General features: G+C 45.3%; 1 protein-coding gene across 1 annotated transcript; it reads right to left on the reverse strand.

Moving 5' to 3' along the window:
- Positions 1-6682: 6682 nt before the first annotated feature.
- Positions 6683-55598, reverse strand: LOC142574194 (uncharacterized). The gene is made up of 6 exons (XM_075683342.1): positions 55479-55598; positions 49940-50049; positions 28209-28274; positions 27093-27134; positions 9935-9988; positions 6683-7012 (listed from the first exon to the last, which is right to left on the reverse strand). The coding sequence occupies exons 1-6, from the start codon at positions 55552-55554 to the stop codon at positions 6935-6937; spliced, it is 426 nt and encodes a 141-aa protein (XP_075539457.1). The 5' UTR covers positions 55555-55598; the 3' UTR covers positions 6683-6934.
- Between the last annotated feature and the right edge of the window lie 1406 nt (positions 55599-57004).

Genomic DNA, 57004 nt, shown 5'->3' on the forward strand with positions numbered 1-57004 from the left:
ATAGCTTCCTCTGCAAGGAGCCACTACCTTCTGCTACGATTCTCAATATTGCACGCGAGTCGCACCGCAAGTTGCATTGCGTGAGGCTTTCAAAGTGTCCCCTATATGTCCCACACGGAGTGTATAATAGCAACAGCTAGGTGGCGCATCCCACGGCCCCGTTCGAAAGGGGACGCTCATAACATCCATCAATCCATGCTCCCGCAGGGAACGGAGTTGGCGCATAGATCCGCTCTATGTTCCACCCCTTCAGGGAAGACACTCCTCGCGCGCGCAGGAGGCAAACCCGCGCGGTGTTCAATTGCCTTTTTTGTCTGCTTGTCGGGAGCGTGTGTTGAGAAAATTGCACAAACAGGCCTGGAGTGCGGCCTGATCCCGGCGACCAGAACCGGTAACGCAGTCTCTCACCAAAGCAGGATTGGCCACCTTGGTGCAGTACTTGGCCACAACCTCATATATGAATACAACAATAAAAACCCCGCCGTCAGTCCCCAGCAGCCGCGAATCAACTGACCACGGCGGTGGTCAGAACTGTGAAGCAGCAGAGGGTGCTAAGAATACCTGGCTCCGGACAGGCCGCCATTGGAATCTCACCCTGGCAACGTTTAACGTTAGAACGTTCTCTAGTCAGGCGAGTCTAGCAGTGTTATCGGAGGAATTACAGGGTAGTAAATGGGATATAATAGGGCTCAGTGAGGCTAGGAGGACAAAAGACGCATATACAGTGCTAAAAAGCGGGCACGTACTGTGCTACCGGGGCTTAGCGGAGAGACGAGAACTAGGAGTCGGATTCCTGATTAATAAGGATATAGCTGGTAACATACAGGAATTCTATAGCATTAACAAGAGGGTGGCAGGTCTTGTTGTGAAACTTAATAAGAGCTACAAATTGAAGGTTGTACAGGTCTACGCCCCTACATCCAGTCATGATGACCAGGAAGTCCAAAGATTTTATGAAGACGTGGAATCAGTAATGGGTAAAGTCAAAACAAAATACACTATACTGATGGGCGACTTCAATGCCAGAGTAGGCAAGAAGCAGGCTGGAGACAAGTCAAAGGGGGAATGTGGCATAGGCTCTAGGAATAGCAGGGGAGAGTTATTAGTAGAGTTTGCAGAACAGAATAATATGCGGATAATGAATACCTTTTTCCGCAAGCGGGTTAGCCGAAAGTGGACGGGGAGGATCCCGAATGGTGAGACTAGAAATGAAATCGACTTCATACTCTGCGCGAACCCTGGCGTCATACAAGATGTAGACGTGCTGGGCAAGGTGCCCTGCAGTTACCATAGGATGGTAAGAACGCGAATTAGCCTAGACTTGAGGAGGGAACGGAAGAAACTGGTACATAAGAAGCCAATCAATGAGTTAGCGATAAGAGGGAAACCAGATGAATTCCGGATCAAGCTACAGAACAGGTATTCGGTTTTAACTCAGGAAGAAGACCTTAGTGTTGAAGCAATGAACGACAATCTTATGGGTATCATTAAGGAGTGCGAAATAGAAGTCGGTGCTAACTCCGTTAGACAGGAGACGAGTAAGCTATCCCAGGAGACGAAAGATCTGATCAAGAAATGCCGATGTATGAAAGCCTCTAACCATACAGCTAGAACAGAACTGGCAGAACTTTCGAAGTTAATCAACAAGCGTAAGACAGCTGACATAAGGAACTATAATATGGATAGAATTGAACGTGCTCTCAGGAACGGAGGAAGCCTAAAAGCAGTGAAGAAGTAACTAGGAATAGGGAAGAATCAGATGTATGCGTTAAGAGACAAAGCCGGCAATATCGTTACTAATATGGATGAAGTAGTCCAAGCGGCTGAGGAGTTCTATAGAGATTTATACAGTACCAGTAACACCTACGACAATAATATGAGAGAGAATAGTCTAGGGGAACTTGAAATCCCACAAGTAACGCCGGAAGAAGTAACAAACGCCTTGGCAGCTATGCAAAGGGGGAAGGCAGCTGGGGAGGATCAGGTAACAGCAGATTTGTTAAAGGATGGTGGGAACATTGTCCTGGAAAGACTAGCCACCCTATATACACAATGCCTTATGACCTCGAACGTACCGGAATCTTGGAAGAACGCTAACATAATCCTAATCCATAAGAAAGGGGACGCCAAAGACTTGAAAAATTAAAGACCGTTCAGCTTACTGTCCGTTGCCTACAAAGTATTTACTAAGGTAATCGCAAATAGAATCAGGAACACCTTAGACTTCTGCCAACCAAAGGACCAGGCAGGATTCCGTAAAGGCTACTCAACAATAGACCATATTCACACTATCAATCAGGTGATAGAGAAATGTGCAAAATATAACCAACCCTTATATATAGCCTTCATTGATTACGAAAAAGCGTTTGATTCAGTCGAAACCTCAGCAGTCATGGAGGCATTACGGAATCAGGGTGTAGATGAGCCATATGTCAAAATACTGGAAGATATCTATAGCGGCTACACAGCCACCGTAGTCCTCCATAAAGAAAGCAACAAAATCCCAATAAAGAAAGCCGTCCGTCAGGGAGGTACGATCTCTCCAATGCTATTCACAGGAAGTTTACAGGAGATATTCAGAGACCTGGAGTGGGAAGAATTTGGGATAAAAGTTGATGGAGTATACCTTAGCAACTTGAGGTTCGCTGATGATATTGCCTTGCTTAGTAACTCAGGAGACCAATTGCAATGCATGCTCACTGACCTGTAGAGGCAAAGCAGAAAATTGGGTCTGAAAATTAATCTGCAAAAAACTAAAGTAATGTTTAATAGTCTCGGAAGAGAACTGCGGTTTACGATAGGTAGCGAGGCACTGGTAGTGGTAAGGGAATACGTCTACTTAGGGCAGGTAGTGACCACGGATCCGGATCATGAGACTGAAATAATCAGAAGAATAAGAATCGGCTGGGGAGCGTTTGGCAGGCATTCTCAAATCATGAACAGCAGGTTGCCACTATCCCTCAAGAGAAAAGTGTAAAACAGCTGTATCTTACCAGTACTCACGTAAGGGGCAGAAACCTGGAGGCTTACGAAGAGGGTTCTGCTGAAATTGAGGATGACGCAACGAGCTATGGAAAGAAGAATGATGGGTGTAACTTTAAGGGATAAGAAAAGAGCAGATTGGGTGAAAAAGAAAAACTAATGGGCTTTGGCTGGACATGTAGGGCGGAGGGAAGATAACCGATTGTCATTCAGGGTTACGGACTGGATTCCAAGGGAAGGGAAGCGTAGCAGGGGGAGGCACAAAGTTAGGTGGGCGGATGAGATTAAGAAGTTTGCAGGGACAACATGGCCACAATTAGTACATGACCGGAGTAATACCGTAGTAACTTGGGATTCGCTGATCCCTGAAGAGAAAAATATATAACAGCTGTGTCTTACCAGTCCTCACGTATGGGGCAGAAACCTGGAGGCTCACGAAAAGGGTACTTTTAACTTGGGGACGACGCAACGAGCTAAGGAAAGAATGATGGGTGTAACGTTAAGCGATAAGAAGAGAGCAGATTGGCTGAGGGAACAAACGCGAGTTAATGATATCTGAGTTGAAATCAAGAAAAAGAAATGGGCATAACCAGGGCATGTAATAAGGGGGGAAGATAACCTATGGTCAATAAGGGTTACCGACTGGATCACAAAAGCGTCGCAGGGGGCGGCAGAAAGTTAGGTGGGCGGATGAAATGAAGAAATTTGCAGGGACAACGTGGCCACAATTAGCACATGACCGGGGTAGTTGGAGAAGTATGGGAGAGGTCTTTGCTCTGCAGTGAGCGTAGCCAGGCTGATGATGATCATGATGAATCTGCCTCTGCAGTTCTGCGAACTGCGGCCGAATCATTGGCATTTGTGGCAACGTAGAGGGCTGGGCATATAGCGGCCTTACTCGAATTTTAACATAGCTTGTCTCGATGGTTTCTGGCAGCGTACTGAAACCGAAGGTGAGAATCAGGTGCTTGGTGTCGATTTCTTTCCTGTTACGCCTTACTTTCATTAGTTTTGCATTGATAACATTTCGCTTTTTACCTTCTTCCAGATGGCGACTTTCGGTCATCTCCATCAAGTCATCAGCGGAAATCATTCCCCGAATGGTCTTCATGGTGTAGTGCGGGACTATTGAAACTGGTATGTCCTCCAAAGACACTAGGTTACTTAGTTTTTGATATTGTTTTTTATCATGAAGTTTCAAGAACAGGTCAACACTTGCCCGTGTCGATGCTTTATGCCTGGGCCAATCGCTTACGTTCTTGTTTTCATTCGACATCTGCAAACGAGAAACGGCAATATCATTCTCATTTTCCTTCCTGCTTTCTCAGAGCGAATAGCTTGATAGCTGGGAATATTTTCAGTGTGTAGGCCCAAAAATTTAAATAAAAGTTCGATGCGTCTTGTGTCTGAAATTGATAAGGGAGTTTTGAAAACGAACTATGCGTAGGAAAATTTAGTTTTAGTCAGTAACACCAGCCGCCCATCGTGAAGTCCAAAAAGGGGACGCCGCAAGTCTTACAAAAAACAAGTTTTGCGGATGCCAAATATTCGTTTCAGCTATAACGAAATATGTACAGCCAAGGTTGGTTGTTGTGCACAAGGTTAACCCTTGCAGCCAGGAAGATTGGAACGAAAAGAAGTGAAGAGAAGACAAGAAGGATTCAAAGTGAAAGAGAAAGACGCATGTTTGAGAGTTGCGCGAGAGGAAAAGCCAATTGCCGATTTCCCGCTGGTCGGTCAGCGGGGGGTGCGGTCTGCGTGAAGCCGAGGCCAATGTTACGTGTTGCCTTCGCCGAGGGACTTTTAAGGTCCACACAATCAGCATCAAGTCAACCCCTTGGACACCCTTTTCCCCGAGCAAGGCTAAGTCGCGCACGGGTAAACCCGACAGAGTCCAGCCCCAATGTGGTCGGGTACGTGGTGTTGAAACACGCCAACCGTCGTCTGATTACGCGGAGTCCCTTAGTCGTTGATGCTGGGACGTGTTCGTAATATTCAACGAGCAAGAAGTGCAAGTACTTGGAGTAGTGCCAGTAGCAAAGCATGAACACTGTTATTCTGAGGACGAGTTACCAACGTCACCACAACATGCAGCCGTATGTGCGTTTCTTAAATCGCCGCAATAATTTAGTGGCGCCATGCATCTCATGCTATGAGGCCGCGGCGACGATTTCTGCCCAGGAAAGGCGCATTCCCATCAGGCAGGTTGCCACAACGCTCAGGCCTGCTTAGAATTAGCCCTAGTCACCCAAGCTGTTTAAGCTCTTTCAATAAGGCGTCACTGGGAGGCATTCTCTTAATATCGTATGTTCAATTTCGTGAAGAACAACAAGACCGACGTCGCTACAAATTAAGCGGCGGCTCCGGTACATCAGCACATCGTTTGAAACACATAACAACATACGTTGGTGGCAGCAGTACCTGCAGGAAATTCCGTTATGGCGAGAAAGGGATGGTTTATTGATAGACAAGGGGGATCTTGTGCACCAGTACGAGAAAAAATGAGAATTTTCGTCAGTGCGTGCAAAGGAAGTACTACGCTGGCACCCGCGACATACGCTAGACGTGCTATCAATCCCTACATTAAAATTGCAGTGACCTACAGTATTTCATGAAATGAAGCTGGCCTCACTGACGACGAGCTACAGTTGTGTAGTCCAAGCATGCGATGAAAACAAGTGAATCTAGAGAAAGCATATGCAGAATCAATTGCCCTGTTTCGTTTCGAGGCATCAACATTAAAATGAAAGGAAATTAAAGTTGATGACCTCTATCTGGTCTCATTATCGGTTTCTTGGTATAGTTGTGAACTGGCGACTAACGAAACTTCGTGCCCCTCGGCAACCGTTTGTGCGCTCTTCTTGATAGTAGTATATCGCCGGATTTAAACAAGCGGCAGCACCCTACATTGACAAGTCATCTGTGATGGGGTCTGGCGTCTTCGAAAAAAGAACCGGTATTATGCAATAAAATGCAATAAGCTTCTTTGAGTTACTCAAGGAAATTGACGGGTAACTGCTTTCGCACTTTTCAGTAGCTTAAAAGTGCGATCCGTCTTGCTCCGGCAAAGCTGCCGCACCTCGACCATAGTCAAGTGGGTTTCATAAGTCATAGTTTCCGTTGAACATACATCAAGCTAAATTTAATAGGGAATCTTCATGATCAATGTCTTCCAGTGAACTAGGACACCCTGAAAGCGCGTTGTGTTAATGTGTGAATATCTGAATGATGCGCATAAAAAGAAATAACAGCAAGTACCGGCACGCGGTGCACTACTTAATAACTATGCCGGTTCACTGGTGTCGTTAGCTCGAGGAAAAGGCGGAGAGAGCGGCCTCACAGAAATAAGTCTGAAAATATGGAGAAGCAGCAACCAGGCCGTTTTTTCCAAACAGAAACGACACCACTACCACGTTGTTGCAGATATTTCAAATCACTCGCCAACGGTGTTGGGAGCGAATTTGCGGTGCACCTTTGGTAAAGGTGATCATGTTCTATTTGGCTTCTGGTACATCGTACCGCAGACCTGACATTGGATTTTGTGTCTAGCAAACGTAGGTTTAATGTGCAAAATAAATTACAAGCCCAGTTCACGGCCCATAATGGTTGGTCGTTGGTCACGCTGTGCTTCAATGAAGTTGACATATTCTGAAGATTTCTTGATGAGCAGCTTAGGAGGTGCTGAACAATCGGTGCCGCTATCCAGCTACAAGAGCGTTTTGAGCAAGGCAAGAATAATTGTTGAAAACAAACCAGTTTCCTTAGGCATGATCTTCTTCATAGTCATTTTACTGCACCGAAAAGCAGAAGGAACACGAGCTTTCGATGTATGCTATACACCTTTCCATTTAACCACAAGCCACCTGAAAGTTTATTTGTGGAAGTCTGGCTGACGTAAGATGATCCAAATTATTGTTGCGTCACCTTCACGTTTCTCGGGGAGGTCTGAAATCTAACCTGCCACACGCAATGCCACTTTTATGAGATGCCATCCTACCTTAGTGTTGGGAACGACGGAAACAGCGCAGTCCTGAAATAAGAAGATGATATTCTTGATTAGAATGAATTTCATGCACTATTTTCTTGCCTTACGTCAAGTTCCGACGTCACGACTATGAACAGACTAGATGTATAAAGATAAATTTCATGACGTTCATCATTCTTTCAGGGATAATTTTTTCGCACTCTTGTGCTATTGCACCATTTTGTTAGTATCAAATGCGCGTCACTTTGCCAGCGCAGGTTATGCGCCGTTTTTTCTACAGGTTTCCGTGGCCTTGATCATTCACTTTAGAAAGTTGGTTTTTGAGGCGCCTGCGCTATACTTCATGAATCATTCCTGCATTTGCGACTACGGGGAGTGGAGGGTATTCGCGCTTGTCGACAACGCCGCTGCTACGCTGTACCAATACACCGCGGCGTCGTGAGTGACCGAGGCAAGTCAGGAACGCTGTGGCAACTTACCTCTGTTTCCCGACTAACGTCCTTTTTGGTAGTGTTTGGGGCTGGCTTGATAAAGAGAGACGATTTCTGATTCATCGCTCCGTAAAGCTTAACTGCCCAAACCAACACTGTGGCTATGAGAAACACCACCTAATGGAGGTCTCCGGATTAATTTCGACTACTTGTGGTTGGTATTGCGCGCTTTCGGAGCGTTAGGTAAGAACCAGTTTTGCATTTATCTCCATCTAAATGGGCCTGAAACAGAGCGCTGAGGAGTAGGTCGCCATTACCGCTCAGCTGCAGCGGCGAGTCCTGCTGGATCCATTGAACGTGCTTGGCACGGCGACTGGCTCGATAATAATAATAATAATAATATTTGGGGTTTTACGTGCCAAAACCACTTTCTGATTATGAGGCACGCCGTAGTGGAGGACTCCGGAAATTTTGACCACCTGGGGTTCTTTAACGTGCACCTAAATCTAAGCACACGGGTGTTTTCGCATTTCGCCCCCATCGAAATGCGGCCGCCGTGGCCGGGATTCGAACCCGCGACCTCGTGCTCAGCTGCCCAACACCATAGCCACTGAGCAACCACGGCGGGTAGGGCGACTTGCTCGAGCATGCAACGTTGTCTCTAATGCACTTGCGGAACGGGGGATTGGGGGAGAGTAAGCGACTCATTATGGGTCCTTGCAAGGACATCAGAAACCGTGCTTACCAGGCTCGTGTCTCTATCACCGGTGTTTTGTTCGCATTAACATCGACTCCTGCTTTACCAATGCTGCTGTGACATCGCGGGTTGGTGCTTTTTATGCTTGCATTCTACTCGCTACTACCCCGCAATTTTTTTTCGTCGCCGCCGGGGTCTAATCCCCCCAAGTTTCAGACAAGCACAACGCATCTGTGAAAGGGAGGGTCGCACAGTCGTTCAGCGATACTCAAGAAGTATCGCTGCACGTCGTTAGCTTACCGCTTCTTGTGATGCCCGCCATACTGCAAACAACGTATGTAAATGTGGCGTGGATTCGTCGCCACGCCACCAGTTCTTTCTTTTATTTATGCATGCCGTTTGTCGACTGAAACGTCCGTCACCCTTCTGGCGGGGGCTTCACTAAGCGATCCTGGAATGTTTATAACTTTATTGGGAAAGGGGGGAGGTGAGTTCGCTATTATTACCCGCCGTAGTGGTTTCGTGGCTGTGGCATTACGCTATTAAGAACGAGGTAGGAAGGAGCCACTTTCACCTTGTGTTCGGCGGCTGCAACAGTGTCACAGCCAGGCACCAGTCGAATCTAATAAGCACTGCGATTTTATACGGTGACCTGACCAACACTTAGATATCCAGCGTTACATCACCGATGCCTTAAGATGATCACGCATTTGATTGCTCCAAATCCTTCTGGGCACTTTGCGCGAGCGATTTTTACCGTGGTTTCTGGCGAGCCTGCTCTTCTGGATATACCGTACACAGTCTTCTTCTCTGTGTTTTACCACGTATAGCATTTTGGTGGAGGTGCGTGACCCTCACCCACGCCGCCTAGTTCTCCACGGGTGACTACAGTGAGCATGCCATAATGCCTCCCCGTAAATATACCCCATGATCAATGACAGCGCCTAGACTCGTGAGATAGCTGCATGTGCCACGCTTGCTCTCCTAGAATGCCTGGTAGGTGTTTAGACCTGGACAGGGCTGATGTCGACGAATGAATGAAGCTTGATGAACGCGACAGAACTAATAACAGGTGAGACGCAACGATTATGCCTACGTACGTGGTCCCAAACGCATAAAGACGAGTTATCTAGACGAGATTTCGGCAACCTCCTTGGGCTCAGCGTTGCCTCGAGAAAGGCTTTTTCAAAGCTTGTCCGGAGACGTACAAAGCCCTACGTCTAATTATTACAAGAAATCACGGTCCTTTGCTTCTAAGGAGTCGACAAGATGTCTAAAACAAAGTGGCTAACACACTAAAAAAATCACGGGCGACATTTTCCACTTGCTTGTTTCATCGAAGCACCTGCTATCCAAGCCATTATAAGAGAACGCCGTCGCTTTGGACAGGAGCGCCATATCACGCAGACCATCGCGCGCCGGTCCAATACCACTGTGACAACGTCTTGTGAGGATCTATAGCGTCATCCAACCCCCACATCGTGCGCCACGGTTTTCAGGCCGCCTATTCACCATACGTCTCCTCCACGCCTACAACTCCACCACCTGCCACGATTGCTTTGGTTCAGGACCTTGTCCGACCGGAGTTGGAGAACACCGCTCTCAACTCCTTGTACACGTCAACACAACTCAGCGTCCACCACTTCTCTCGTGGCCCTTCTCGTCGCCGACCCTTTTTTCCCGGCACATGTTGAAATTTGTCTAGATAGCAGCTCCGCATGTACCAATAACATTGACAAATTCTAAAAAAAATGGTGCGAGAACTCAGTGCGCAAAAGCTTCACCTATAATGCTACTTATGAAAATAAGAAGAAACATTGACTCTTTCTGAGTACTTACCAAAATCTTCTCTATAACTTTTTGTGTTTTCAAGTCATAAGATAGGGTATCTTGCTGTAGGAATGAAAAAAAATAAGATTGGAATGTGTTACAGGTAAAGGGTGTATAACGTTTATAGCTCGAGGCCCCACCTTATTGCAAACACAGAAGACACAAAAGAATGTTTGCGCAAACGTGGAATAAAAAGTCTGTGCAAGTTTTAGAAAACAAAACACTCTGCAGTGATCGTGCACTCTTGAATACGCGTTCTTTTGCATGTATGCTGACGTAGAATGCAAGACTATGGCAGAAACATATATACAGCCTATATACATATATATTTGAACTGGCAGACACGCAACGTGGTACCCAAGTGTCCAGGCAAGTGGCTCGTCATAAGTTCTAGTTCTTTACTTTCTTCCGCACGGGTGACTGCGCTTCCCATTGGATCACAACTTCTTATTAGGACTGCTGGAGCGTCATCTGCAGTTTGCTAGAATGTCATGTAAATACCCTAAATGGCCAGTTTTGAACCGTATACAACACCTGTAACACGGAAGAACACTGGATAATGTTCTTTCAACAGGCCTGGTTTCGTAGTTCAATTTGCTTAACCTTGAAAAACCTTGTAAGGGGCGGTGTAGCGTGAAAGCAGCTTCTAAGAGGTTCCGCCGCAGCGATCAGGGCATTGCATAAGAGCTAGAGTTGCAAGAGATATTTGAAAGTTCCGGTGGTGACTGCCGTCTTGGTCATTTGTGATGGTTGTAGTCGATTGTGGGTGATCTCACCAGTCATACTACTGCGGACAGTGGTGGCATATTCAGAGTAATGTTGCGGTGCCGCAAAAAAGGGGTGCGAAAGAGCGTATAGGATAGTTGATAAAAAAGGTAGACTGGGGAAAACAGGTGTTGTAGTGAAGGCAAATTTTTATGCAAGGGTCACTGACACAGAAGGCATTAGGCTGTCCCAATTGCAATGATGGGCCAAAATGCACAGTTGTGTTCAAAATGAGTTATAAAATGATGCCCGAGGCCGAAAGGGTTTCAAGATTGCACGGCGGCTCCGTTAGGCAAGAAAATTTATTAGCTAAACACTATTTCAAGCACTGGTGTGTATAAAACTATTTCTTTTACTTCGGCGCCATGTTGAAGACTTGGAGCCCCTTTGACTACGGGAACCATGTTGCAGTTCGTATTGAATGCTTTTGTACATAGATATCATCATCCCTAACAAGTTACAGTAAGATTGTTCATTAAGTCAGTCGGTTTATGGGAGATAGAGAGTGGCGTGCCGGTATTCTGTGGAGCAGGAATGTAGATTTTCTTCGACGACTTGCGACATTGAGTAGTGGTTACGGTTTCGACCAACTAGTCATTGAAACGTACCTCGTCTTGGAGTAATAAGACTGCAACATCTACACCGGACATGGTGGGCAGTGAATGTGTGTAGCGTGTTATACTGCATAGCGCTTCACGTAGTATGTTGCTGTGCCTAACTACTTGCTCGGAACATTTATCTTGTGAAGGAGTCATCAAGCTGCACGCCAACATAAAAGAACGCTTGCGCATCTTTGTCGATGGCATGAAGGAGCCCAAAAACCTGTGTAGGCTGTTGGCAATCTTGACAGCCTGCTAAGCGGGCCAACAGCCTGTCTATTTCTGCAGTGGCGGAGATCACGAGCAGCTACAAAACGTTGTACAAAGCTGTGCAGGCCTGACCATTAATTCCAACGTCGCTCTTGATCGTAGAAATGATTGGTACCAAGGTGTCCTGTGCTAAGGTAGACCTGTACCATAGCAGGTAGTACACCTGTACCACTTGCACCAAAGTGTCCTGTGATAAGTGTATCAGGAGCTGTGCATGACCAGTGGACTGGATAGGACCTGGGAAGGCCAGCAGGAAATTACGGCGAGAAGAAGCCATATTACGTCGGTACATAATGTACTCCCATGACGCGAACGTCGCAGTGCGCGATTCAGGTGACTATAACCAAGCCCTCGATGATTAAATGTCTGAACTCTTCTTTTAGCTGTTCTATATTATTTGTGAGAAAATAAGATATGTCTGGGGAGATATACGCTTGAATCCCGTCCGCTGATAATGGTTGTATCGGCAGGGTTACGGGACAGGCAACCGACGTCACAGGGCCAGCAGGCAGGCATTTACATAACCAGAGAACATTATTTAAGTTATGGTGCCAAGGAAAAAAGACGGTCAGTCGGATATGTCGTTGACGAGAGCTCTCAGAGGTGGTTCGTGATGCCAAAAACGGGCAGCCAAAAGCGCTCCAAATTTAGCGATCGTTAACATAAGAGTGAGGCACTCGTACTTTATATAAAAAGAATGCACTCTCAAGATGGCAGAGTGGTGGGCGTAGACAGTCACACGCTCGTCTTTGTGGGGCTGTTAGGCATATACATAAAACCAACACTACCTTCAATGTAACACGAATAAAAAATGCTGCAGAAACGTATAGACACTCGTCTACCATTCAAAGTCAAAACCTTCTTCTGAGAAGCTGAGTAGCGCTAAAATTACCCGCGGCCTTACTATTGCTGTCATCTGCAAGGGTTAGCGAGCCTCAGTCAGCCAACGAACACACGACTGCCATTATAGGAAAAACAATACTGGCTTTTCAGGACAAACCAGCTATCCGCAACACCGAACATCCTTTCACACCAAGCAGGCATTCAGAGGAAGAGGAAAGAAAAGATTGAGAGAAAAGCCGAGGCGAAGGCACTTACGTCTTTTCGCCTGAGTTCTGAATGGACTGTGAAGTGAACCTTAAATCATTCGTGTTGAGCCGCGTCTCACACGTTCTGCGTAGGAAATTCTCTCTAGTTGCACACATGGACTAAAATGAACAATTAAATTTTTCGGAACAGTAGTATTCCTTGGTATCAAAGAACAACCTCGATGTAAGAGCTATTGAAAGCTCAATTTGACGTTGTATCTATCATTTTCGTGATAACTTTGATGCTCCACAAAATGAGCGGCAGCAAAGTGTGTGCACCACGCATTAAACCGCAGGCATTCCGTAGACTTAATAGCGGGCAACTTGCTTATAATAATTCATATGGTACCAAAGACATCAAGGCTTCATACTCGAGTGACTCGCTGCCTATTTGCATCCAAGCTTATTTGTGTGCTCCTTTCTGATTTAGAACACTCTGCGCTGCTTCGCTTTTGGCTACTTGAATGTGAAAGAAATTGATCTCTCTTTCAAAGGAATTAGCCAGAACGCGAAAATGAGACGTGCAATATAGGAACCAGTGGTAGCTTCGTTCCACACTCTCAAATACAAGTCCATAAATATGCATTCTTAAATGGTTTACAGTTTAGCTCAAAGGACGAAGCCATAACAGCAAGTACCCGAGTCCTGAGGACACGCGGCCCAGCGTAAACAGAGCCCTCGGGTCTACCGCATGGCTATCAGGCGTCGTGGGTATATCTGACGCAGCGATCACTCCGCATGTGACGCGAGTGCGTCGCTAATTCCATCATCGCTCTCTGAACGCCACCGCTCAGTGACGGTCACCGTGCGGCGATGGAGCTGTAACGACGCGCTGGTGTCACACAGGGAGCGTCGCCCAGCCGGATATACCTTTGAAACGGCTATGTCAGCTGGTGTACTCCCGCATGTAAACGAAAATTTTGTCACGAGCGCCAATTTCGTCCCTGGTGCCTGGTAGCCCAAATTTCGTAGGCCAAAAGACAAAAAACAATTAAAAACGCAAGCATGCTCTAATGAAAGCTTCTTTTTTAATGCGCGAGGGTGAAACGCCATCCTGTTTGTTGCCTGCGCGAGTCTTCCTCTGCAGCCCCGAGACGAAACCAGCACCGCTTGCATTTATTTTTTTAGATTGGTTTGCTCTTGCACATCTGCTTTGCTACGTCCTTCTGCTTTCTTTTTCTTTGTACTTCCAACATGTGCGCAACCAATGTGTATGAAAACTTGTATTTTCCCGTTCAGTATGCACGAGCTAGCACGCCATGGCGCGCAGCGATTTTGTTTCGGCAAAACATGAGCAGGCACAGAAAAGCGCTTTGTTCAGTGCTTTTCCAAGCGACGCTTGTAATATCTCACTCGTGTCGCTGTCAGTGTTAGGGTTGCCGTACGAAAGAACCCAAGCCACCAGAAGATAAAAATTACTTGTCGAGCTGCGGATTTGAACCAGTGCCCTCGGGTTGCGTGACCACAAAGCTAACCGTTTCAGCCACTTCCGTTTAATAACACGCGCCCTTTAAAGCGGGGTTTTATATGCGCGGAGAATTAGACGCAGCGCAAGGCGCGAGTCAATCACAGGCCTCCCCTCCCTCCGGAGGAGAGAAAGGGTGCGATCGTGTGTTCGCTCGCCTCGCATCCGCCATTTCCCGCCACTTTAGCTCAGGCAGTCAAATAGGGAGGCCGTGTTTGGTTCGACCTGCCGGAGAGCAGGCTGCGTTGAAGGAAGAGCAGCTGGAGGGGCCGCGAGCCTTTCGTTCGGCCTAAGAACACGCGGCGTTTGATGAATGTCGCCGGGAACTCGCTCGAGAAAGCGCTCTTCGTTGATGCGCTGACGTCGCCTTGAGAGAGCCCGAAGCCGAGGCGTTACGAAAGTGAAGAGCCGCGGATCCCGAGCTTCGCCTAAACATCGCAGCAGTGGAAGGGCGGTCAATTTTATTAGCAACCTATCGTACAGCAGGGCATTCAATACGCAACAGTGTAATGCAGAATCCCGGCCACGGCGGCCGCATTTCGATGGGGGCGAAATGCGAAAACACCCGTGTGCTTAGATTTAGGTGCACGTTAAAGAACCCCAGGTGGTCAAAATTTCCGGAGTCCTCCAATACGGCGTGCCTCATAATCAGAAAGTGGTTTTGGCACGTAAAACCCCAAATATTATTATTATTAGTGTACTGCAGAGGTGAGTGTCTTAATTTTTAGTACAAATGGGTACATTCTGTACTAGGGTCATACATATATTAGAAAGCTCCTTACAATTTCTCATAGACAGAAGACTGCTAGAGAGGCCGTGTTCATTTTCTGTGCACAACAAAACTCCACTGAAGCAGTTTTTGTCGTAACCGTTATCTATGATTAATAAAGAGATTATCAATAGCATAGATCAAAATCTTTCGCATACCAGTAAAAACAACTTGCTTTTGTATTACACACAACGGGTAAACTTGCTAGTCCAAAACACATTTTCTACCGAGTAAAATTTCTGCGCAGCGTTCTGCTGATGTGCCGATAAATATTTAGCAAATTATACTGAAAATGAATATTGCTTCTTCTTTCATGTATGGTTTGGTTGCGCGATACAACGTGTAAGACCAGTAGAACTTTACTCAGAGCTGTAACATTGCTAACAATGTATAATTTTGAAATTTCGCGTGAGAATATTCCAGATGTTTCTTTAAGACTTTAATGGACTTCAGTTTCTTCTATCAACATCCAGGCACAAACGAAACATTGGCAAGTCAACTAACAACAAAAAACACTAAGTTTCATGTGGAGGAATAGCAAACTTTTAAATCTAAATAAAATCGGCTGCATTCAATGCATTCAGGGCAACCTGTTGACTACGATTTTTTTTCAACGTTTCGAAAACTTGCTTTAATATGTTGAATGTACACAATGCACTTTCTTTTACAGATCCCATAGGCTCAGCTTCCTACGACCTCTTCTGAAGAGTAGATAGGACAGGTGTCAACAGTTACGTTACGAGTTCAGTCGTTGGCTCGAGGTTATGTGTCACCAGACTTTCAAGGTCGACAAAATAAAGAAGCGAAAGTATTTAAACCGAAGAGTATTGGTGACTTCGCGGAAAGGAGGGCCCTATCACTTTATCCAATTGATCAAACCAATGAAGGCAAGAGTGGCGAGAAACCTTAGTACTTGCACAACGTTGTCGAAGTAAGTTCAGTGAGATTCAAGCATCCCAAGATCCATGTATTTAAGCTATGTAATAATTGAAAGAGGAGTGTGCAAACGTATGAGCAATTATTGTCTGCACAAAGACAACGCTGCACGCCGTTCATGCAAATGTCGAAGTATTTCGTAGAAATACACTATTCCCGAGACCGTTGTAAGAGCTATTCGAGCCACAAAAAGAATGAGATATCAGTAAGGCCATCTTTTCGCCATTTTCAAGCTTCTAGAGCTTTCTCACTGCAGCGGACGTTCTCACGCTGTTTTTTTTTTTTGAGAGCCAGATTCATGTAATTTTTGTGTGGCGAAGGGCCTGCACATCAGAACTGCTGCATCAGGTCTATACAAAACTTTTCAACGCAAAATATTTTGTAGAGTGAACTGCAGTTTAATTTATCTTGGAGTATAATGGTCACGCTGTACAAGAGACGGAACACGCGAAACTGCTCCAGAAAACATTTCTCCATATTCTTGCCTTCCTGTTGCAAAAATGGCGTGCCACCTGGCTCCACAAGAGTTGGTAGAACTATAGCCTAGCAAGGTACCTTAACTTGATACCTTCCCCCGTTTTTGACATTCCTTCGCTAACTTCCGATACCTTTCTCTATCATTCCTCAGCCGTTTGGTGACGCACGTGGTCTCTGGTATGTATATTTTCTCCTTTCAGCTAGTTTCCTGCCATCCTCAACAGCGCTTTCCTTCTTTTAGCATTCATTCTATAACTCTATTTGTCCACGGGTTATCTAAACTGCGCATTACATGACCTGCCCACCTCCATTTTTTTCTCTTAATGTCAATTAGAATATCGTATATTCCCGCCAGCTCTCTGATCCACTCCGCTCTCTTCCGGTTCTTAAAGTTGCGCCTAACATTCTTCGTTCCTTCGTTCATTCTTCGTTCCCTCGCCCGGCTATTGATCATGATCTTTGTCTTCTGCATATTAATCTTCAACCCCACTCTTACACTCTCTCTTGTTATAGCTCATCCCCAGTGTTGCTAAACCGGACAATGTCATCTGCAAATCGAAGGGTGCTGACGTGTTCACCGTTAATATTCGCTATTAAGCATCCCCAGTTTGATAGCTTGAATACATCTTCCTAGAACGCAGTGAATAGAATCGGAGAGATTCTCTCTCCTTTTCCGACCCCTTTCTTTATAAATATATTCTTACTGTTCTGTGGAGCATTGAGGTATCTGTGAAATCTGTTTACATTTACGTAAACCTTCTGTACTCCTTGATTACGCAATGCCTTTATGAGTGCTGGTATCCCTACTGAATCAAATTTCTATTCGTAATCTACGAAAGCCATATAGAGAAACTTATTGTACTTTGCGGATATCTCGATTACCTAATTGATAGCATGGATGTGATGCATTGTAGAAAATCCCTTCCTGAAGACAGCATGTTCCCTTGGATGACTGGAGTCCAGTGTTGCTCCCATTCTATTGGAGATTATCCTGGTGCAAAGAAGCGGTGAGGCGTGCAGACACGGACACAAGAGAAGTGGACAACACGAACGCCGACTATCAAAGCGAGGAAGCACTGAGGGGAAAAAATAAAGAAGGCACAAGACTCATCTGCGCATGCTCTGGTAGCACCAGATGTCATGTGGGTCATACTGCCGGTCTTGACCAGCACGTGTACCAGATTGCCACTTGTTGCTACCAATCCAGAGCATGCGCAGATGAGTCTCGTGTCTACATTCTCTTTTTCCTTTTTGTGCATCCTTCACTTGATAGTCGATGTTCGTGTTGTCCACTTCTCAACTCTTGTGTCCGCGTCTCCACGCCTTACCCCTTCTTTGCATTATGAATCCCTACAATCTAGCTCACCTTTCTGGCGTTCTTATCCTGGTGAATGCATTGTATAATACTGGAAGTAAGCTAATGGACCTATTGTTTTTAGATTCTTTAACGCCTCCCTTTTTGTCGATTAGTATAATCTTGACATTCTTTCAGTTCTGTGAGCCCCTTCAAGTCGATAGACACTTCGTATAAACAGCCGCCAGTTTTGCAAGCATCACGTCTGCTCCATATTTGATTAAATTGACTGTTAATCCATCTTCTCCTGCCGCTTTTCCCGTTTCCTGTCTTGCAAGGCCCTTCTAACTACACCACCAGTTGTTGAAGGAGCCTCTGTATCCTGTTTATTACTACTTCCAATGGAGGTATCGAGGCTGCTCTGTGTACTGTACAGGTCAGTATAGAATTCTTCCGCTGCCTTTACTATATCTTCGAGATCTATGATATTACCTTGCTTATTTTTCACCGCATGAGTAGTGATTTCTGGTGCTAACAGCGCAAAATGTAGAAGGGACACGAGACGACAACACCACAAGGGCGGACTTTCAGCTACGTTCATTTGAAAGATACACGGCTTCTTATACACTTGCCCACACGTCTCACAGACACGTCATTGTACATCATGTGAAACACGCAGTCTTTCGCACTCAGCATAATAGTTGCACTTGCAAAAGCTCAACTTCTTCTTTGTTAGCAACAGGGACGATGTGCTAACACATTGCTCACGAAGACTGACAATCTCGGCTGCCTCAATAATCTCTCTAATCAGGTGTTCATTGTGTTTTTTTCAGCACTTCAGTGTTTGAATTCTGCGGCACAGGGTTTAGAGGGGCGATCGCTGACCTGGATACCTAGATTCCTGTTCGCCTGCTCGACGTTAAGTTTATGTTCTTTTGGTCTTTCGTTTGTGCTACTTCCAGTTTGCTCTATATACTTCACACGTTTCAAAGGCATAGAATACAGCAAGGCTTCTGCGCAATCCACAAAGCGGCTCTGGTGATTCGTCCTGCACCCTTGCTTTTTTATAAGCTCTTCTGCACTGATGCGTTGCCAAAGGCTTTTCAGTTTTCCCGGGGCAGTGAGCACAAGATTAACTCCAGCTTTCCGCTCTATCTTTTTTAAGCGGCGAGATATGTTGTGCACGTATGGCAGGGCCCTTCGCTTTTCGCTAGTTTTTGTGTTCTCGCCACCTTTCTCGCCATTGACATGCTCGAGTTTTAGGTCCCTGCTCATTAATTCCGCAAGAGACACAAGAAGGTGCGACGGGAGACCAGGCCCAGTAAAGCGGTCAACCTGGTGGCGAAAACTTTGTTCCATCGCGTGGATGCACCATATTTAAGAGCATTTGCTAAACAAACGTTTGCAGTGGCTCTCTCCGCCAGTTATGAATGCGCCGATGGAATCACAGCCCCGCCCTGTCGCCTCTGGCTTCATAGGCCCAGCAGACCTTACCCCTAGCGAGTTCGAGCCCGAGATCAAGGAATCTCGAAGGCCCTTGCGTGGGAACCTCGTGGGTAACAGGAAGCGGCTGCAAAGCATGACTAAAGCACGTTACTGCCTCCAAAACTGCGTTATCCGAATTCGTGCTACGCCCATCACAGAGAACTAAATAATCATCAACATAACGAATGACTTTTCTGACGCTTGTTCTGGCTAGCACATTCTAAAGTAATCTATCAGTGTGGCCAAGGCACAAATCACTAAGTGTTGACGCAATACAGGACCCTATACACACGCTGCGTTTCTGCAGGTACACATTTCCCTCCCACATAACATGAATGGACTTCAGATATACAGAAAGGAGTTCCAGAAACCGACCAGTCGAAACGCCGCAAGCATTTTCAAAAGCGACATCACCGTGTCCATCAATACATTTTTACACGCACACCAGAATCTCATGTAGGGGCATCGAACAATATAGATCTTTAAAGTTCACAGAGCATGCTGCAAAGTCAGTGCGAGAACTCTCTCTTAAAACCCTTATTGCATCGTCTGAGCATTTCACCTGGAAAGGGCCGTCAACAGTTAGTAGTTTCAGTTTTTCCTGCAAGAAGTGGGCAATCGTTTTCTGCCATGTGCCCTTCTTGGGCACCATAACGCGCATGGGCCATTCATGTTTATGCGTTTTTACAGTGAAAAACATATTAAGGGATGATTTTTGGCTAGTTATCGATGCTACCCACTAGGCGGTCGGGCTTGAGGTTTCCGCATAGCTTCTTTGCAGCTGACTTTGCTTTTTGGAGAACCGATTTTTCATGCATGTTAAGAACGGAACTGACGGCACCTAACAACTTATATTGGCAGACGTCTTTTGGCATCACAGCGAAGCCCTCCTCCTTGCCCGAAGTAAGGAACGAGAGCGAATGTTCTTTCAATATATAGGGTAAACTGGAAGACGGATAAACGAAGGACTAAAAGAACATAAACTTAACGGCGAGCAGGCGAACAGGAATCTAGGTATTCACATCAGGCTTTGGCCCTCTAAAGCTTCTGCCGCTGAATTCAGACCTGTGAATTGCTGAAAAACACAATGACTAATTTGTTTGGGAGATTATTGAGGCAGCCAAGATTGCCAGACTTGTTGACAATTGTGTTAGCACGCCGTCCTTGTTCCTAACAATAAATAACTTGAGCATTTGTAAGTGGCATCATTGTCTTGACTGCGAAAAAGTGCGTCGTTCACATAATGTGCAATGATCTGTCTGTGACAGGTGTGGGCAAATGCATAAGAAGCCTTGTATCTTTCAAATAAATGTTGTTGAAAGTCAGCGCTTGTGGCGTCGTCTTCTCGCCTCGTGTCCCTTCTACGTTTTGCCCTGTTAACACCGGGATGGAAAACCAACAAACCCAATTTGCTAATCTTGGTTTGCCCTATGCAAAGTTTCCTCCTCATTGATTATTGCGTATATTATTTACTGCTTCATCAGTCTGTCTCAGGTTATAATTTCTAATACTCCTTTTGTCCTTGTTGATCAGTTCTGACAGTTCCGCGAATTCTATCGGATCTTTTGAATTGGACACTTTCATTCTTTCCCGTTTCTTCATTAGGTGTTATGTTTCTTGGGTGACCTTATCTACTGGTTGCCCATATTTCCGCTACAATTAAGCAAGTGCTGGCTTGGCTCGCAGGTGGAGTAGCTGACTCCCCTGCAGCGGGCCTGTGTTCGATCCAGGTGGGAACCAGGAATTTACTGCGCCGGACACCGGCGCCGGCGGCAGACACCATCGCAAGCGGAAACGGCTATTAGAATGAGCCCACAACAGCTTACGCTGTAAAACTTGCGTTTCGTGCTATATATCACAGGTTGCTAACTGTGTCTGTGACACAGTTATATAGGGGAGCGATATAGGGGAGCGATAAGCGATATAGGGGAGACAAGGTGGATGTGCTGGGGCCGCTTACGGGAAATATGGGGAAAAGTAGCAACACGTAAGCTTGCATGTTGCATTAGTACATGAACAAATGTCTGAACTGCTTTCGTAGAATAGTGCTTTCAATCGATACAGGTTAGTTCCCAGTATATGTTGCCAGATTTAAACTAGAATTCTACCTCCAAAATTTAGTAAGCAAAGTTCCAAGCTGTATTGTTTGATACAGGGTGTTCCAGCGACCATATTCAAAAATTCTTAAAAGCTCTCTGTGGCAACTAGCACAATTCTAGTTCGTATGGTTATCTACTCGAAGCGGCAGACACTACTTGCAGAAGAAATTGAAATGCATCAGTGATTAATTATAAAAAATTGTAATAATTAAGCTGTTAACTAATGTCTTATGGCCCATTTTGCAATTTACAAATTCGTGCCATGGAATTATCAAGTCCGATCCAATTAGAACGAATTCTCAGCATGACGGACTAACAAACAAACTAGTCAGAAGTCTAGATGACAAAGCCAGACAAATCATTACGAGCAAAATTAACGAGGTATGGGCTGAAGGTCGGCTGCCGGACGAATGGCGAACTGCCAATGTAGTCCTCATCCCCAAACCCGGAAAACCGCTTCATGCAGAGAATCTGAGACCCATCTCCCTTACGTCGTGCCTCGGGAAGGTCGCAGAACATGCCATGCACAATAGAATTGGAGAGCACATTGAAGAAAACGGCCTATTCCGCCACAATCTCATAGGCTTCAGAAAATCACTATCCACACAAGACGCCATGCTACTCATCAGGAACGCCGTCATAGGCAACACATCCAGGGATGTAAAAGGCATCCTGGCGCTCGACCTAACCAAGGCCTTCGACGCGGTCAGGCACGAGCACATCCTCAACGAAACCTCCACTTTAGATCTCGGAGTAAATTTCCACAATTTCGTAAGAACGTTTTTTGGATAACCGAACGGCCACCCTAATCGTCGGACAAATCAGAAGCAGAAAGCACATGCTAGGTAACATCGGTACCCCGCAAGGGTCAGTGCTTTCGCCACTTCTTTTCAACATCGCAATGCATGATCTCGCAAACAAACTCTCGAACGTCCCGGGGGTAGGGCATGCGATTTACGCCGACGATATCACCATGTGGTCCGCGAGTGGCCCGCTAGGCACTCTGGAGCAGCACCTACAGCAAGCGCTAGACACCACGAAAGCTTTTCTTGTAAACACGGGACTGAAGCTCTCACCCAGCAAATCGGAGCTCCTTCTGTGCAAACAAGGCCCCAGGCTGAGACAGCCCCTTAGCTCCCTCCCCGTTCACCTTCACACCAGAGACGGAGGAAACATCCCCAGGTGTAACACAATCAAGGTCCTGGGCATGGTCATTGGGGCTTACAGCAATGAAAACGCGGAGGCACTAAAACGCATCACAAAGAGCACCCTCAACTTCACCAGGGTCATATCACGGGTCGCCAGCAAAAGGGACGGACTGAAAGAGGACAACCTCATGAAAGCATTTCACGCCTTCCTCATCAGCCACGTAACCTACGCCGCCCGTTCTTCAACTGGAAGAAGACGAAGCTGAATAATATTGATACATTAATCAGAACGGGATTGAAAAATGTCCTAAGCCTCCCTAGAAACACTAGCACGGAACGACTCCTCCAATTGGGTCTACACAACACGGCAACCGAACTCTTTGAGGCACAGCGAAACTCCCAAATTAGTCGGCTCTCACTCACAAGGGCGGGCATCGAGGTCTTAGTAGAAGCAGGCATACAGCCCCTCTTCATGCCACCAGAGAAGTCGCAACTATGCACAAACGCGAAGAGATCAATAACCGTTGATCCTATCCCACGAAACATACGCCCCACCATCAACGAAGCGTGGAGAAAAGCGAGAGCGAAGGCAATCCTTGACAACATCAAACGTAACGAAACGCAAGTCCTCTTCGTTGACGGGGCCAGATATTGGAATCAAGGCGCCTACGCGGTCTCTGTGGTGGACGCCCATGGCTCACTCGTCAATGCAGCGACGGTAGTTACCAACTTCACTCACGAAGCAGATGAAATGGCCATCGCAGTGGCCCTTCGAAGCTGCAAAGGAGCGTCAGTCATTTGCTCGGACTCAACAACAGCTATTAGAACCATCTGGTCGGTCCTCGTCTCTAGGAAAGCAGCTACGGTTATCAACACCATCTTCTTCCAAGAAACAGGACGAGACAACCTCACGTCCCCACACATCACGTAGTTCCCGGCCCACATGGGCAACATTTTCGGACCTCCTGACTGTAATCCGAACGAGCGGGCACACCAACTGGCGCGAAAGCTCACATTCCGCGTCTGCGGTCCACCCTCTCGCTTCAACCCAGCCTGGAGGGACCTAGACAATAAAGATCCACTCGTATCAAACCATGAAATCACTTCAAATCATAGGTTATCACGAAGAAGTTTTCCTCCTCCTCACCCAAAGCTCAAAAAAGCACAGGCCGTCACTTACAGACAGTTGCAGACTAGGCCATACATCACACCAACAACACTAAGCAGGATCAATCCTGACCTTCCTACCGAATGCCCACACTGCGGCCACGAATACAACTTCGAACACATGCTCTGACTGTGCCCTGCCAACGCGAGCACGGACTTTCCCGACCAGTCTTCCTGGGACTCAGCGCTCAGAAGCACTGAGCTCATCGCTCAGCTCAAGGCTATCCAGAGGGCCCGGGCCGTCGCCGAAGGGCTCTGTCTACCGGCCCCAACCTGGGTGGAGCCGCCGGACTGATTTCCCCTCAGGACCTAAATAAAGTTCTAACTCACTCAGTCACTCAGCATGACACCAGTTTCGTGGTACTAATTCCCGAGCTTTGCGGAAAAATGCATTGGCATTCAATTAACTTCATCAACAAAACGTCGTTTTATGCATTCAAGCACAAAATTAACGGGAACGCGAATAAATTTCTCCACAAAGTGGGGGAATTATCTCGAAACTGGTGTTACCCTGAGAATTCGTTCCAAGCGAATCCACCTTGCGACGTCCACAGCTAGAATTTATAAATTGCAATATTGGCCGTACAGTAAGCAGCTAGAAGTTTAATTGCTGATCTTTGTTAATTATCCGATCAGCATATTCACATTTCTCGTAAGTAATATCCGCCTCTTCCAGTGGACCAGCCCATGAACTAGAATTGGGCTATCTGCCACAGGCAACCTTTAGAAATTTTTGAAATTGTTCGTTGAAGCACTCGGTATATTCATTTACCATGTGAAAATCATTGCTGGTTTTTCAGTATCTAGCTGTGAGTACTAGGCATGAGTTTTTTAGAGCTACTTTTCTTGATCAATTACTGTTTTTGATATCTTGTGAAGAATGAGGTAACTCAGTGTTTTATTTACGTTGGCTTCATCTTTTCATCAAAATATCATAGATGAAAACGAACTTCCACTGGTATAAAACTGCTGGGCTACTGAGCATTGTAATCCTCGTTGCAGTAAACCTTCTGCTATATAGCGGCAACCAGACCTAGGGAGAATGCGGCAGCGGGTGGCAAGAACTGACTTCGCCGTGTCGTCTGCCGTAGCAGCAAACGTGGCGCGACTTTTTACCAACGTGAATTCAGTCGTTGACAAAGAAAACTGTTCGGATTGTTAATTTAGCCTACAATCTGGAACACCCTGCACCGCAGAAGAGCAACCGATAAAGAGAAACTGACAAGCACGCTGTTGCTTGGCCCACGCGCAACAAATTTCGCTGTGTAACAGGGAATGGCACCCCGCGCCGTGGCACACGACGTGGAATAGACAGTGGTCGCCGTAACCTTAGCACTTGCGCCTTACCCTGTCACGCGGTATCTGTACAAAAATGATGAAATACGGAAGCACAAATATTCCAAACGACTGATTACTTCTTTTCCTCATGTTCGCCGATCCCCCCCCCCCCAAGGACCGCTCTTCCAATCCAACAGTCGGTGCAGCAGACCACAACATTTTTAGAAAAACATTTTTGTGCGCAAAACAGACAGGAACAAAGAAAAGCTCCTTTTATTTCTCCCTGTTTGTTTTTCGCGCACATTTTTTTTTCTAAAAATGAATCTGTTCCAACTAGGCCGACTCGCAGTTATGCTTCAGACCACAACAGTCTTGTTTTTGTCCGGTCGGCGATGTGCCTTTCTCTGAAGTTGTCAGAGCAGAGGCGGAAACCGTTCTGCATCTGCTTTCGTGTGAGCCTCGCCAGGATCCCTCATTTAGTGTAATTTTTCCATATGTGCAAACTGAACATGGGCTAAATACCGCTTGTATGATGATTAAAGTAGGTCAAGTTTAAGAACACATAAAAGCTATACCAAATTTGAGAGTACTAAGAAGCTATCAAAAAAATTTCTTCTTCTAAGCACAGGTTGAAAGGTCAAGCGCGCCTCGGTCGTCGTGCAGGTTGCTCCAGTTTCTTATTTTGATTTAAACACTAACGGTGACTGTTATGTTTTTGATTTTTATTAGCTTCAGCCTTGTTCATAAACATTCAAAGCTGGTAATGGCACAACATAAAACTAATCTGTGGAATCTTCTCCAGTGCAACGAGTTCGTGCAGCAATCATTAAAATATATCCCGTAAATATAAATTCCGAAGTTTTCTTCTGCTGAGAAAAATGACGAACAACCGCCAACATATAATGATGCGAAATTTCTGTCTTCTCCTGAGCTAGCATCAATCGGCTCATGAGCAATCGCCAACAGGTAGCTTCAGTTCTTTTCAACACTGCAGCAAAATGCTTCGCGCCAAACCAAAACTATATTCACAAGATAAAGATCAAGAAATATCTTTCTTTTCTTATAGCTGTTTTCATAAGAACAGCTCTTGTTTACACAATAACGACTGCAGAAAAGGCGTGCTTACTTCTTGCTCACTGGGAAACGCAAAGTTTTCGCCTTGCTGTTCCTTCGCAAGTTGCCACGTAATAGATATGCTCAGGAGGCATTATACTCCTTGTCGGTTTTCCAACATTGTCGGAACATTCGCGGCCACACAAAGCGAACCAGAAAGAAAGAAGATAGCGCTGAAATACGCAAAAGCTATTGTGTTTTCCGTTGGACACCAGGAAAATGACGACGCTTCATTGGCAACACCGAAACTTGCCTAATTGTCCATGCACTGCTTATGACGCCTGATAACAACCTCGTAGACACTGGAGGTGCCGCTTACGCTAGCCCACGTTTACGCTGTAACCGTCTCCTATTGGCAACGCCGTCGTCCATAATCGCCAAATTAGTTTGACAGCGACACACTTCCAAAAACTGCCATCTTTACGACTCACCTCGGAGTCTACGGGGCCGGGAATATTATCCACAAGATGACTCAGTGATAAAATAAATGATGCGTAGACATTTACGCTGCCAAAAAACACAAACAGAAGATCACAATTGTTTTTTTTTATAAAGCGAACCTTGATATGCCTTGCGTCCTAAACATTAGGTAGGCAAAGTATCGCCATCTTACAGTTTTGTGCGATGACGACTGCGTGATGTGCGTAGACAAGAAATCTCTTTGGGTGGGCTCGGCTTAAAACAAGTTGTTGTAACCAAAATTCATTTTGGGTGCTTTACTTGCTAAAAGAACAATCATATTGCGAGGCACAACGTAGCGAGGGATTCGGTTGTTATCTTGAATACCGGGGGTTCCTTACCGTGCACTACACATTAGTCAACGAGCGCTTTTGCATATTGCCAACATCGGATGACACCGTCGAGCTCAGCAGCGCAACGTCATAGCCACTAAACTACCGCAGCGGTTTGATAAGTGCGTGGGTATTTGTAACACAAATATCCTTCAGTCAGTAATAAAGGGGGGCATTTTTCTAACAATACTATCACAGGCTCATTTTCTGCCATAGGAAAGCATTGTGCTGCAATTACGCAAAGTTCAAGGCAGGTTAAACGTACGCGAACAGGCTTGCACAAACCAGCGCGGCCTATTTATTGATTTCCTTTTTTCGGTGTTAAGTGAGTCAATGCATCTCCTAGTGCGAGAGCAGCAGCTGCTCATGCAGCATTTTAGCCACTGACAGACGACAAAAATGAAAATTTTGGTAGTAACCTACCCAGATGGCCCAAAGTTTCTTGCGAGAGCAGGGTACGATTGCCTGCAACAGAGCGTTAGACAATAACACGAGAGAAGATAATGAGCGGTTGTTCGCAATCTTATAAAAGTTTTTGTGTTGCGGTGTTGATCTTTTTTTTTCTTGTAGCAAGAAACGCCAACAAAAGGTACCGTCTGGTCCGAATAGCTCATGCATCCCACGATGACCTGTGGTATGCATGAGCCTTTCCGCTGGAATGTTCGCTGCTTCCTTCCGACTTGTTCACTGAATCTGTGCACTACGCTTCAATATTACTATGAACAGCACGGTGAACCACTAAACGAAACAGCGGCACAAGGTCAACGTCACACGTCAAATATGTTCACTGGTACATTGGGCGTTCTCCTAAAATGGTACGTATGTGGGAAAAAGAACATTTTTGCCGCAACTGTAGCGGTGCCTAGTTCGAAACTGATGAAATTCTCAAAATGATATGGCTTGGCGGCTGTCAAATAACCGGATTAGGTTTTCAACTGCCACGCGTATCAGCCCTTTTTTTCGAAATGAGCTCATAACAGCATACGAACAGATAACACAGTGAAGGGGCACACGCAACGCTGCATGTGTGTCCCCTTCACCGTGTCCCCTGTTTCAGTTTCCGTAATGCCGTACCAACGAGATCGAGTGGGCACTCTCCTAACGTGCCCTAAGGTAATGAGTTAAAATGAAACCTAATAAAGAATGACTCAAACAAAAATTGTAAGCAGCGATTTCTCACGCAAATTACGCCCGTATATTGAGTAATCTACTCCAGGTAGTACAATGGCGGTATCTTCGGCAGGAGATTTTCGGTTCTGTGTCAAAATTCTAGGAAGCATCTGGTACACTGCTTCGTAGCTGTCATTCAGCACGTACAGGTTCTTTCAGAAGTCAAGGTTAATTAATGTGTAAATTTGGCCTAAAGAAAGCCGAGCCTAATCAGGTATTGCGTTTACTGTACGGGGTGAAGTTCCACGGAGCTGCACCCACTGGAAATATTGAAATATCAACCACTTGCAGTACTTCCGCCAGTGTTTCATATTTGTAGTTACTCAACAAATGCTGTTCACTATGCTCTACGTATTCGATAGGGCTTACCTGAAGCTCCAAAGTTTTTAGTTCTTTCGCGCACGCTTGGCTCTCGTCACAAACGCTCTTGAGAAACTGGTTGGCAAGCGAAAAAAAGCACGATGCACGATTACTGCGGTGACGAATGAGTAACACATTATATCACTTTTGTATGTAGGCTGTACAACTTTGGTTTTATAAAAGTTACTTTGAGACGAAAGCATACAGAACCGCGTTCAAATTACAACCTGTTCCCGTGTTTTTTTTCTCTGCGACAGCTCTCGAAGAAAGCCATACTAGCGCTTTGTCGCATATAAATGCATGATGAACCTATCTTTTACACGTCTTTCGCCACACTATTTCTCAAATGACCGATTTGCTTGAGCACATTCGCTCTTTCATACACCAAGAGCAAGAGTCATGCTGCAGACTGCTTCAGCAAACGCTTAGGATTATCAATGGGAAAGCTGATGAAGTTGAAAAGATCTTATTGTAGTTTCTTTGTGTAACTTGTGGGCATGTACAGACATGTGACACGTCACAGAATGCAGCGTGTAGTTTCACTGACAGCCGTCTAAACGTTGGCGCTAAAGGAAACAAATATCGCAGTAAATGTTAGTGACATGACCCTGCAGTCGCCGGTTTCGCTTTAACGACAGGCTGAAAAATAAAATAACATATTTTCATTCCCAATCAACTTAGAAAACAGTGTCTCAGGCTTAGATTATCTTTGGCGAAAGTGGCGTCCTGTTCCAAGGCGAGGGAAGCCCGCGCATTTTGCCTCCTATGAACATTGGTAGTATCAGGCCAAATCCTACGCTAATAATATTTTCGCGAGGCCCGTCATTGCCAAAGTACGGGCAGCTTGTTTGCATATCGCACCGTGTCGGCCACACATCTGAACAATTTTTCGAATATTAGGAGCTACCGCACGATGTCAGCACCCGAGCTCTTAACCCCCCACGCGGTTTCATACAATAATTACTACAACGAACTGGCTCTACGACAATTGCAAGCAGAGAGGTTCATCCGGCATGATCCTCGACTTATATACCTACATTTCGTTCTTCTGGCTTTAAACTGCATCGTGGCCTTGCAAACTCACCATTCTCCACAGAGCTCAAAACTCACCTTATAAATAACTAAACATTCATACAATTGTCCGAAGGCTCTATTCATGCAGTGCATATCTCGCAGAGAAGTCCAAAGCCCGATCCGCCTCTTTCATGGCGCGACGGCGCATGAGCCCTGCCCTAGCGGATTAGTCGCGAAACGTTTTGGAAGGGTCGCGCGGGCGGCCGCGCGCCCAGAATTCACCCGAAAAAAAAAAAAGCGCTCGGACGCGCGCTGCTGCAAACACTCATGCCGTGTACCGCGTTGAAACTCTACTGGTAACTCGATGTCGGTGCGGTGCCGAAAACGTGCGTAGCGTAAGACCGCAAGCCCACTTTAAAGGAGAATGCGGCCAGGGCATCGTCCGAGTTGTCCGGACGGCACCGTGAGCCCGGTGCTTGCCGCCTTTCGAGAATGTCTCCCTTATTTAACGAACAGACCATGTGTTACACTTGGGCGATACTTATGTACATCAGGTTGCTGACGAAGAGTTTTTGCAGCGTCGGTCCTCACTTGCTAGTGGTGGCAGCGCGTTCCTGACTGCACGTACTCGTAAGGCGCGGCGGCACTGGGTCGATACGAGACCGACAAGACGCTCACTCCAATGATTAACCGACTATTATGCGTCACTGAAACATGTTTATCATACCAGGGCGACAACGACGCAACCGACGAGCGCGAGTTGTACTGCGACAGGCTTTCTTGTCGAAGGCACCGGGAAAATCAGCATGCCGACCATCGTTCGACCGAACCCCGCGCGATCAGCCGTCGAACCGACAACACAATAGCGACAGCGTCTTCGCTTTTTATATAATTAATCGTGCTCAAAATGAGTCAAGCACTCCTACCAAGTTGAAATGTACAAGCTTTAACCCTCTGAAGCGGTGCTCACGAAGTTTGATCCGATGTCGATCCTGTTCAGCGAAAGTTAACCTGGCGCCGTCGAGTTCGTGCACTCGCTACCGGCGGACCTGAACTGAAATGTAAGCAGTTAGGTCGAACGAAACTGCATATATAGTTCAATTCTGGCCTTACCGATTTGAAATCAGCTACACTTCACTTCGCACGCCACGTACACAATAAGCGGTAAGCGGTGACACAGCGCTGTGCCAACATCGATCTGTACGTCACCGTACCTGTAGGCTGTCGGCCGCATTCGCTACGTATATAGGTCGGCCTCTACGTGTTGCTTTGCCGACACATTTCACAATTTCAGAGATGCACTGTTTGCCTCCGCATCAAGCGGCAAGCAAGAGACGGTGTATTTGGTATACAGCAGCATAAACAACCGTCTCGCTGATTTATACCAACGCCGTGTGAGCGATGGAATCCGCGCGTTTTCGTGAGAAAACAACTTGGCTTACAAATGAGCACTTATGCGAGCACAGTTTTCTCTAATAATGCTCTATGGCACGCTAAAACTGTAAGTATAAAGAAAAGCGAGAATGACTTAATTAACAGCCCGTAATATATGTATGTGGATCACAGTTGCCGTTGTTTAAGTGGTTCGGCCGTTCATATTGACTCGTCTCAGGGTGTACCAACATGGTACATATGCGCAGTTATGCAGGTTTTGCTACATTTTTACACTATTTCATATCAGTGATGTACCTCTTCCACAATATTTGACGATAACAACGACCTGGGGCTGTAGATATCGATGTAAACAAGTGCGCCGCTTTAATTAATCCGACGCAGAAGGCTGCGCTCGAAGACTTTTTGAATATACGAAACGTTTAAATAATGTGTAAAAAGAATACTAGAAGTCATGTCCAAGTGCAGAAACCAGTGATAAGATCCAAGGCAGCTGTGCCGCCAAACGGAACTCAGCGTGCATTTATCGGCCGCACTGTTTGCAGAACAGCGCACTCAGGCCTGCTCACCCAGTAGTCATTGAGTGCTACATGGCTTGAGGAACGACATGCTGTCCCGAAGAAGCCATTAATAATGATTCGCGGTCCATGAAACGCACAACCGACGCGTACTCAACGTGGGCGCAGGTATACAAATCAACCGGCGAAAGCCCCGGAACCCTTCCAAAGCGGTTTCAGCGGCTTGCGGCAGAGGGCAGCACAGGAAAATGAAAGAGGCGGATTGAAACCATTAAGCCACGAACGCACTCATTACCAAGTGTCATACACACATTAAAGAATTTCTTGCGGGCAAGTCAGCGCGTTTCGATTTGGCCACCTAGACAGGCAGCAACGCTACTCTTAGTAGCAGTTGTGCGTGCTTTCTGCGTTTCGAAAACTGCAGACTCTCTTGAAACTTAGGCCAGTGAAGGGATATAAGCGTAATACACAAAGCCAGAAGACCATATTAAGGCGCAAGCACGAAGAAGCAAACTATCATTTCTATGGTGGCTGAACGATCGCAGCGCCAGAATACCATCCAGTAATGATTCTAGGAAACTAGACGTTTGCCGACTTCCAGATGTTTATTTCCTGAACTGGACGTTTTAGGAAGTTTCTGGCGGGTAGCCGAAACTAGCGGTTGCAAACTTTGTAGTCTTGCCCTGGAAGGCGTTTTCTCCTAATATCCACACAGTGGACAGTCTATTTTGTCTGCTACTAAAGTGCTGATTGCCTGGCAGCGCATGTCTCTTTCTGACGCGTACCCCAGCCCATCCCACCAGAACGTCAGCAGTAGACGAAGTGGATACTTACAGAATATGCCCCCCCCCCCCCCCGAAGTAGCCTTTTTCGCAAAGTCCTGTTCTCCAGAGCCCTACTGAAGGAGTTGTTCCTTCGACCAGCACATCTCTAACATTCAAGGGTACAGTCTTCGTACTTGCAACGTGATGAAACGACGCAAGCTTAGGAATACATTCTTTTCCCCTGAATGCTTTTCTGCGGAAGAGACGGCTCACCTCCTCCGTGAAGATCGCGGTGGTCTCATTAGGCAGCTGCACTCGGATTTCTAGTAGAGCTTGGGCTCGCTCTCTGAGTACGCCGCTTGTGAATGCTTGCAGGAAGCCGCTTCGGAACAGGTGCCACGTCGTTAAGGAAGCTTCTCTATTCTCGAACCACGTTCTGGCGGCGTCTTCCAATGCTAAAAAACATGTCGCAGCTTCTCCTCGGAGTCCCAGTTGTTGAACGTTGTAGTTCATTCATAGGTCTCCAGCCAGGATTCTGGGGCTTCAGACGATGATCCATCGAAGGTTGGTGGTTAAGGTTGGCGGGTCCAGAGGTTGTTGCAGCAGAATGGTGGACACTGAGCTAGCTGGTTTGTTCTTGAGCTCTCTGATCTTTTCGAGAAAAGGTCTGTGTTCCAGTAGCAGTCCTTGCTGCCTACGGCTAGCTCGCTGGTCCTTGGCGATGTTGGTGTTGGCCTGGAACATCGATCACGGCTTGGCGGGGGCGTTCGGTACATGAACGCACTAACACCTCTACAAGATATCACGTAGTAGTGACGGTGAAGAAAGCAGCAAAACTGTAAATGACGGAACTAGCGTCTTACTGGGAGAATCTGTGTCCCTAAAACACATAATGTAATAATTTAATCTAAGCTTAAACGCGGGGCCTCTACTAAGGGCGCAGTGGTATTGCCATGTAAATATCCATAATGAATTATTCTAAGCTTAAACGCGGGGCCTTAACTAAACGCGCAGCGACATGAAGCAAAAACAAAAAACACAATAATCGCTCTAAAACAGCAGTAATCAATGGGCGATTGCTTGCATTCTTCGTCGAACAGCCGCGATCCACCACCATCGTCGCTCTTGCTCGTGAAGCAGCAATGGAAACAGTTTGTGCCTGGCGAGCTTTTTGTACGTGTTAAAGCACCTAACTACGCAACAGTCCTTTCAAAACATCGCTGAAGGTTCACAGGAGCGTTAAATCACAATCAAGAACGCAAACGTGACAGCATGCGCATAGGCGCTGACGGGAATAGAGCTGCCTGAGCCCGCGTACGCTTCGTAACATGGGCGACAGGCGGCGTTGTCCGCGTTGCGCGCATGGCGTATATTCTAGGCACTATCGTTTTATCAAGGGCGCTGCGGGATAGCCTGCCGGATACTCTACAGAAAGTGGCTTGAAGCACTGATAGTGGCGTCTGGCTTCTCCACCAGCTGCATGTGCAGGCTCGGCCACATTAGTTGATCAGCGCACTCATCACTGTTATTTATATAGAACACAGATTGTACGCAGTAACAGTTCGTAAATTTCCCCACCTGTGCATGTCTGCAGTAATCTTTCAAGTCTTGATCTAGAGATTGGTTTGGTCTACTTGGTCTGTCATTAGGCGTAGTGAACCTCAATAGTACAATGGAGCTTAGCAGAGCTTTCAAGTCTGTGTTCACTTATTTGGTTGTGAAAGGTATTCTCGCGGCGAAACTGAGGCAGCACCAAGCGTTCGCTTCTCGCTGCCGGCGGTCTTCATCACCTGAGCGTTTTGACAGCGGGTGCTCGTGGTCATCGAGTGAGATGTGTTTGCCTGTACGTGCGTGACACCATGCTTGTCATAGGTGCGCCTAACAGTTCGGGGGCAGGTGTGCCCCTCCCCCCACAGTCAGAATTGAAAAGGAAAAGTAAGCCATTTATCCGCCCCTCTACGCGCACACAGTTGTGAAAGTGGGCACTGTCGGCTGCACACTGCACAAATGCAACAAAACAACAGCTGAGGCCAAGTTCTCTCACAGAATCGGGCTGACATAGGTACGGTTTCTTTATCGCTTATTGCCTGCTTTCTGGCTTCGCCTCCACGTGCTGTAGTATAAGGTGAGTTACTCCGTACTTTGCGGTGCGAAACGCCTGCAAAGGCGTTTCGCACCGCGAAAGTAATGCAAAAGTCTGCATTACTGAGAAAGCAATTGCTAGGCTGTCCAAAATAAGTTTAATTTACCATCATTTGCATGATGCCGTGTTTGTTGGGGCCGACTAACCTAACCATCTTTAAGAACAAAAAATTATACTTCCTTTTGTAACTTGCCGTTATTTCATCATTTTTGCCATTTTAGTGATTTGACTCTAGATTGTTACTTTTGTCTGTTTACGGCAAAGTTCGCTATTTAGCAATCAGCGGCATTTTGAGTGACTTAGTGACTTAGTGCATTTTTAGGTTGGCGATATTTTAAGCACTGATAGGTTATACAGGTTTCTTGAAAAATGGCCTTGATGAATGCGCTTTGGTATTCAAATGCCACATGTAAGTGGCCGAAACTCGCTGTACAATGCGTAGGCTCCGGGACCATGATAAACCAACAGTTGCCTTCACATTAGTAGCCTGCACGTTGTTATAGTGCTTCACAGCACAGTGGTCGCCATAGCCTTGACATTGCCGTCACAAAATTGAAGTTTATTTATTATTTACAGAACCTATGGTGTCACTAAATCCATTCGATTGGTAGACGCTTGGATAGCGTGTCAGAGAACTAATTACCAAAACCAAGTGGAATAACCTTTCCGTTGAGATTTATAACACAGCAGATGAATAAGACATATCCATTATCGGAACGGCTTTGCTCGTGCACACGCGACTGAAGAAATCGCTTCTGTGTCACACATCTTTGGGACCAATCAGTACGTCAGGGTATCTTTAAGCTAGATGAAGGGCGAAAAGATGGTATTTAGCCTGTACAAAGCTCGGGTAATAGTCATTGGCATGTTCAAAACGTGCGTCCAAGCTCGTTCCAGAGAATCTAGTTCTGTTACCACGAATATTGACAAGCACAAAAAATTTAGGGATATTATGCAGCCTAAATGTAATTCCACACTAGGAAATCTACATTGCCTATATTCTTTTGAATCGTGCAGTATTTGTAACCTTCCAACCTGAAGGTAATGAAAAATTTAAGCTGTCATAATCCAGTATGTAAATATTAGAGGTAGACGATCGAATATGGACTTTTTGAAATGCGAATCGAATACGAATAGTAAGTATCGAATATCGAATAGACAAAAGCAGACGCACAGATTTGCAGCAGCAAATTTTGTTGAGTATAATTAGGAACATGCTTGCACGGAGTAGAGAGTTTTATACACACGATCACAACAGTCATGAAAAGAACTACACGAATAGCCACTTGAAACCTTTAATCCTGGTGGTAAACAAGCTCTGCAATAATGACAGGCATTTGAAACTGATCAATTTCCCAAAAGCGCCTAATAAATAGTTCTTGAAAAAATATCAGAACTTATGGAAAAAGAAAAAAGAAAGACGCGAAGGAGGTATTTGTGTGCCCTAGAAAGAACACAGAGCCTTTTACGAGAAAAAACATCATTGCTTGTAAGGTGAGAGATAAAACTCCCACATGACCAGGCTGCAATAAGTACCAATTGGTAGGTCATAAGCACAATTTAGCCGATCGTCAAGTATTCGACGAAAAGAAGGGGAACTGAGGGGCCCGGTTTTGTAAGAACGCTCGCACGTATTTGTTAGTCAGGACCATATGATAACAGATAATGAAGGAATAGAAAGCATACGATAAATTATTTGTAGCTTCAAATTAAAGCGCAAAAATGAGAAGCTCATCAGAAATGGAGTAAAACTCAAATTACTGACGGTGAGAGACGAATCCACAACCTCTGCCTTACGCGCGCGTTGCACTACAAATTGTGGTAAAGCGACGACGGCGGTTCCCACGTGCGTGCAGAATTGGGTATTTATGTTTGAACACAAGACCCAGCGTGTTAATCAGCGCAAAACTTCCACCGCAAAGCTGAAGAAAAATGTACATTTTGGGGTTTTACGTGCCAAAACCACGATGTGATTATGAGGCACGCCGTAGTGTCTGGAGACACAGGAAATTTGGACCCTCACGGGGTTGTTCAGCATGCACCTAAATCTAAGTACTCGGGTGTTTTTGCCCCCATCGAAATGTGGCTGCCGCGGACGGGATTCGATCCCGCGACCTCGTGCTTAGCAGCCCAAAACCGTAGCCACTAAGCAACCATAGCGGGACACGCAAAACCGAAAACAACGCTTGTATTACCGATCTGGTTTCTGCATTGCGCAAAAAAATCTTGTCGCTGTTTCACTTCGGATAATTATAATTTGCGGTAGTGTCATCAGCAGGTGAAGAACCCGATTACAACAGTTGGTTGTTGCGAAGTATTTGGTTAGTTTTGATATTTGAAAATACCGAATAGTACATTTTCGAATACTAATAAAATATTCCCCAGAAAATAAAATATTCATATGCGAAACTTCTATATACGCCTATCCTACGGTAAATACATCACTAAAGTTAAAGCCCTCCGTACTCTGTTTGTAAATTCACCATTTTCCGTCAGCTGCACGAACGTTAGACCAACATGACACGTATAAGCAAAATATGCACTTCACGCTACGTTATATTAAAGTGTTTCAATATACCTACGTTCATAACATCCCCTTCGCAGTGAAAGCGACAGTTTCGGTGACTTTTTTTCTCTCACTACAGTGACACGCTTCCTGAGATGTTGCAACACTAGATTGTAATCGTTCATTCAGATTCTTATTCAGATTCAGATTTATTCGTTCCAAAAAAAAGAAGTAATTACATGAGAAATATACAGACGAGGGTCCCAAAGTAAAAGAACTGTAGTGGAACCCTCGGTTAATAATGACAACATTGATGGTGATATAAATAGTCAGCAAATTAGCGTATTATAAACAACATCTACAGATCAAATACATCATTAGACATGTCATTTACAATCAAACACGAAAAAGCACGTTATAACAGAAAGTCGGAAAAAAGCATGGATGAAATACAACAAATGACATGTGAGATAAATGTCAGAGGTACACCGCTAGATCGTAGTTAAGTTATCGCAGTAAATGATGCTTAAGGTGATTTTTAAAAACTGCAAGAGAAGTACAGGATTTTATGGTTGATGGTAATTCATTCCAAAGAGAAATTGCAGCGAAGGAAGATGTTTTTTTGCCGTAATTGGTATGAACCATGGGTAACAAGAAATTGTTGTTAGCTGCAAATCTGGTCATATTTTTATTCTGCAAAAGGTCAGTTGCAATGAACGGATACATAAGGTTATTATGAAGCAACTTGTGGAGTAAGACGAGTACGTTAAACTGGAACAAATTATTAATAGGCAATATATTATACGCGCGAAATAACAAAGAGGCATTGGATTGCATGGAGCTAGAAGTGATAATGCCTATTGACTGATTTTGGATATGTTGAATTGATGATAAGTGACAAGCGTACGTGTTGCCCCATGAAACAATGCCGTAATTAATGTGAATATGAATGAACGCATAATACAACGCTAGCAGAGCCTCACGAGAAAAAAAAGGGCGAGCTTTAATTAATGCACGTATACCAAACGCAGTCTTGTGCTTGAGATGTTGGAAGTGAGAGCGAAATGTAAGGTTAGGGTCAAGATGTATGCCAAGAAAAGTGACATCGGTGCTAACGGGAATTGAATGACTTCCAAGCTTTACTTCAGGAATAGAAGTTAAGGCCCTTTGAGCACTTTTGAATAACATAAATTTAGTTTTTAAAGGATTAAGAACTAAGTAATTGTTGCTACACCATTTTATAATGTTACTTAATGCAATATTTAACTTAGAAGTAAGAGTAGTAACAGATTTGTCAGATGAAGCTATGGTTGTGTCATCTACGTATAAAATGCAATGAACGCAGTTGGTGGAGTTAAGAGAATCCGGAAGATCATTAATATATAAAAGAAAAAGCAAAGGGCCCAGAACTGATCCCTGTGGTACACCTTGGTTAATACATTTTGTTACTGAGAAAGTATTTGCTGCATGTACTGCGTATGGCCGGTCACGTAAATGATTTTTTAAGAATGTTAGCGCAGGAACGGTTATACCATAAGAGTCAAGTTTATTAAACAGGGCTTGATGGTTAACCGTGTCATAAGCTTTACTGAAGTCTAAAAATACAGATCCGACTAAGTTTCCCGAGTCAATACATTTTTTTATGTAGTCAGTTAGAGATAGAACAGCTAGATTTGTGGAACTTCCTGGGCGGAAACCAAATTGATTGTTCTTTAGCAATTTAAACTTTGTTAAGTAGTTATTAAGACGTTTAACAAATAATTTCTCAATGAGTTTACTAAGGCAGGAAAGAATTGCAATTGGTCGGTAATTATTAACTGTATGTTTGTCGCCTTTTTTAAAAACATGAATAATCTTGGCATTTTTTAAAAATGAAGGGAATGCACCTTCTTTGAACATAAGGTTGATAATATTACAGAGCGTGTCACAAACTAAATGCGCAACCAGTTTTAAATGCCTGACACAAATATTGTCTAAGCGAGGCCCTGTATTTTTAAGGTTAGCAATCGTGGAGCACACTTCATTTGGTGTAGCTGGTAACAAAAAGAATGATTGTGTCGTACGGCTCAAATTATTATGAAACTGCGCATGTATGTTGTTATTAGCGTAAACAGAAGAAAAGTAGTCCGAAAACGCGTTAGCAATTTCGTAGGGCTCAGAAAGAGTGAGACCATTGTAATTTATTTTGGTTATAGAGGCATCAACAGACGATTTGTTTAGAAAAGAGTTCAATAACTGCCATTGCTTTTTGGGGTTGTCCTTATTCTGATCAAATTTATTTTCATAGTACTTTTTTATTGCCTGTTTAAGTAAAACATTCAGCAATTTACAGTACCTACTATAGCGTCTAGCTAGTCTAGTATTAAAGGTCTAGTCTATTAAAGCTAGTCTAGTATTAAAGCTAGTCTAGTATTAAATATTTTAGGTATTAAAGTATTCATAATGTACAATTTAAAACTTTATCTCTCGATGACAAAGATAAATTTCATAGACTCATTTTCAGCCTTTTATATTGGAAGGGCAGTCGGGTAAAATGCAAGAAAGGGGAACGTAACAGTGTACGTGGTACCTGGATCTGCTTTCAGTTTGCATTCTTCACCCAGTCGTAAACGTTAACATTTGTATAACCTCCAATGGATCATCATCATCATCAGCCTGGTTACGCCGACTGCAGGGCAAAGGCCTCACCCATACTTCTACAACTACGCTGGTCATGCGCTAATTGTGGCCATGTTGTCCCTTCGAACTTCTTAATCTCATCATCCCACCTAACTTTCTACCGCCGCCTGCTACACTTCTCTTGGAATCCAGTCCGTAACCCTCAATGACCACCTGTTATCTTCCCTTCTCATTACATGCCCTGCCCATGCCCCCCCCCCCCATTTCTTTATCTTGATTTCAACTAAGATGTCATTAACTCGCGTTTGTTCCGTCACCCAATGTGCTCTTTTCTTATCCCCTTAACGTTACACCCGTCATTGTGCTTTCCATAGCGCGTTGGGTCGTTCTCAATTCAAGTAGAACCCTTTTCGTAAGCCTCCAGGTTTCTACCCCGTAGGTGAGTACTGGTAAGACACAGCTGTTATACACTTGTCTCTTGAGGGATAATGGCAGCCTGCTGTTCATGATCTGAGAATATCTGCCAAACACACCCCAGCCCATTCTTATTCTTCTTATTATTTCAGACTCATAATCCAGATCCGCGGTCACTATCTGTTCTAAGAAGATGTATTCCCTTACCACTTCCTGTGCCTCGCTACCTATCGTAAACTGCTGTTCTCTTCCAAGATTGTTAAACGTTACTTTCGTTTTCTGCAGATGAATTTTTAGACCCACCCTTCCGCTTTGCCTGTCCAGGTCAGTGAGTATGTATTGCAGTTTGGCAATATGTTCAACGAATCGCAACTTACTAAGGTATTCTCCATTATCTCTTATTCCCAATTCTTTCCAATCCAGGTCTCTGCATACCTCATGTAAACACGCTGTGAACAGCATTGGACAGATCGTATATCCCTTCCTGGCTCCGTTCTTTATTGGGATTTTGTTGGTTTCCTTATAGAGGACTACGGTGGCTGTGGAGTTGCTACAGATATTTTTCGGTATTTTTACATGCGGCTCGTCTACACACTGATTCCGTAATGATTGCTGAGGTTTCGACTGAATCAAACGCTTCCTCGTAATCAATGAATGCTTTATGTAATGGGTGGTTATATTCCGCACATTTCTCCATCATCTGATTAATAGTGTTTATATCTTCTATTGTTGAGTAGCCTTTACAAAATCCTGCCTGGTCCTTTGGTTGACAGAAGTCTAAGGTGTCCTGATACTATCCGCGATTACCTTAGTAAGTGCTTTATAGACAACGGACAGTAAGCTGATCGTTCTATAGTTTCTTCAAGTGTTTGGCGTCCCCTTTCTTGTGGATTAAGATTATGTTGGCGTTCTTCCAAGATTCCAGTGTGCTCGAGGTCATGAGGCATTGCGTATACGGGGTGCCCAGTTTTTCTAGAACAATCTGCCCACCATCCTTCAACAAATCTGCGGAAACATAATCCTCCCCAGCTGTCTTCCCCCGTTGCATAGACCGTTCCCTCTTCCATTATCTCCGTGGGTGCCACTTGTACTGTATAAATCTCTATAGAACTCATCAGCCACTTGAACTCCATATCCATATTAGAAATGATATCGCCGGCTTCGCCTCTTAACGCATATATCTGATTCTTACCTATTTCTAGTTTCCTCTTCACTCCTTTAGGCTTCCTCCGTTCCTGAGAGCATGCTCAATTTTATTCCTATTATACTTCCTTATGTCAGCTACCTTACCCTTGTTGCTTAACTTGGAAAGTTCGGCCAGTTCTATTCTAGCTGTAGGGTTAGAGGCTTTCATACATTGGCGTTTCTTGATCAGATCTTTCGTCTCCTGCGATAGCTTACTGGTATCCTGTCTGACGGAGTTACCGCCGAATTCTATTGCGCACTCCTTAATGATGCCCATAAGATTATTGTTCATATCTTCAACACTAAGGTCCTCTTCCTGAGTTAAAGCCGAATGCCTGTTCTGTAGCTTGATCCGGAATTCCTCTATTTTCCCTCTCACCGCTAACTCATTGATCGTCTTCTTATGTACCAGTTTCTTTCGTTGGCTCAAGTCTAGGCTAATTTGCGATATTACCATCCTATGGGCACTGCAGCGCACCTTGCCGAGCACGTCCACATCTTGTATGATGCCAGGGTTAGCGCAGAGTATGAGGTCTACTTCATTCCTAGTCTCGCCATTCGGGGTCCTCCACGTCCACTTTCGGTTATCCCTATTGCGGAAGGTATTCATTATCCGCAAATTATTCTGTTCGCCGAACTCTACTATGATATCTCCCCTGGTATTCCTATAACCTACGCCATATTCCCCCACTCGCTTGTCCCAAGCCTGCTTCAGTATAGTGTATAATGTTTTGACTTTACCGATTGTCAATTCCACGTCTTCATGGAAGCTTTCGAACTTCGTCGTCATCATGACTGGATGTAGGAGCTTAGACCTATGCGACCTTCAATTTGTACGTCTTATTAAGTTTCTCACCAAGACTTGCCACCCTCTCATTAATGCTACAGAATTCCGGTATGTTACCAGCTATATCTTATTAATGGGGAATCCGATTCCTAGTACTCGTCTCTCCGCCAAGCAATGTGCACACGAATTGCCCGCTTTTTAGCACTGGATATGCTTTCGCCCTCCTAACCTCACTGAGCCCTATTATATCCCATTTACTGCCCACTAATTCCTCCAATAGCACTGCTAGACTCGCCTCACTACACAACGTTCTAGCGTTAAGCGTTGCCAGGTTCAGATTCCAATGGCAGCCCGTCCGGACCCAGAGAATCTTAGCACCCTTTGCTGACTCACAGGTCTGACAGCCGCCGTGGACAGTTGCTTCGAAGCTGCTGGGGACTGAGGGCCGGGGTTTTATTGTTGTATTCATATAGGAGGTTGTGGCAAAGTGCTGCGCCAGGGTGGCCAATCCTGCTCTGGTGAGGGACTGCGTTACCGGTTCTGGTCACCGAGATCAGGCCGCACTCCAGGCCTCTTTATGCAATTTTATGAATACGCAGATTTTCTCTTTTTTTCACTCCAGTGGAAAATTGCGCGGGGCCGGGATTCAAACCACGATCCTTTTGCAGGCGAGGGGGATACTCTACCTCTATGCCACCACTGCACCTTTTCCAACAAATGAACATGTCATTAACACATTAAATAAAAGAACGTGTCATGGTTTATTATACTGTGCACATAAGCCGCCAAGGTTTGTGAGTGGTGGCACTGGCTAATACTCCCGGGGTTAGTTCTTGTAATAACACATAAATACCCCAGAAAGTGAATGGAGAGATGGCGCCGTGGTAGCTCCAGTGGGAGAGCATAGCATGCGTAATGCGAAGACTTGGGATGGTTACCTACCTGGGGCACGTTGTTTTTTAATCCACTTTCAAATCCATTTATTTGTGATTTCTTTATTTCAATTAGCAAGTATAAGTAATTTCCCGTGTGTCCACCATGGTGTCCTTATTTGTTGGCCTCTTATGACATGATTAATAAAAATCGGGCCCCTCGGTTAACCCCATTTCAGCTCCAGACAGTGGAATTTGGCGTTTTCCCATCGGGTGAAGGACTGCTCTGCACCTTGGATTTCTGCCATAGGTAAGCGAGATGCACTGAATTTTTTGAGTTTCTACAAGCGGCTAGTGCATGTGATCTGTTTGCGCTCATGCTCCTACGGAAGTCGAGTCCCATTCAAGTTTTTCGATCCATAGCAGTTAAAGAAATATTTCGCCTTTGACGCTATACAGACAAAATATCCTAAGGGTCCGAAGATTCCGCGGATAACACGAAATACTGAACGATTCGTAGGTCGCGTATTACTCAATGCAAGAAGTGCACAGTTGATGCCCAGATGCAGGGCGTCATCCCTGTTTTGTGCTATATCAAATGCTTTACACGGTTTTAGGTCGCAGAATTGCATCTTGCTTGTGAAATTTTACTTGCGCTGCACCGGCGTTATTAAATTGTTCGTGCAGGAAAACAGATTTCGCCGACCATTTCATCAGCATCATTCCTGCGTGCAAGCTCATTCCGTCTTTGCAGTTAAGTCCAGTGAGCGAATCGTCTACATAGAACGAAAACTTTAACTGATCTGCCATCATGCTGTTAACGCTAACAACATTGTCGAGATGATGTCGAATGGTTGCTTACAGCAGCCGTGAACTTGTGGTGTGTGGTGCCCCTGCAAGAGGAGTCAAGTCATGCGCCACCTCTTGCAGTTGATCAAACTCAAATTCTGTCTGCATCGTTCTAATACCAACACAAGCTGAAAGCTATCGCGGTCTCTTTCTCGAATTCAAACTTTCAGAAACGCCTTCAGCACATCAGTAGTTAATCTCATACGTTGAGACCGAAATTTCAGCAACAGTTCTAGAACTTCGAGAATCAAGTTTACTCGTTTGTCCAGGGACTCATTCATTGACGGAAAACTGGAGAGAGGAGGCGTCAGAAGCAAATAGTTTCGTTGTTAAACGATCTTCATTCGGCACTTCCCGGTCAGGCATACATTAGATAAGCGGCATCTACCTCTCACATGAAGGCGCGAGCTCTGCTTGTTCATCAGTAATATACCGCCTTATTATATTTTATTATCTTAGCAGCAATCCGCTTTCTTTAAAAGCTGTCACAAGAAAGAAATAGTTATTCGCAAAGTTTCGCTCCGGTCGCCCTTCAAGTAGTCAATGCGACCCCTTTTTCACGGAAGAAAGATTTTGTAATAGCCATTGATTTTGCTAAGAGACGATTAGAAGCTCTCAGGTAATGCATTCTGCTCAGTTGCTTCTTGCCATTAAGAATTCCCAGGGTTTCCAGTTCCCAAAACTGAGAGCTGTGCTGACTTGATCTTTGTCGTCCTCAGCATTTACAGGGTTTTGCAGTACACACAGCATGCAAAGCAAACTAGCGTGTTAAGATCTATTTCCTGTAGTACCTAAAAAGTACATCAAAAATTATAGTTCATGGCAACAATATTTGACTTCATGTGCCGTGTAATTTCAGCTGTCAAAATATAGAACATCTGGTAATCATCAATAAGGTTTACTCTGCTCTCATCTCTTTTGCTAGATTCAGACATAGCTATATCGCCATTTCTTTTTTCGTGCCACAAGTTTATTTATGTTTATTTATGTTTAGTTATGTTACTATGTTTGTAAATAAAAACATAAAGCTACTGAAACAAGCAAGAATTGCTTGGAAAATCACGGGACTTTCCACTACATTAAGGCTGCACTTAGCGTTGTCGAATTGGCTCTGCCATGTGAATCTCAATAGGCGACCTTTCTTGCTGCCTCACAGCTTCATTAAGCCGAACGTGTTGAAATACAGAGCAAAAGCTCCGGCTACCGGAAGCTTCAGTTTCCTCGCTGTATCTTGCGTCAAAAAACTTTGGTGGCCTCCATCTATCACGGCTCATGTAAAAAATCGTGGAGCGTCGTAACCTGCCAGGCTGGAAACAGTCGGCAGAAAAGCTGGCTTTTCCCTCTTGCCTTCTTGGAGTCAGATGCAGCAGCATTATACGCTTTTTCAGCATGGGAAGCAGGCGATAACGCACTACTGCCACCTGATTACAAGGAAAAGCATGTAATGTTTGCAGGTTACCAAATAATGCTTCGACGACGTTCACCTGAATGATGTGCAGCAAAAATAACGGAATTCACGGCGAAGACTCTCTGTCTTTCGCTTATCTGTCATGAGGGATCGACATTCCTTTGAACAATGGGCTATGTCGCATAAAAAACAGCAGGCTTCTTTCCTGCTGACAGAATTGTAAGAATATTGAAAACATGAAACGTTAGGCTTCGAAAGAGGCCGTTGGTGATCGAGCCCGACGGAATCCAACCGCCTCAAGGGGCGGACTGCCTGCAAAAGTGAGCTGCGTTCAAAAGGCATTTGTCTGCCTATTGAGCGCCTGCAAGAGGCAGGCGCAACGCCTGTTTTGTTTCGAATATGGACTGAGTCCTCTCCCGACTGCCGTTCTGAAACTTTAGGGAAATTTTCCTAGACGTGAAGATTTTACGCCTTCTTTAGAGGAAAGGGAGAATTTATTCATATCTAGAAAAACATTGCGCATGACATGGAGGAAAGACAACATTTCAGACGTGATAAACCACTGTGCAATGCCGCGATGACCAATCATAGACTGCTCACGTGACGGCATGTTTTGATTTCAATCACCGCATGTTACTATCACATTAGCATGCGAAATAACATTTATGATGGTAGTGCAGTTTAGTGAACGCATCCCGCCTTGTAAACGACAGTGTTTGCATTCTCTAGGATCGTTCACGATGCATTCCGACTGTGCTATTCCTGTTGGTGCCTCTAGCTACGCTGACGCACTTTGTGCGCTTTGAATAAATACTTTACCAGTAACGACGAAACAAGCGTGTGTTGCAACAACGATCAAAGCAGCAGAGGACACGCTTTGCGTAAGCGAACACGTATACCTAGCTTCGAGCACAAGGTGGTCGTGATGCTGAGCAGACGAGTGTACGCGCTGTGTTGAAGCTTACCGGATACTGCCGTCTTCTGCATCAGCAGTGTTCTACATAGTATCAGCGTTGATATGGTTACGGGGATGTTGGGAGTATAGAAGATTATATTTACAATATATATACACAAAATGAGTCTGAGTAGTTAAGATGGCTGACCACCAACAACCCGCAGTAGCCAGTCCTCCCCCCCCCCCCCCCCCCCCCCGTCTCGCGATCTTCTTCTATTCTTCGTTCATCCTCCCGAAACAATTTTTTCGGGCAAGCTGTGGCATGAAAAGAATTTGGCCGGTTATCTGGCTGCTTAGCTGCAACTGATTTAAAATCGCAAGCGTAGTCGTAGCACGTCCGCACGCGGCATGAAAAAAAAAAATCGACTTAATAGTTCGAAAAGGCAGTTATGATGACAAGCATCTCTTCGCTAATTCAATTTTTCATAGACTTCGTGGATGGCAGTAAATTCCCCGCTTAGCAGTTAAAGCGAACAAATAAAAAAATCCGAAGACACCTAAATGCATTTTTCGAGTAATGAATCAAAAAGCATTAGTGTCGAATTGAACACCGCACAGTGATCCAAGTTCGCCCTACAAGTAACGTACCATAGCGGCGCGTGGTGCCCGAGCCAGCAAGCAGCAGCAGCCTGCGGGGCCAACGTCACATGCGACTAAGGTCCTGCGCATCTTGAGACCGCGGAAGCACCGTTGGCCACCAATACCGGCAGGTGCACAGAGCAGCTAACCCCAGTAGGGTTGAGAGATATAGATCGCGTTGTTCCTTCCGAGGCGAGAGCGAGCGTTGCATGCCGTCGCGGCGGTGCCCTGTCCCCTCACGCAACACCTGGTGCGCTAAATCTCCAGCAGTGTCCCCTTTCGTCCGCTCTGTTCCGTGCAGGCGATGCGTCGCGGCCAATGGCAGTGCCAATGTAGGTGCCCTTTCACTGCTACAGATGACAGACTTCGCCGTTTTTCGCTCCAATGGCCATTTGACGATTTTGCATCAAAGCACCAGCGCAAAAAAAAAAATTGCTGGCTATTTTATATAAGCATGACATAAGCATGAAATGGCAACCGTCAAAGCAGGTTGCCTCGACATAACACTAGCCAGAATCTTAAAATGGGTGCAGCACGTAGGCAACAGCATACCCCACCACACCGCAACACACCATACTCTGTGCTGGTTGATATGGACGCTGCCCAGCTAGAAAAAGAAACCCGGCTGAAGGCGGCACTACAGGCTGTGAAATACGTCAGGGAGACGGTGCTCACTGCCCAGCTGGAAGAAGAAAAGCGGCTAAAGAAGTCGCCGCGCATCGTGGCGCCATCTCTCGAGGTGACGCAAATACTGCGCCGCGGAATTCACAGGCTGCGGGCGTTCAAAAGGGGACAGGCAACCCTGTCTCAGCGCCACAAGATGACAAAGAAATGTATGATACCCTGCATCTGCGTTTTGAACGTTGCTATTGGAAAAGTCACATAACACTGCAATTTACCATAAGCTGTAGCTGGAGTGGTATTGTGAGCACATATAAGGAAGAACTGGGAAGAAATATTTTTTGTAACTTGTTGGCAGAATCACTAGGGTATGGAATTCAGTCCTGTACAAAAGCTTTCGAGGCCACAGACATTTTCTCAAGTTTTGAATGGCTGCCCGGATGATTACGTCTTGTTATCGCAACTTGCCCGTATGTTCTCGTTTGAGTACCTTGGTAACGGCTCTGGTCTTAGACTCAAGGTCGCTTGAAGGTCGCCGACAATGGGAGCTAAAAGCATTCCACGGTTAAAAAATATCATCATCACCTTGGTTACACCCACTGCATGGCAAAGGCCTCACCCGTACTTCTCATACTAGCTCAGTTATGTGCTAATTGAGGCCATGTTGTCCCTGCAAACGTCTTAATGTCATCCGCCCACCTAACTTTCTGCCGTCCCCTGCTACGCTTCCCTTCCCTTGGAATCCAGTCCGTAACCCATAATGACCATCGGTTATCTTCCCTCCTCATTACATGTCTTGCCCGTGCCCCCCCCCCCCCCATTTCCTTATCTTGATTTCAACTAAGATGTCATTAACTCGCGTTTGTTCCCTCACCCAATCTGCTATTTTCTTATCCCTTAGCGTCACACCTATCATTCTTCTTTCCATAGCTCGTTGCGACGTCCTCAATTTAAGTAGAACGCTTTTAGTAAGCCTCCAGGTTTCTGCCCTGTACGTGAGTACTTGTAAGACGCAGCTGTTATACACTTTTCTCTTGAGGGATAATGGCAACCTGGTGTTGATCCGATAATGCCTACCAAACGCACCCCAGCCCATTCTTATTCTTCTGATTATCTCAGTCTCATGGTGCGGATCCGCGGTCACTACCTGTCCTAAGTAGATCTATTCCTTTACGACTTCCAGTGCCTCGCTACTATCGTAAACTGCTGTTCTTTTCCGTGACTGTTAAACATTACTTTAGTTTTCTGCATATTAATTTTTAGACCCCCAAAAATATAGTATGGGGTGAAGAATGTGCTAAGCCTGAGGAGATTTGACGACATTGAACAAATTCGTCTTCGCTAAACGCATTTGATAGAAGACTGATGTTACCGAATTTTTTTAAATGCATTTGTCCAGTGTGATCGAGCGTGTTCAGGCTGTGTTGGTCATTTGCCAAATTCGTGCCATCTCATCGTTCGAATATCTGTGCAAGTATCAACACTTCCTGCTCCGAATCTTGCGTTCGGAGCAGAAGATTTATATTTTCTTCAAGACAACGTTAACCGAAAGGGAAGGAAATAATAAAAAAATGCATTTTCACAACATCACAAGTTCTCTATGAATAAACGAGCTTCGGAAGCTTCAAATTGCAAAATTTCAATCACAGTCACGTGAAGAATGCAGATATATGATACATAAATCGTTTTTCTGCAACGCCTAATTTTTTTTTTTTTACGTTTTAGGCGGCACGTAAAATGGCGCAGCCTAGATATCCAATGTCAGAATGCAGTGACGTATGGTTTTTTTTTTTTTAATTTCAGAGAACAGAAATAATCTGCAACACGGGACTTTCCCTAACATTTATGCCATCTTCGGCTGGTCGTTTCTGAACGTTCTGGAGCGCTCTCGCGAGCGGCCTTGTCTTCGGCTAGTTGAAAGAGGGCGCGCGCCCTGCGTTCGGCTGGTTTTTCTCGATTGCTCTCCTACATCTTCGAGCTCTCTGAGCTGCTCCGAGCCCTGTCGTCGGAGCAATCGTCGAGATTGAAACGTCATCACAGCGCTCCTTCCCTGCAGGCCCTCCGTAACCTAGGCAACGTAGGCCACTGCACGCTGGCGTCTCGGCGAACGCCCGTCCAGCCGGCGCCTCCACAGGTTTTCCCGGTAGCGCCGGGCATAGAGTTTCCTACAAAAATTACTAGAGGGAACTCTGGCGCTGCAGTCGTTGTCCTACTATGGGAATGATGGGAAGTACATGGATTTGTCTGATCTTCGTGCTTGTGGATTCAAACGTCCTTGTTGCTTTGTATATTACGCTACATAAATATTATTGTCGTATATTTCTGCGCAATCTATATTCTTCGAAGTGCAGAAGACGCTGGGAACGCGTACAATTGCTATTAATTGCAAGGATTGAACTTGTCCAGGTGGCCAAATCGAAACGCGCCAAGCGTCTCAAGGCACTCGCATGCCTGCGATAAATTCATAAGGGCGTTTCATTCGCTTGTCGATACATGCGTCCGTGGCTTAATGGCTTCCATATAGCCTTCTGTGCTAGAGTCCCTGTGTTCGCATGCTGCGGTCGGGCAATTTTAATTATGTTTATTTAATTGTTTATTGAGCAATATACTGTTGAAAATGACGAGTTTACAAAGCTATAAAGCCGTTTGAAGCCAAAAGGACGAAGTTTAGGCAAATCCATGTACTTCCCACAATTCCCATGCTGGGACAACCGCTCTCATTGCAACTCCCGTAGACACTAGCGCCAGAGTTCCCTGTAGTAATTTTTGTAGGAAACTCTATGGCGCCGGGAACATTTAGATAGACGAAACATCGGACGTTGGAAGTAGTCACGTGGTTTCGCACCTGGCATTTCCTCCTACGAGAGCGAGTCGCACGTTCGGCTTGAGCGCTTGTCCTGTACCTCTGAGCTCGGGGAACACCGGATACGCCCGACTCTGCTTCGGACGATGGAGGCGACCAGTCGAAGATGCCATTAGAGTTGCCGGAATTCTCATTTCTCACGTTAGTTTTGGCCTTTAGTTGTTTTATTCTGCTATGTTTTTCTTACAGTCTTCTTAATTACTGCTGGAATTGCTCGACCAAAACAGTTTAAATATGATTCCGTTACTTGCCTTTATAACTAGTTCGTTTGGCGGATACGGTTGAATATCTTTTATTAGCGGAATGCATTCCCGCACTGTGCGTTGAGTGGCTCGTCCAATCTCGGTTGCGTAGTAGACCACTGCGAATCAAAGACAACAAGCGTTGGAAAACAAATCCTGCAAAGTTATCCCTATTATTATTGCATTCAGGTATCGCCGCGATGCGGTTATGCAATGAAATGGTACCAAAATTTGTATCCAATTTGTGGTGTTAAAGACTGAGGACATTAAGTAGACAGGTCTGTTGCTGTTGTCCTCGACTGGTTAACAACTAAAGAGCACCAGGCAGTCCACAGTGCAATCTTCGCTTCGAGCGACTGGAGGCATGCCATCTCATGCCACACTCTATCACGTATTTGTACCGTGCAAGCGAGGGCTAATGGCATATAGATTATTTTGGAGCAAAATATATTTCAAAAAGACGTGGTACTTTATTAAATGGAGAATAGAATTTTTTTACGAATAATCCCCAGTTAGAGGTGCGCTGCACTCTCCTTTGTGTAACGCCATCAATATGATTCTGTAATTGGCCACCACCCTTCTGACCACCGGCAAGCTAATTTAACGACCTCGTTTTGCCGCAAATAAAGTTGTTTCTCGCTCTGTCCTTCTGTAGTTGCAATCTACTGTGCTGAAAGTAAACGTTTCTTTCTCACGTGTAATTGTGACTACAGCTAAGCGGCCAAAGACAGACAGACAGGCAAGGTTTCTTTCTTTTGTGTTATGCAGGCTTTCGCTTGAATAAACGAAAAACGGTAAACAAAGGCTTTTGTATATGAAATGTTGAGCATCTTTAAAGCTTTCCGGCTCGATGAATTTTCCACAGGCATTCAAACTATAAATCCAGAACCCGCCGCTGTTTGGAAGGTCCGAGCATCGGACCTAGGATTGCTGGGTGGCGTTAACGGATCGTGGAAAATAATTAGACAGCTTTAGTTTAGCGTTTGCAACCGAACGTAAAAGCATTACGTACGTAAAGAAATAGCGTCGTCCTCACTGCGCAAGTTCGGAACGCTTTTGGGTTCCCTGCGGTTTACGTGCGCTACTTCAAAATTACTCGACGCATTGCTGCTATGCTAATAAAGTCACGCTTTCATTTCAGGGTTCTTTTTTTTGCCAGTTGTCTTAGTCGTGCACTGACCGCCTAACTGGCAATTCTAATGCCACAAAAACATGCCGCCAACGACACCTCTTAATGCTCCCTAACCTCTCGCTTCCCCAACGCCCTCCCATGCCTCCTTCCTTTTTTTTCGTGTTCTTTCTACCCCCCCTTTTTTTTCTCTCGCCTTTCCTTTTCTTTCTTTTCTTTTCTCCCCGCCTTCCCACTCCCCTGCTCTTGTCCCCTCGTCTTGGGAACGGTGCTCACAGATGTCGGGCGACAGCGGTCATTACCTCTGAAGTCTCTCCCTTTGTAACCAGCCGCCACCGACGACGCACGCGCGTGACGTCGCTGCACTGACCCTTTAAAACTATCATGCCAATGATGACGAGGCCGCCTTTGACGAATATAGGTCCTCCTATCGAAACGCTGGCCGGCCTTTTTGAGGCACCTTATCCCTGTTTACAAATTTTATACTCCATTCCATATGGTAATTCTAAGTCAGTAAGGGTCGCTCGAGGCGGGCTAGGCTGAAGACTTGCAATGCGTAGGGAAAGCTTTGCCTCCCTTGGGAGCAACCTAGAGTACTGCTCTGCCACCTCTTTAATGACGCGGGCTCAGGTAATGGCAGCGCTATCAAACGGTAAAGCTGTTGTGGCTCTTTCCGAATACCTCTGACAACTCGCCAGGTTTTGTTCAGCGGTTTCCGTATGCCCATCGTACCCACAAGTGCTCCTCCACCTTTTTCAGTTCGGTATGGTGAGGCAACGCCGCATGTGTCTTTGTGCCCATCGACAAGTTCTGAGAGCTTCCGTATTATTACCACGTAGAGCGTACCTTTCGGCACGCCTTCGAATGGCGCATAGCCTTTCGAATTCTTCGTCGTTAGCAGGTACATTATGATACTTAGTGGCAGAGCGGATACTTTGAAGCAGTGAGCTGTTCTCGATATTAATTCTGCATTCGTAATCGAGGCTGTGATGTCTACCGCTGCTGTGTAAGTGTTCTAGTCTACGACTTCAGTTTCGCTTTTCTGGACGAATCGCTACTGTGAGTCTCGAAATCTGTACACCAGCCGAACATATAGGCAACTTCCCTTGTGCGAATGTGACGTCAGTGCAGCTAACAGTCTTTGTGTTTTTAGGCATCTTGTGCTGCCATCATTCACCAGCTCTCTATTGTATCTTGCAACAAGGTTCACCAGTTTAGCACCACAAGCAAATGTATGTGAACTGCCCCAGACCTCGTTAAGAGCACTAAAACCACCCCAAATAGTATGTGGAGATTGATACCCTTTTCTCTTAAGGGATAATGGCAACCTGCTGTTCATGATATGACAATGCTTGCCAAATGCACCCCAGCCCATTCTTCTGATTATTTTAGTCTCATGATCCGGATCCGCGGTCACTACCTGTCCTAAGTAGATGCATTCCCTTACCACTTCCAATGCTTCGCTACCTATCGTAAACTGCTGTTCTCTTCCGAGACAGTTAAACATTACGTTAGTTTTCTGCAGATTAATTTTTAGACCCACCCTTCTGCTTTGCCTCTCCAGGTCAGTCAGCATGCATTGCAATTGGTCTCCTGAGTTACTAAGCAAGGCAATAACGTCAGCGAATCGCAAGTTACTAAGGTATTACCCAATAAATCTTATACCCAATTCTTCTCAATCCAGGTCTCTAAATACCTCTTGTAAACACGCTGTGAATAGCATTGGAGAGATCCCATCTCCCTGTGTGACGCCTTTCTTTATTGGGATTTTGTTGCTTTCTTTATGGAGGACTACGGTGGCTGTGGAGCCGCTACACGTATCTTCCAGTATTTTTACATATAGCTCATCTACACCCTGATTCCGTAATGCCTCCATGACTGCTGAGATCTCGACTGAATCAAACGCTTTCTCGTAATCAATGAAAGCTATATGTAAGGGTTGGTTGTATTCCGCAAATTTCTCTATCACCTGATTGATAGTGTGAATATGGTCTATTGTTGAGTAGCCTTTACGAAATCCTGCCTGGTCCTTTGGTTGACAGAAGTCTAAGGTGTTGCTGATTCTATTTGCAATTACCTTAGTAAATACTTTGTAGGCAACGGACAGTAAGCTGATCGGTCTATAATTTTTCAAGCCTTTGGCGCCCCCTTTCTCATGGATTAGGAATACGTTAGCGTTCTTCTAAGATTCCGGCACGCTCAAAGTTATGAGGCATTGCGTATACAGGGTGGCCAGTTTTTCTAGAACAATCTGCCCAACATCCTTCAACAAATCTGCTGTTACCTGACCCTCACGAGCTTCCTTGCCCCTTTGCATTGCTCCAAATGTTTTCTTTACTTCTTTCGGCTTTACTTGTGGGATTTCAAGTTCCTCTAGACTATTCTCTCTTCCATTAGCGTCGTGGGTGCCACTGGTACTGTATAAATCTCTATAGAACTCCTCAGCCACTTTAACCTTCTCATCCTTATTAGTAATGATATTGTGGGCTTTGTCTCTTAACGCATACATCTGATTCTTGCCTATGCCAGTTTCTTCTTCACTGTTTTTAGGCTTCCTCCTTTCCCGAGAGCATGTTCAATTCTATCCATATTATACTTCCTTATGTCAGCTGTCTTACGCTTGTTGATTAACTTGAAAAGTTCGGCCAGTTCTATTCTAGCAGTGTGGTTAGAGGCTTTCATACATTGGCGTTTCTTGATCAGATCTTTCGTCTCCTCCGATAGCTTACTGGCATCCCTGTCTGACGGAGTTACCGCCGAATTCTATTGCACACTCCTTAATGATGCCCATAAGATTATTGTTCATATCTTCAACACTAAGGTCCTCTTCCTGAGTTAAAGCCGAATGCCTGTTCTGTAGCTTCATCCGGAATCCCTCTATTTTCCCTCTTACCGCTAACTCATTGATCGGCTTCTTATGTACTAGTTTCTTCCGTTCCCTCCTCAAATCTAACCTAATTCTAGTTCTTACCATCCTATAGTCACTGAAGCCCACCTAGCAGAGCACGTCCGCATCTTGTATGATGCCAGGGTTAGCGCAGAGTGGAAAGTATATTTGAGTTCTAGTTTTGCCATTCGGGCTTCTCCACGTCCACTTTCGGCTATCCCGCTTGCGGAAGAAGTTATTCATTATCCGCATCACATTCTGTTCTGCAAACTCTACTAGTAACTCTCCCCTACTATTCCTAGAGCCTATGCCATATTCCGCCACTGACTTGTCTCCTGCCTGCTTCTTGCCTACCGTGGCATTGAAGTAGCCCATTAGCACAGTGTATTTTGTTTTGACTTTATCCATCGCAGATTACACGTCTTCATAGAAGCTTTCGACTTCCTGGTCATCATGACTGGATGTAGGGGCGGATACTTGTACGACCTTCAATTTGTACCTCGTATTAAGTTTCACAACAAGATTTGCCACCCTCTCGTTAAGGATATGGAATTCCTGTATGTTGCCACCTATGTTCTTCGCGGGCTTCGTTCTGGCGGACGACAGCGGAGGCGCGCTACGTTGCTGCTTGGGCCCCGTGGGCTTCGGGAGCCGGTTGCTGTGCTTCTCTCGCAGGACGGTGACCCCCAGATCGGCGATCGTTGAGAGCAAAGAAAAGAGCAAGAACCAACTCTACGCTTGCTACGCTTGCTTTCCTGTCGAGAATGCTCTGTCATGCTGACAACGCGCATGCCGTTCGTGACTTGGAACTACCGGGCTCGCAGCGCTATAGAAAGGAAATGCGGGCAAGACAGATGACGAATATCATTGAGGGACAAATTTACACCCCAAAAGATGCAATTTTTTTAAAGAGTGTAGTACTTTATCGACGCGCTACGTACTGATAATCTCAGAGCCACAGCACAGAGCATAAGGGGGGGGGGGCAGAACTGGGCGCAAAATGATGCCTGTTGGAGAGAACTGAAACATAATTTGATGCGCTCCCGACCTTCGCATTGAACTTAAATCTAGATCCGGGCATTATCCCAATGATTACAGAAAATCCTACTTTCACGGTCATCCACATCAGAGGCTTCGCACCGTGACATGATGTGGCTTTGTAAAATCAAAATCTTCGGAAATATTTGAAGAGGCTTCAGGTGCGTACTCGTAGAATAAATGGGGCTACAATTTCAGTAACCGCTCTGTCTTTGGCCCAGCCCACAATACATTTTCGCGCTGTGTTTTAGCATTTACCATTACCGCAGGAACATGCACCGCCTCACATGCAGTAGTCGATGGCGGGAACTAAAGAGAAACTGGTTTCAATTGAATTTTGAAAGAAGCAAGATTGTGAAAGAGATCATCGAAGACCGCCTGGTAGATATCATTTATCGAAATGAAACTTAAACATTACGTGATGCGCTCCTTAGCTGCGCAGTGCAGTTAACTCTAGAGACAAGTACTACGACAATGATTACTGGTAATCCTACCTTCACGGTCGTCCACATCACAGACTTCGCACCGTGACACAGCGTAGCATAGTAGAATCAAAATTTTCGGAAACATTTAGAGACCCTTCTGGTATGCACTCGTGCAAATCGCACGACTAATAGGGCTGCCCAAAATAAAGGAAGTGGGGGCGCCCTACTTATATGCCAGCTTTAGAAAGAGAAGCAGACAGGTTCTTTTTTCTCCTTTCTCATGGCAACCCTCGGCACGATCATTATAAAATAGCGGAACGTGCCTCGCCTGTCGTTTTTCATGTGTAGCCGACGCGAGTTACGTTATTTATTGCTCTCGCCCTTCATCGGTGATGGGCAGGAGTGCTCGTGCACATCGTCGTCGTTGTTGGTTCAGGTTGTGAAGAAACACAGCGCACCGTTCATGAGCGAACATCCCCGACGTGCTTCACCAGAACGCCTTTCAGGCTACAACATTTCCGCTGAGTAAAAAAAAATCTGGTAGTTAACATGCCTGCCTATGCAGTTCGCCTGCATCTGCCGAAACGAGAAATAAAGAAGATGGCCGGCTCCGAAGGTGACCTCGGAAATCATGCGTACAGTTAAAACAGTTGTGTCGTTGTAATTACAAAGGGTGCGTCGGTTTGCGGTGGCGACAGAGTCCTAGTTGGGGTGTCATAACAAACATGTGCATTTTATTATCTCTAGGTAATCGCGGTTACTTAGCTAATGCGCAGAACAGGCATATACTAGGGAAAGTAGGACAGCGCTTTTTTAGAGCGAAGTTTTCTTTGCGAATCCTTACGGTCTTTGCAGGACGAAGCTGTTCTTGCTGTCTTGCCGAAAAACTCACGCTCAGAATGGTATAACGCGTTATTTGTAGATTCAAGCCTGTCCAGAAGCGGCATCTCTTAACCATAGAGCGATATAATATTCCTTTTTATCCTGTTATGCTCCCAGGATCAAGCATTTAGCATACTATAACCTCATCAGATCAAAGCTACAGTATGCTTGTACAGTTTCGCACCCCTAGACTAAACAGAATATTGAGACACTGGAGTCAATCCAGAGGATTGCCGTGCAAAGCCGTACGCAATTTTTTTTTTTTTTTTTTTTTCAAGATGCCGCAGTAGAGATTCACCTTCCCATTTAAGGAAAAAAAGCATCCCGTCCCATCACTGCAAGCACGAAGGAAAATTCAGACTAAAATTTCTACTTTTACTTACTAACAATAAATTTTATGTGTGTCCTCAATCTTATCTTATGCCCATTACTACTCGTCGTACAGGGCATCATCATGGTCAGTCTCTAATTCCATACCACGCCAAAATAAACGTCTTTAAGTATTCTTTTTTACCACGTACAATTGACGATTGGAAAAACTGCCTTTTAAAGTGATTATGACCATTGAATCCATTGACAAATTGATTGCTTCTTGTTCATATGCATGTCTCACACTGTATAAATCTTGTGCTGTTACTATACAACCTATCCCATTGTAAATAAGCTCTTATGTTTTGTGCTGTCACTACACTTAATTTATATTGTGCATTGTT

The sequence above is a fragment of the Dermacentor variabilis genome, chromosome 3 (genome assembly GCF_050947875.1).
Source record: "Dermacentor variabilis isolate Ectoservices chromosome 3, ASM5094787v1, whole genome shotgun sequence".
NCBI classification, from domain to species: domain Eukaryota; kingdom Metazoa; phylum Arthropoda; class Arachnida; order Ixodida; family Ixodidae; genus Dermacentor; species Dermacentor variabilis.

What these genes read in the sequence shown, in the direction of transcription:
- LOC142574194 (XM_075683342.1), bottom strand. Translation starts at nt 55,554, where the DNA reads ATGTTTCCGAAAATTTTGATTCTACTATGCTACGCTGTGTCACGGTGC. An exon ending in TGATGTGGACGACCGTGAAG is followed by an intron (nt 50,050 to 55,478) that starts GTAGGATTACCA and finishes TTTGATTCGCAG; the next exon opens with TGGTCTACTACGCAACCGAG. An exon ending in AAGTTATAGAGAAGATTTTG is followed by an intron (nt 7,013 to 9,934) that starts GTAAGTACTCAG and finishes TTCTTATTTCAG; the next exon opens with GACTGCGCTGTTTCCGTCGT.